Source organism: Macaca mulatta, chromosome 15 (genome assembly GCF_049350105.2).
Source record: "Macaca mulatta isolate MMU2019108-1 chromosome 15, T2T-MMU8v2.0, whole genome shotgun sequence".
In the NCBI taxonomy this organism is placed as follows: domain Eukaryota; kingdom Metazoa; phylum Chordata; class Mammalia; order Primates; family Cercopithecidae; genus Macaca; species Macaca mulatta.
In genome coordinates, this window is record NC_133420.1 from 5,326,467 (window position 1) to 5,393,328 (window position 66,862).

At 55.7% G+C, this 66,862-nt stretch overlaps 4 protein-coding genes and 2 non-coding genes across 54 annotated transcripts; 2 read left to right on the forward strand and 4 right to left on the reverse strand.

Moving 5' to 3' along the window:
• The first annotated feature begins 6,241 nt into the window (after positions 1-6,241).
• Positions 6,242-26,267, forward strand: DPP7 (dipeptidyl peptidase 7). Of its 39 annotated transcripts, none has more exons than XM_077967034.1 (16): positions 6,242-6,466; positions 6,753-6,971; positions 21,007-21,203; positions 21,768-21,958; positions 22,042-22,155; positions 22,258-22,397; positions 22,571-22,734; positions 23,141-23,276; positions 23,350-23,431; positions 23,519-23,685; positions 23,833-23,893; positions 24,399-24,517; positions 24,599-24,755; positions 24,874-24,938; positions 25,465-25,839; positions 25,936-26,267. In XM_077967034.1, the coding sequence occupies exons 4-16, from the start codon at positions 21,892-21,894 to the stop codon at positions 25,948-25,950; spliced, it is 1,662 nt and encodes a 553-aa protein (XP_077823160.1). In that variant the 5' UTR covers positions 6,242-6,466; positions 6,753-6,971; positions 21,007-21,203; positions 21,768-21,891; the 3' UTR covers positions 25,951-26,267. The 39 variants fall into 39 exon arrangements, 35 of the variants coding, with proteins under 35 accessions (XP_077823160.1, XP_077823168.1, XP_077823171.1 ...); XM_077967042.1 differs by having other exon boundaries at positions 25,769-25,839; XM_077967045.1 differs by having other exon boundaries at positions 21,049-21,203; positions 25,769-25,839.
• Positions 11,556-11,656, forward strand: LOC114672932 (small nucleolar RNA U13). Its single transcript, XR_003723457.1, has one exon. It is a non-coding gene; the product is annotated as a small nucleolar RNA U13 (small nucleolar RNA).
• A 1,226-nt stretch (positions 26,268-27,493) lies between the features above and the next one.
• On the reverse strand, positions 27,494-53,763 carry MAN1B1 (mannosidase alpha class 1B member 1). 7 transcript variants are annotated; one of them, XM_077967001.1, is made up of 14 exons: positions 53,506-53,763; positions 52,227-52,335; positions 52,012-52,142; positions 51,413-51,549; positions 43,155-43,309; positions 41,584-41,693; positions 38,026-38,211; positions 36,764-36,912; positions 36,235-36,423; positions 30,415-30,605; positions 29,869-29,989; positions 29,218-29,415; positions 29,004-29,135; positions 27,494-28,285 (listed from the first exon to the last, which is right to left on the reverse strand). In XM_077967001.1, the coding sequence occupies exons 3-14, from the start codon at positions 52,040-52,042 to the stop codon at positions 28,082-28,084; spliced, it is 1,803 nt and encodes a 600-aa protein (XP_077823127.1). In that variant the 5' UTR covers positions 52,043-52,142; positions 52,227-52,335; positions 53,506-53,763; the 3' UTR covers positions 27,494-28,081. The 7 variants fall into 7 exon arrangements, with proteins under 7 accessions (XP_077823127.1, XP_077823125.1, XP_001091256.4 ...); XM_077966999.1 differs by lacking the exon at positions 52,012-52,142 and having other exon boundaries at positions 30,445-30,605; XM_001091256.5 differs by lacking the exon at positions 52,012-52,142.
• LOC114672686 (uncharacterized) lies at positions 33,404-35,885 on the reverse strand. 4 transcript variants are annotated; one of them, XM_077967028.1, is made up of 2 exons: positions 35,050-35,885; positions 33,404-34,933 (listed from the first exon to the last, which is right to left on the reverse strand). In XM_077967028.1, exons 1-2 carry the CDS (start codon positions 35,554-35,556, stop codon positions 33,614-33,616), a joined length of 1,827 nt encoding a protein of 608 aa, XP_077823154.1. In that variant the 5' UTR covers positions 35,557-35,885; the 3' UTR covers positions 33,404-33,613. The 4 variants fall into 4 exon arrangements, with proteins under 4 accessions (XP_077823154.1, XP_077823155.1, XP_077823156.1 ...); XM_077967029.1 differs by having other exon boundaries at positions 33,404-34,829; positions 35,027-35,885; XM_077967030.1 differs by having other exon boundaries at positions 33,404-34,315; positions 34,433-35,410.
• LOC114672905 (small nucleolar RNA SNORD62) lies at positions 44,747-44,832 on the reverse strand. The gene has a single exon (XR_003723434.1). It is a non-coding gene; the product is annotated as a small nucleolar RNA SNORD62 (small nucleolar RNA).
• Positions 53,764-56,447: 2,684 nt separating the features above from the next.
• Positions 56,448-63,459, reverse strand: UAP1L1 (UDP-N-acetylglucosamine pyrophosphorylase 1 like 1). Of its 2 annotated transcripts, XM_015116288.3 has the most exons (9): positions 63,162-63,459; positions 62,728-62,932; positions 62,302-62,477; positions 61,831-62,003; positions 61,508-61,701; positions 60,820-60,960; positions 60,088-60,273; positions 58,886-58,952; positions 56,448-58,311 (listed from the first exon to the last, which is right to left on the reverse strand). In XM_015116288.3, the coding sequence occupies exons 1-9, from the start codon at positions 63,448-63,450 to the stop codon at positions 58,216-58,218; spliced, it is 1,527 nt and encodes a 508-aa protein (XP_014971774.3). In that variant the 5' UTR covers positions 63,451-63,459; the 3' UTR covers positions 56,448-58,215. The 2 variants fall into 2 exon arrangements, with proteins under 2 accessions (XP_014971774.3, XP_077823189.1); XM_077967063.1 differs by lacking the exon at positions 58,886-58,952 and having other exon boundaries at positions 56,448-57,469.
• Between the last annotated feature and the right edge of the window lie 3,403 nt (positions 63,460-66,862).

The window sequence follows — 66,862 nt, forward strand, 5'->3', positions numbered from 1 at the left end:
CACTTTAACCCAGGATGCAGAGGTTACAGTGAGCCAAAATTGCACCACTGCACTCCAGCCTGGGTGACAAAAGCAAAACTCTGTCCCAAAAATAAAAAATAAATATAAATAAATAAATAAGACATGAAATACAGATATTTACTTCTTCTCATTATTTTTCCAATTTTTCAGAGGCAGGATCTCCCTCTGCTGCCAGGCTGGAGTGCAGTGGCACAATCGTGGCTCATTAAAGCCTCAACCTTCTAGGCTCAAGCAATCCTCCCACCTCGGCTACCCAAGTAGCAGGGACTACAGGTCATACCACAACATTCAGCTAATTCTTTTCAAATTTTTTTTTTTTAGAGATGGGGTCTTGCTATGTTGCCCAGGCTGATCTTGAACTCCTGGGCTCATGCAGTCCTCCCACTTTGATCTCCCAAAGTGTTGGGATTCTAGGTGTGAGCCACTGTGCCAGACCAGAATAAAACTATTTTCTAATTTCCCTTGTGATTTCTTCTTTAACTTTGGGTTATTTAGCAGTGTACTATTTAATTTTCCAATATTTGGAGATTTTTTAGATATAGTCCCACTACTGACTTCTACTTTAATTTCAATATGGTCAGAAAACAACCTTTGTGTGACTGTATTACTAATTTATTTGTTAAGAGACAGGATCTTGTTCTGTCCCCCAGTGCTGAGACCAGCTCAGTCGGGGAGACCCTAAGCCAGCGGCGCTAGAGGAATTAAAGACACACACACAGAAATACAGAGGTGTGAAGTGGGGAATCAGGGGTCTCACAGCCTTCAGAGCTGAGAGCCTGGAACAGAGATTTACGCACGTATTTGTTGACAGCAAGCCACTGATAGCATTGTTTCTATAGACTGTAGATTAACTAAAAGTATTCCTTACAGGAAACAAAGGGATGGGCCAAAATAAAGGGATGGGTTTGGCTAGTTATCTGCAGCAGGAGCATGTCCTTAAGGTATAGATTGCTCATACTATTGTTTGTGGTTTAAGAACGCCTTTAAAAGGCCGGGCACGGAATCCCAGCACTTTGGGAGGCCGAGACGGGCGGATCACGAGCTCAGGAGATCGAGATCATCCTGGCTAACATGGTGAAACCCCGTCTCTACTAAAAATACAAAAAAACTAGCCGGGCGTGGTGGCAGGCGCCTGTAGTCCCAGCTACTTGGGAGCCTGAGGCAGGAGAATGGCGTGAACCCAGGAGGTGAAGCTTGCAGTGAGCCGAGATCGTGCCACTGCACTCCAGCCTGGGAGACAGAGTGAGACTCCGTCTCAAAAAAAAAAAAAAAAAAAAAAGAACGCCTTTAAGCGCTTTTCCGCCTTGGTTGGGCCAGGTGTTCCTTGCCCTCATTCGGTAAACCCACTACCTTCCAGCATGGGCGTCATGGCCATCATGAACATGTCACAGTGCTGCAGAGATTTTGTTTATGACCAGTTTTGGGGCCAGTTTATGGCCATATTTTGGGGGGCCTGTTCCCAACACCCTAGGCTGATGGCAGTGGTTCAATCTCAGCTCATTGCAGCCTCCAACTCCTGGGCTCAGGTGATCCTCCTGCCTCAGCCTCCCCAGTAGTTGGAACTACAGGTGTGCGCCGGTGTGCACAGCCCTAACTCTTTTTTGTTTTGTTTCAAGATGGAGTCTCTCTCTGTTGCCCAGGCTGCAGTGCAGTGGCGCAATCTTGGCCCACTGCAACCTCCGCCTCCTGGATTCAAGCAATTCTCCTGCCTCAGCCCCCCGAGTAATTGGGATTACAGGTGCCCAACACCTAAAAAATAAAAAAATATTGAACTTATAGCTCAATTTGTGGAAAACTAGTATCTTAACAATATTGCATCTTCTTTTTTTTTGAGACAAGAGTCTCGCTCTGTCACCCAGGCTGGAGTGCAATGGTGGAATCTCTGCTCACTGCAACTTCTGTCTCCCAGGTTCAAGCAATTCTCCTGACTCAGCCTCCTGAGTAGCTAGGATTAAAATTACAGGTGCCTGCCACCATGCCCGGCTAATTTTTGTATTTTTGGTGGAGATAGGGTTTCACCATATTGGCCAGGCTGGTCTCTTAGCCAGGCTGGTCTCGAACTCCTGAGCTCGTGATCCGCCTGCCTCGGTCTCCCAAAGCGCTGGGATTTCAGGCATGAGCCACCGCACCCGACCAGAATATTGAATCTTCTAATCTGTGAACATAAGATCTCTCCCCATTTTTTTTAGGTTGTCTTTGCTTTCCCTCAGCAATGTTTTGTAGATTTTAATGTATAAGTCTTGTATTTATTTTGTTAATTTTACTCCAAAGTATTTTATTCTTCTATGCAATTGTGAATGAAGCTGTCTTCTTAATTTTATTTTCAGACCATGTATTGTTAATAAGTATAAATAAAATTGGCAGTGAATGAAGGTCTTCTGGTCCTCCCTGTGATCTTTATGAACTTGTTCATTTCGTAGTTAGTTCTGTTAGCTTGTTGTTGCTGCTCTTGATTCCTTAGCGTTCCCGTTCCCGAATGGATTTTTTTGTTGTTATTTTTTAGACAGGCTCTCACCCTGTCACCCAAGCAGGAGTGCAGTGGTGCAATCTTGGCTCATTGCAACCTCCACCTCCCAGGTTTGAGCGATTCTCCTGCCTTAGCCTCCTGAGTAGCTGGGATTACAGGTGCCCGCCATCACACCCAGCTAATTTTTGTATTTTAGTAGAGATAGGGTTTCTCCATGTTGGCCAGCTGGTCTCGAACTCTTGACCTCAGGTGATCTGCCTGCCTTGGCCTCCCAAAGTGTGGGGATTACAGGTGTGAGCCACTGTGCCCAGCATTTTCTTTTCTTTTCTTTTTTTTTTTTTTTGAGACAGGGTCTTGCTCTGTCACCCAGGCTGGAGTGCAGTGGCATGATCTCAGCTAACTGCAGTCCCAATCCCCCAAGCTCAGGTGAACCTCCCACATCAGCCTCCTAAGTATCTGGGACTACAGGCACAAACCACTATGCCCGGCTGATTTTTGTGTATATATATATTTTTATTTGTTTGTTTGTTTGAGATGGAGTCTCGCTGTGTCTCCCAGACTGGAGTGCAGTGGCGCGATCTCGGCTCACTGCAAGCTCCACCTCCCGGGTTCACGCCATTCTCCTGCCTCAGCCTCCCGAGACTACAGGCGCCCACCACCATGCCCGGCTAATTTTTTGTATTTTTAGTAGAGACGGGGTTTCACTGTGTTAGCCAGGATGGTCTCGATCTCCTGACCTCATGATCCACCCGCCTTGGCCTCCCAAAGTGCTGGGATTACGGGTGTGAGCCACCACGCCCAGCCGTATATATATATTTTTTAGAGATGGGATCTCACTGTGTTGTCCAGGCTGGTCTCAAAGGTCTCAAACTCCTCAGCTGAAGGGATCCTCCTGCCTTGGCCTCCCAAAGTGCTGGGATTACAGGTGTGAGCCACTGTGCCTGGCCACCTTTTATTTCTCTTCTTGCCTGAGAGGACTGCATAGAAACCCAGCACCGTGACAATATAAATGATGACAGCAGACATCTCATACTGTTTCCAGTGCTACTGGAAAAGCATTGAAAAGTTCCCATTTTTCCTGACCAAGCATGGTGGCTCACGCCTGTAATCCTAGCACTTTGGGAGGCAGAGGCGGGTGGATCACCTGAGGTCAAGAGTTCAAGACCATTCTGGTTAACATGGTGAAACCCTGTCTCTACTAAAAATACACACACACACACAAAAGAAAAAAAATTAGTCGGGCTTGGTGGCGGGCACCTGTAATCCTGGGTACTTGGGAGGCTGAGGCAGGAGAATCACTTGAACCCCAGAGATGGAGGTTGCAGTGAGCTGAGATTACACCATTGCACCCCAGCCTGGGCAACAAGAATGAAAGTCCATCTCAAAAAAAAAAAAAAAAAAGTTCCCATTTTCATTTTCCCTAGTTTGTTAAAAATATTTATTGTAAACAGGTATTGGATTTTGTCAAATGCTTTTTCTGCATCTCTTGAGATGGTAATGTAATTTTTGTGCTTTAGTCTAGTAACTTAGTACATAACATTAATTCACTTTTGAATATTAAAACCCTATATTCCTGGACAGGCACAGTGGCTCATGCCTGTAATCCCAACACGTTGGGAGGCCTAGGCAGGCGAGTCATGAGGTCAGGAGTTCGAGACCAGCCTGGCCAACATGGTGAAACCCTATTTCTACAAAAAATATGAAAATTAGCCGGGCATGGTGGCAGGCGCCTGTAATCCCAGCTACTCGGGAGGCTGAGGCAGGAGAATCGCTGAATCCAGGAGGCAGACGTTGCAGTGAGCCAAGATGGCACCACTGCACCACAGCCTGGGCGACAGAGAAGACTGTCTCAAAAAAAAATTAGTGAATAAATAAAAGCTTTCTATTTCATCGATTTTCTGTTGTTTTTCCGCTTTCTATTTCACTGACTTCCTTTTTTTTTTTTTTTTTTTTTTTTGAGACAGTCTCACTCTGTCACTGGGACTGGAGTGCAATGGTGCATTCTTGGCTCATGGTGACCTCTGCCTCCCAGGCTCAAGCAATTCTCGTGCCTTAGTCATCTGAGTAGTTGGGATTATTTTGTGTGTGTGTGGGGGGGCAGGATTTCACTCTGTTGCCAGGATTGGAGTGTAGTGGTGCAATCTTAGCTCACTGCAGTCTCCACCTGCCAGGCTCAAGGGATCCACCTTTTAAGCCTACCAAGTAGCTGGGACTAGAGGCATCAACACATCTAATTTTTTTTTTCTTTTTTTTTTTTTGAGACGGAGTCCCGCTCTATCGCCCAGGATGGAGTGCAGTGGCACGATCTTGGCTCACTGAAACCTCCGTCTTCCAGGTTCAAGCGATTCTCCTGAGTCAACCTCCCAAGTAGCTGGGATTACAGGTGCCCGACACCACACCCCGCTCATTTTTGTTTTGTTTTGTTTTTTTTTTGAGACGGAGTCTCGCTCTGTCGCCCAGGCTGGAGTGCAGTGGCGCGATCTCAGCTCACTGCAAGCTCCGCCTCCTGGGTTTACGCCATTCTCCTGCCTCAGCCTCCCGAGTAGCTGGGACTACAGGCGCCCGCCACCTCGCTCGGCTAGTTTTTTGTATTTTTTAGTAGAGACGGGGTTTCACCGTGTTAGCCAGGATGGTCTCGATCTTCTGACTTCGTGATCCGCCCGTCTCGGCCTCCCAAAGTGCTGGGATTACAGGCTTCATTTTTGTATTTTTAATAGAGATGGAGTTTCACTATATTGGCCAGGCTGGTCTTGAACCCCTGATCTCAAGTGATCCACCTGCCTCGACCTCCCAAAGGGCCGGGATTATAGACATGAGACGTCGTTGCCGGGCGAGCCCTCCAGAGACCGAGAAATGCCACAGCCAGGACCGTGGGGCGCAGCAGAATCTCCCAAGAGGCAGGGGCAGCCTGGCCAGAAGAGATTGGGTGAAGGGCCGGGAGTGAGGTGTGGAAGGGGAGAACGCAGGCAGCGAGGGCCTCGGGCGGCCACGGACGCCGCTTTTGCCATTTTGGGCGTTTTGGTGAAGGACGATGCGCGCAGGAAGCGCAGTCATCTCAAGCTGCTGACCTCCAAGGCTACCGGGTTCGAGGGCTGGAGTCGGGTCTGAAAGCCCCGACCCGCCTATGGCGTGGGTCCCCTCGCTCGGCCCGGTCCAGGCGCAGCGCTCGGGTCCCGGGGACGGTGCGATGCGGCGCGGGCAGCTTAGCTCGGGTTAGCGGCCACCCCAGCCCAGGTGCCGCCCAGCTACGCTCCACCCGGCCGGTTCCGCGACCCTGGGAGGGTCCGGTCCTTCCCTCGACCCCCACGACGCCGCGCCTGGGCTTCTTGCCGGTGACCACGCGGCCAGGGTGGCCCTCAGCCCAGGACGGCTACCAAGGGCGGCCCAGCCCCATCCCCGCGCTGTGGGTCCCGGAACTGAATAGCCGGGAGCTGGAGCTGCCTGAAAACATGGCGGCGGCGCCCGGGAGCCTCCCCGGGTCCCGGGTGTCAGCGTCTTCTCGCGAGGGCGTGGGCAAAGCCGGTGCCGTCCGATGACAGGCGGCGAGAACAACCCAGATCCAGACCCGCGGGGCGAACAGTGCTGGAATCCCAGGCACCGGCCACGCCCCAAGAGGAACCAAGGCCCGCCCTGTTGCCGTGGCGACAGCCACGGGGTTTGACGCAGGCGCCGCAGGCCGTGGGCGCTCGGCGCAGGCGCAGTAGGCTGCGGGGGGGGGGGTTGAGGCGCATTGCGTGCGCGTGCGCGTTGCGCACACCCGGACGGCTCGGTGCGCCGCAATGGCTGCCCGCGAGTCTCGGAGAGGCGGAGCTCTAGGTCTTTTTCAGGACGGGCTCTCCTGATGCCGCTGGTGGTTCTTCGAGGCCTCCTTCCACGCATTCGCCGCCGCTGCCTCATCAGAACTTCATTTCGGTGACGCAGAGCTTTGGAGAGAGCTACGGCAACAGCAAGAGCTGCCGGCGGCGCCTGTGCTGCAGGGTGAGGGCCGCGCCGGACTGACCGAGGCCAGGGGCAGCTGTACCCACCGCCCTCCCAGCCTGCGGCTCCCAGCGGGGCCTGGGCGGGCGGACTCGACTCCCTCGACGCTGCCCTCTCCACCCCTTCCCCGCGAAAAGGGGCAAATGTGCTAATGGGCTTTCCGGGCCGGGGCATCCGTGGTCGGCGCGTCTGCACCAGTCTCAGCGGCCCGAATTGTGCGGGGCGGTGGTGGCGGGAAGAGGGAGCCCCAGCAGGTTGTCTGGGCTTCGTTTGCTTTTCTGCCCAGGCCCCGGTCCCTCTTGGAGCGGAAACCTCTGGACCTGGTGCTCCTAAGAAGGCAAGCGGCCCCTGACGCTTACTGTGGCCTGGTGTGACCCTCGTAGCCAGCCCCTGTTCTGTGAGGTATGAAGCGCCACGCAGACGCCACGATAAAGTGAGATGAACCAAGACCTTTTCTTGATTCTAAGCAAGGAACGCACAGCTCACCCTGTCACGTGCAGCGAACGTAAGTTGAGAATTACCCTCTTACCTTCCCACAGCGTCCAATCTTTTATTTTTATATTTTTGAGGCAAGGTCTCCCTCTGTCGCCTAGGCTGGAGTGCAGTGGCGATCACGGCCCACTGCGGCCTTGACCTCCTGGGCTCCAGCGTGCGTCTAATCTAGAAGCATATCCTCCTTCCTTAGATCATCCCCCAAATCACCCAACTACAGGTGAAATCCTGTAATAGTTTCCTCGGAACACTCTGTTGCTGACACCTCACTGTCTTAGCCTGGTGTGTTTGTACACAGTGCATACAGTAAAAGACCCAAGTTGTTTACCTATAGGCGTGTTTGCAGTGGTCTTTGGCTGAAGGGCGTTATAGACTCTCAGTCGGAGAGTCACTGAGATTCAGCTGAGACCCTCAACTCAGAGCATGCCTGTCTGAGTCCCTTTTGTGTCTGTCTCTGGGGGCGCGAACTATCCTTGGCTGGGAAGAAACAGGCATATTCTTTGTTTCATTCTCCTTGAACGCCTACCGTGGCCAGTTCCCGTTTTAGTTCTGAGTGTGCAGAGATGAATAAAACAGATTTGTAGGAGAGGCTGGTGAGAAGCCAGCCACAGACGGGCAGAGGCAGGTGGCATATGTGCGTCCTGTGTGGAAAAGAGCAGGGCCCTGGGGAAGAACAGTGGCTAGTCCTGAGGGCAAAGGGGGCGCCGTGGCACTGAAGGCGAGATCTCAGGGCTGAGAAGCTGCTGGCAGGGCAGGGTGGGGAGAGGCTCACTTGAGCCTGAGCGAAACTGCTTGAGGCAAGGAGGACCTTGGCATATTTGGGACGGTGAAATTCCCACGGCTGGGAGATGGAGTGAGGGTTGGCTCAGTCCAGCCGTGGTCCTGCAGGTCCTGGAGGTAAGGAAGGAGACCACCATTTCTCCTGCTGCCCTCTTCTCCCCACGTTGCCTGGTTTATAAGACAGAAAAGGGAGAAATCGAAAGGTTGGAAAGAAACAGAAGATAAATAGCCAGACGACCTTGGCGCCACCACCTGTCCCTGGTGGTTAAAATAATAATAACATCAGCTCCTGACCTGAACTACTTGTGTTATCTGTAAATGCCAGACATCGTATGAGGAAGCATTGTAAAACTTTCTGTTCTGTTAGCTGATGCATAGCCCCTAGTCACATTTCCCGTGCTTGCTCGTTCTATCACGACCCTTTCACGTGGACCCCTTAGAGTCGGAAGCCCTTAAAAGGGCCAGGAATTTCTTTTTCAGGGAGCTCGGTACTTAAGACACAAGTCTGCCGAAGCTCCTGGCCAAATAAAGCCACTTCCTCCTTTAACCCAGTGTTAGAGGTTTTGTCTGCGGCTTGTCCTGCTACAGAGGCAGCATGGAGTGTTCAGTTGATGTGTGCGGGAAGATTTTGGCGTGGACTGGGTGTCTGAGATGTTTACTTCGAAACTGCTCTGGCTGCTGGGTGGAGACACAGTGGAGGGCAGGAGGCCAGGAGAGCTGCCTGGCTGTGGGAAAAGCTGAGTGGGGGGAGGAGGGCTCCACAGGAGTGGCCTTGGGAGAAGCAGGGCGGGTCTCCGGGTGGAGGGGCCAGCACAGGCTGCACAGGCTCTGGCTTGGGGACACTGAGGAGCTCTGTTTTGGATCTGCCCACTGTGAGATGCCTGGGAGGCACCATGGAGACCTTGGTGGGCAGATGGTGCCGGTATCAGAGTCTGCCAGGGGAGACAGGTGTTAGGAGTCCCTGGTACAGGTGGTTTGTGTCGTCTGGAAAGGTTGGAAGAAGGGGTCAGGCCTAGTCTGGGTGCCACCAGGCTGAGAAGATTGGGGTCGGCGGGGAGGGCAGGGGCAGCCAGAGAACCAGGAAACATCTCATTGAAGATATGGTTCAGGAAGGAGAATGGTCAAATTCCAGATGCTTTTGAGAAGTAGATTTAAATAGATTGAAAGTAAAAGGATGGACTGGGCACAGTGGCTCATGCCTGTAATCTCAACTTGGGGAAGCCGAGGTGGGAGGATCAAGTGAGGCAGGAAGTTCAAAAGCAGCCTCGTGAAAATAGTGAGATCCCATCTCTACAAAAAATAAAATAAATTAGGACCTGTAGTCCTAGCTACTCAGGCAGCTGAGGCAGGAGGATTGTGGGAGTCGAGGAGTTTGAGGCAGTCATGAACTATGCACCACTGCACTCCAGGCTGGGCAACAGAACAAGACCTCATTTCAAAATAAAACAAAAAATTATTACATGATATAAGGACACTACATAGTAATAAAAGGGTCAATTCATGAACAAATTATAGCAATTATAAAGATGTATGTACCAAGAACAGCTCCCAAAATATGTGAAGCAAACATTGGCAGAATTGAAGACAGAAATAAGTTCTACAATAATAGTTGTAGATGTCACTCAACCTATTTTAATAATGGAAAACTTACCTAGGTGGCAGAGCAACAAGGAAATAGAGGGTTTGGACAGTGCTAAAATCTTAACTAGACAGGACAGACAGGGAACACTCCACCCAACAACAGAGAATACACATTTTTTTAAGCACATGGAACATCCTCCAGGACAGACCATGTGTTAGGCCACATATTAAATATAAATTAAAATATATTAAAAGAAATTTTAATACATTTTCTTTTTTTTTCTTTCTTTTTTTTTTTTTTTCCTTGTTTTGTTGCCCTGGCTAGAGTGCAGTGGCGCGATCTCAGCTCGCTGCAACCTCTGCCTCCTGGGTTCAAGCTATTCTCCTTCCTCAGCCTCCCAAGTAGCTAGGATTACAGGCGCCTGCCACCATACCCAGCTAATTTTTGTATTTTTAGTAGAGTAGGGGTTTCACTGTGTTGGCCAGGCTGGTCTCGAACTCCTGACCTCATGATCCGCCTGCCTCGGCCTCCCAAAGTGCTGGGATTACAAGGTGAGCCACTGCACCTGGCCTAATTTTTGTATTTTTAGTAGAGAAGGGTTTCGCCATGCTGGTTAGGCTGGTCCTGACCTCAGGTGATCTGCCCACCTCAGCCTCCCAAAGTGCTGGGATTGCAGGCATGAGCTACCATGCCTAGCCTCAAAGGTTGAAATGATACAATATGTATATACACACACACACCCACGTGTGTGTGTGTGTGTGTCTGCCTCCCAGGCTGGAGTGCAGTGGCATGATCCATAGCTCAATGTAGCCTTGAACTCCTGGGCTCAAGTGATCCTCCCATCTCAGCCTCCCAAGTAGCTAGGACTACAGGTGCACACCACCACACCTGGCTAATTTTAATTTGTAGAGATGGGATCTCACTATGTTGCCCAGGTGGCTCCTGAACTCCTGTTCTCAAATGAGCCTCCCACCTGGGGCTCCCAAAGCACTGGGATTGTAGGCTTGAGTTAGTGTGCCCATCCATCAAAGCATGTTTTTCAGCCACAATGGAATGACATTAGAAATGAGTAACAGGGCCGGGCGCGGTGGCTCAAGCCTGTAATCCCAGCACTTTGGGAGGCCGAGACGGGCGGATCACGAGGTCAGGAGATCGAGACCATGCTGGCTAACGTGATGAAACCCTGTCTCTACTAAAAAATACAAAAAACTAGCCGGGCGAGGTGGTGGGCGCCTGTAGTCCCAGCTACTTGGGAGGCTGAGGCAGGAGAATGGTGTAAACCCGAGAGGCAGAGCTTGCAGTGAGCTGAGATCCGGCCACTGCAGTCCAGCCTGGGCGACAGAGCAAGACTCTGTCTCAAAAAAAAAAAAAAAAAAAAAGAAAGAAAGAAATGAGTAACAGGAGGCCAGGTGTGGTGACTCACGCCTATAAACCTCAGCACTTTGGAAGGCTGAGGCAGGCGGATCACCTGAGGTCATGAGTTCGAGACCAGCCTGGCCAACATAGTGAAACCTCATTTGTACTAAAAATACAAAAATTAGCCAGGCATGGTGGTGCGTGCCTATAATCCCAGCTACTCGGGAGGCTGAGGCAGGAGAATCGCCTGAGTCCGGGAGGCAGATGCTGCAGTGAGCTGAGATTGCACCACTGCACTCCAGCCTGGGCAACGGAGCGAGACTCCGTCTCAAAAAAAAAACAAAAAAAAGAAAGAAAGAAAGAAATGAGTAACAGGAAAAGCTGGAAATTTTGCAAATATGTGGCAATTAAACAATATACTCTTAACCAATGGGTCAAAGAAGAACTTACAAGGGAAGGTAGAAAATACTTAGAGATGAATGAAAACGGGAGTAGAAACTACTAGAATGTATGGGATGGAGCAAGGTTGTGCTCAGATGGAAATTAATAGCTGTAAACACCGATTCTTTTTTTTTTTTTTTTTTTTTTTTGAGACGGAGTCTCGCTCTGTCACCCAGGCTGGAGTGCAGTGGCCGGATCTCAGCTCACTGCAAGCTCCGCCTCCCGGGTTCACGCCATTCTCCTGCCTCAGCCTCCCGAGTAGCTGGGACTACAGGCGCCTGCCACCTCGCCCGGCTAAGTTTTTGTATTTTTAGTAGAGACGGGGTTTCACTGTGTTAGCCAGGATGGTCTCGATCTCCTGACCTCGTGATCCGCCCGTCTCGGCCTCCCAAAGTGCTGGGATTACAGGCTTGAGCCACCGCGCCCGGCCAAACACCGATTCTTTTGTAGTTCATCAGTGTGATAATTTGGTTTCCCACTCATGTGAGATGTGCTTTCCTCAAACCTTCTTACAAAGTCAGCACATTACCCATCTGACACCAAAAAACACAGTAGGGTCCCCCAGTTCCACTTGCCTTTTCTCTTGTCCTGACAGAAACGTAGGGTTCCTTGACCGCTCTGTGACCTAGCCAGCTGCTTGTGTGTTTTTAAAATTTTTTTTATTTATTTATTTTATTGAGACGGAATCTTACTCTGTCACCCAGACTGGAGTGCAGTGGTGCAATCTCGGCTCACTGCAAGATCTGCCTCCCGAGTTCACACCATTCTCCGGCCTCAGCCTCCCGAGTAGCTGGGACCACAGGTGCCGCCACCACGCCCGGCTAATGTTTTTGTATTTTCAGTAGAGACGGGGTTTCACCGTGTTAGCCAGGATGGTCTCAATCTCCCGACCTCATGATCCGCCCTCCTTGGCCTCCCAAAGTGCTGGGATTACAGGCATGAGCCACCACACCCGGCCTTTTGTTTTTTGTTTTTTTTTTTGAGACGGAGTCTTGCTCTGTTGCCCAGGCTGGAGTGCAGTGGTGCAATCTCCGCTCCTGCAACCTCTACCTCCTGGGTTCAAGCAATTCTCCTGCCTCAGGCTCCCAAGTAGCTGGGACTACAGGCGCCTGCCACCACACTAGCTAATTTTTTTTTTTTTTTTTTTTTTCCGAGACGGAGTCTCGCTCTGTTGCCCAGGCTGGAGTGTAGTGGCGTGATCTCGGCTCCAGGGGCAATTACATGAGAAAAAGAAATGAGGCATTCAAATGGAAAGGATGAAGTAGAACCATCTCTATTCACAGATAACATGATCCTACATATAGAAAATCCCAAAGAATACACAAGAAAGCTGCTAGAGTTAGTAAAGAAATTCAGAAAGTTGCAGGACATAGTATCAACAAAATCACTTGCATTTCTGTGCACCTGCAACAAACAGTCCAAAAAGGACATGAAGAAAACGATTCTCTTTTTTTTTTTTTTTTTTTTTTTGAGACGGAGTCTTGCTCTGTCGCCCAGGCTGGAGTGCAGTGGTGCGATCTCGGCTCACTGCAAGCTCCGCCTCCCGGGTTCCCGCCATTCTCCTGCCTCAGCCTCCCGAGTAGCTGGGACTACAGGCGCCCACAACCGCGCCCGGCTAATTTTTTGTATTTTTAGTAGAGACGGGGTTTCACCGTGGTCTCGATCTCCTGACCTTGTGATCCGCCCGCCTCGGCCTCCCAAAGTGCTGGGATTACAGGCGTGAGCCACCGCGCCCGGCGAAAACGATTCTCTTTACAACAACATCTAAAAGAGTAAAATGCCAAGGAATAAATTTAACCAGGGAGGTGAAATACCTGTACGCTGGAAACTATAAAACATTGCTGAAAGAAAGAAAACCTAAATAAGTGCAGAGGACCCCTGGTTCATGGGTTGAAAGACAACATTGTTAAGATGTTAATACTGGCCGGGCGCGGTGGCTCAAGCCTGTAATCCCAGCACTTTGGGAGGCCGAGACGGGTGGATCACGAGGTCAGGAGATCGAGACCAGCCTGGCTAACACGGTGAAACCCCGTCTCTACTAAAAAATACAAAAAACTAGCCGGGCGAGGTGGCGGGCGCCTGTAGTCCCAACTACTCGGGAGGCTGAGGCAGGAGAATGGCGTAGACCCGGGAGGCGGAGCTTGCAGTGAGCTGAGATCCGGCCACTGCACTCCAGCCTGGGCGACAGAGTGAGACTCCGTCTCAAAAAAAAAAAAAAAAAAAAAAAAAAGATGTTAATACTTCCCTAAGCGATCCAAAACAATCTTGAAAAAGAACAAAGTTGGGCTGGACACGGTGGCTCACCTCTGTAATCCCAGCACTTTGGGAGGCTAATGCGAGCGGATCACGAGGTCAGGAGTTCGAGACTATAGGGTCCAGCCGTACTGGGCCTGTGGGTTTTTCTCTTCATGTGTAGATCATAGAAATAAAGACACAGGGCCGGGCGCGGTGGCTCAAGCCTGTAATCCCAGCACTTTGGGAGGCCGAGGCCGGTGGATCACGAGGTCAGGAGATCGAGACCATCCTGGCTAACAGGGTGAAACCCCGTCTCTACTAAAAAATACAAAAAATTAGCAGGGCGCGGTGGTGGGCGCCTGTAGTCCCAGCTACTCAGAAGGCTGAGGTCAGGAGATCAAGACCACGGTGAAACCCCGTCTCTACTAAAAATATAAAAAATTAGCCGGGCGCAGTTGTGGGCGCCTGTAGTCCCAGCTACTCAGGAGGCTGAGGCAGGGGAATGGCGTGAACCCGGGAGGCGGAGCTTGCAGTGAGCCAGAGATCGCGCCACTGCACTCCAGCCTGGGCCACAGAGCGAGACTCCGTCTCAAAAAAAAAATAAATAAATAAACAAAAACAGAGGACAAAGAGATGGAAGAAAAGACAGCTGGGCCCAGGGAACCACTACCACCAAGGCATGGAGACCAATAGTGGCCCCTAATTCCTGGCTGCGCTGATATTTACTGGATACAAGGCAAGGGGGCAGGGTAAGGAGTGTGAGCCATCTCCAATGATAGGTAAGGTCACGCGAGTCACGTGTCCACCAGACAGGAGGCCCTTCCCTATTTGGTAGCCGAGGCGGGGAGAGAGAGAGAGAGGGGACAGCCTATGTCATTATTTCCTATATGCATTTCTTGGAGAGATCAGCGGCTTTAATACTTTCTTTTTTTTTTTTTTTTTTTTGAGACAGAGTCTTGCTCTGTCGCCCAGGCTAGAGTGCAGTGGCGTGATCTCGGCTCACTGCGAGCTCCGCCTCCCGGGTTCCCGCCATTCTCCTGGCTCAGCCTCCCGAGTAGGTGGGACTACAGGCGCCCACAACCGCGCCCGGCTAATTTTTTATATTTTTAGTGGAGACGGGGTTTCACCGTGGTCTCGATCTCCTGACCTTGTGATCCGCCCGCCTCGGCCTCCCAAAGTGCTGGGATTACAGGCGTGAGCCACCGCGCCCGGCGGCTTTAATACTTTAACTAATTCTGCCACCGCTGTCTAGGAGGCGAAGCCAGGTGTACGGGGCGGAACATGCCAGCGGACCAGGAGGGTGACCGCGGAAGCGCAGCATCGCGGGGAGGCGGTTAGGCCTCCGGATGGCTGTGCGCGGGCTTGAGTGAGGTCGGGCCTTCCACAAGAGGTGGTGGAGCAGAGTCTTCTCTAACTCCTTTGGGGAAAGGGAGACTCCCTTTCCGGGTCTGCTGCGTAAGGGGCGCCTTCCCAGGCGCTGGCGCTGCCGCTGGACCAAAGTCCGCCAAGTCAAGGTCGCCTTCCCAGGCGCTGGCGCTACCGCTGGACCAAGGAGCCCTCTACTGGCCCTGTCCGGGCGTGGCACAGGCTCACACTTGCCTTCTGGTCACTTCCCACCGTGCCCTTCAGCTCCTATCTCTGTATGGCCTGGTTTTTCCTAGGTTATAATTGTAGAACAGAGATTATCATAATATTGGAATAAAGAGTAATGCTACACACTGATGATTGATAATATTCACATATCATCATATCTATAATCTCTTTCCAGTATAATTTTTTTTTTTTTGAGATGGAGTCTCTCTCTGTTGCCCAGGCTGGAGTGCGGTGGTGTGATCTCGGCTCACTGCAAGATCTGCCTCCTGGGTTCACACCATTCTCCTGCCTCACCCTCCTGAGTAGCTGGGACTACCAGCGCCCGCCACCGCGCCCGGCTAATTTTTTGTATTTTCAGTAGAGACAGGGTCCAGGATGGTCTCCATCTCCTGACCTTGTGATCTGCCCGCCTTGGCCTCCCAAAGTGCTGGGATTACAGGCATGAGTCACTGCACCTGGCCATAACTATTCTTTTTTTTTTTTTTTTTTTTTTTTTGAGGCGGAGTCTGGCTCTGTCGCCCAGGCTGGAGTGCAGTGGCCGGATCTCAGCTCACTGCAAGCTCCATCTCCCGGGTTCACGCCATTCTCCTGCCTCAGCCTCCCGAGTAGCTGGGACCACAGGCGCCCGCCACTTCGCCCGGCTAGTTTTTTGTATTTTTTAGTAGAGATGGGGTTTCACCGTGTTAGCCAGGATGGTCTCGATCTCCTGACCTCGTGATCCGCCCGTCTCGGCCTCCCAAAGTGCTGGGATTACAGGCTTGAGCCACCGCTCCCAGCCTAACTATTCTTATTCTATATATTTTCTTTATCATACTGGAACAGCTTGTGCCCATGGTCTCTTGCCTCAGCACCTGGGTGGCTTGTCGTCCACAGAGACCAGCCTGTCCAACATGGTAAAATCCCGACTCTACTACAAATACAAAAATTAGCCGGGTGTGGTGGTGCATGCCTGTAATCCCAGCTACTTGGGAGGTTGAGGCAGGAGAATCGCTTGAACCTGTGAGGCAGAGGTTGCAGTGAGCCGAGATGGTGCTACTGCACTCCAGCCTGGGTGATAGAGCGAGACTCTGTCTCAACAAAAACCCCCAAAACAACAAAAAAAAGTTAAAACTATAAAACTCAGGAAAAAAACATAGAGGGTAAACCTTCACAACTTTTAATTTGGCAACAGATTCTTAGATATGACACTAAAAGCACAAGCAACAAGAGACAGACAAACTGGATGTCATCAAAATAATTTCTGCACATCAGCTGGGCATGGTGACTGACGTCTGTAATCCTAGCACTTTGGGAGGCTGAGGCGGGCGGACCAGGAGCTCAACACCAACCTGGCCAAGATGATGAAACCCCATCTCTACTAAAAATCCAAAAATTAGTCGGGCCTGGTGGTGGGCACCTGTAATCCCAGCTACTCTGGAGGCTGAGGCAGAGAACTGCTTGAACCTGGGATAGGGAGGTTGCCGTGAGCTAAGACTGCACCAGTGCACTCCAGCCTGGGCGACAGAGTGAGACTCTGTTTCAAAAAATAATAATTTTTGCACTTCAAAGACAGTATCAACTGAATAAAAAAGCAACCCACAGAAAGGAAGATTTGCAAATCACATATATGACAAGGGAGTGAGATCTAGATTTTTTTTTTTTTTTTTGAGACGGAGTCTTGCTCTGTCGCCCATGCTAGAGTGCAGTGGCGTGATCTCCGCTCACTGCAAGCTCCGCCTCCCAGGTTCATGCCATTCTCCTGCCTCAGCCTCCCGAGTAGCTGGGACTACAGACGCCCACCACCACGCCCGGCTAATTTTTTGTATTTTTGGTAGACATGGGGTTTCACCGTGTTAGCCAGGATGGTCTCGATCTCCTGACCTCATGATCCACCCGCCTCGGCCTCCCAAAGTGCTGGGATTACAGGTGTGAGCCACTGCGCCCAGCCTTTTTTTTTTTTTTTTTTTTTTTTGAGACGGAGTCTCGCTCTGTCGCCCAGGCTGGAGTGCAGTGGCCGGATCTCAGCTCACTGCAAGCTCCACCTCCCGGGTTCCCGCCATTCTCCTGCCTCAGCCTCCCAAGTAGCTGGGACTACAGGCGCCCACCGCCTCGCCCGGCTAGTTTTTTTTTTTGTAGTTTTAGTAGAGACGGGGTTTCACTGTGTTCGCCAGGATGGTCTCGATCTCCTGACCTCGTGATCCACCCGTCTCGGCCTCCCAAAGTGCTGGGATTACAGGCTTGAGCCACCGCGCCCAGCCTTTTTTTCTTTTTTGAGACAGAGTCTCGCTGTGTCGCTCAGGCTGGAGTGCAATGGCACGGTCTTGGGTCACTGCAACCTCTGCTTCTCAGGTTCAAGCAATTCTCCTGCCTCAGCCTCCTGAGTACTTGAGATTACAGGCACCTGCCACCATGCCCAGCTAATTTGTGTATCTTTAGTAGAGACAAGGTTTTACCATGGTGGCCAGGATGGTCTCGATCTCTTGACCTTGTGATCTGCCCGCTTCGGCCTCCCAAAGTGCTGGGATTACAGGCATGAGCCCCTGTGCCCGGCTGAGATCCAGATGATTTTTTTTTTTTTTTTTTTTTTGAGATGGAGTCTCTCTCTGTTGCCCAGGCTGGAGTGCGGTGGTGTGATCTCGGCTCACTGCAAGCTCCGCCTCCTGGGCTCAGGCCATTCTCCTGCCTCAGCCTCCGTAGTAGCTGGGACTACAGACGCCCGCCACTACACCAGGCTATTTTTTTTTTTTTTTTTGTATTTTTAGTAGAGACACGGTTTCACCATGTTGGCCAGGATGGTCTCGATCTCCTGACCTCGGGATCCGCCCACCTCGGCCTCCCAAAGTGCTGGGATTACAGATGTGAGCCGCTGCGCCCGGCCGATCCAGATGATTTTTAAAAATCGTAAAACTCAACAAAAAACAACCCAATTCAAAAATGGGTGAAGGATTTGATAGGCATTTTTCCAAAGAAGACAAATGGCCGGTCAACACAGGAAAAATGTTCAGCATCACTAATCCTTAGGGAGACGAAAATCAAAACCACAGGCTGGGTGCAGCAGGTCACACCTGTAATCACAGCACTTTGGGAGGCCGAGCAGGCGGATCACGAGGTCAGGAGATGGAGACTATCCTGGCTAACACGGTGAAACCCATCTCTACTAAAAATACAAAAATTAGCCAGGCATGTGAATGTGTGCCTGTAATCCTAGCCACTTGGGAGGCTGAGGCAGGAGAATTGCTTGAACCTAGGAGGTAGAGCTTGCAGTGAGTTGAGATCGCGCCATTGCACTCCAGCCTGGGCGACAGAGACTGTCTGAAAAAACAAAAGCAGATATTTGCACACCCATGTTCATCGCATCAGTATTCACAATGGCTAAAACAGGCCGGGCGCGGTGGCTCACGCCTGTAATCCCAGCACTTTGGGAGGTCAAGGCGGGCGGATCACCTGAGGTCAGGAGTTCAAGACCAGCCTGGCCAACATGATGAAAACCCATCTCTACTAAAAATACAAAATTTAGCTGGGCGTGGTGGTGGGCTCCTGTAATCCCAGCTAGTCCAGAAGCTGAGACAGGAGAATCACCTGAACCCAGGAGGCGGAGGTTGCAGTGAGCCGAGATCCTGTCACTGCACTCCAGCCTGGGCAACAGAGGACAAAATACTGTTGGATTCCACTGATATGACATACCTGGAGTCAGCAGAGCCACAGAGACAAATGGTAGAACGGTGGGTGCCAGGGACTGGGGTCCATGGTTTAATGGCTACGGTTGCTATTGGGGGTGATGAGGTCGTCTGGAAAATAGTGATGACGGTGCACAGTATTGTGAATGCATGAATGTACCTAATTCCCCCAAACTTAACACATGAAAGTGGTTAAGTGGTCAGTTTTGTATTACGTATAATTCAGCACACAGACCAGCACGGCTCTAAGTGCAGATGCGGTAGGTCACGGCCACACACAGCGGAGCCACCTGCCAGCGGCCTGCTGGCAGCCTTTCAGTCTGAGGGGCAGCCCAGACGTGATGTCTGGCTGGGCATGGCCCCAGTCTGCGAGCCGTAGAGGGTGGGACTGGGTGTCCCAGCAGGAATCGGGGTGTGGAGGAGCTGCCTAGATGGTCTAGAGAGAGCAGATGGACCTTGAGAGGAGGGTTTGGGCTCAGCAGCCCCTCACCCTTGCTGGCCTGGCTCCCAGGATTCCCTGCCCAGGGACCTCTCACCCTCTCAGCTGGTGGCTCAGTAGCCAACCTGTCCGTCTGTCCCGCTCCGGGGATGGGCAGAGACTGGGGGGTGTCTGCAGAGGCATGGCCAGCCTAGGCCCACTTGCCCCTTGGGTGACCTACTGTATCCTGCACAGGCTGACGAGGGCCCTGGTGATAACGGATCTTGAGGGCCTCCTGCAGAAGCTGTACCCTTTAACATGTCAGGTTGCTGTGCCAGTGAAGGGGCGGCCAGCCCCTCCACACCTGTGGGTATTTCTCGTCAGGTGGGACGAGAGACTGAGAAAAGAAATAAGACACAGAGACAAAGTATAGAGGAACAACAGTGGGCCCTGGAGACTGGCACTCAGCATACAGAGGACCTGCACCGGCACTGGTCTCTGAGTTCCCTCAGTATTTGTTAATTACTATTTTCACTCTCTCAGCAAGAGGAATGCGGCAGGAGAACAGGGTGATAGTGGGGAGAAGGTCAGCAAGAAAACATGTGAGCAAAGGAATCTGTGTCACAAATAAGTTCAAGGGAAGGTACTGTGCCTGGATGTGCACGCAGGCCAGATTTATGCTTCTCTCCACCCAAACATCTCAGTGTAGCAACGAGTAGCAGAGCAGCATTGCCGCCAGCATGTCTCGCCTCCAGCCACAGGGCAGCTTTCTTCTGTCTCAGAATAGAACGAATGTATGGTCGGGTTTTACACCGAGACATTCCGTTCCCAGGGGCATGCAGGAGACAGAGGCCTTCCTCTTATCTCAACTGAGAGGCCTGGCCTTCCTCTTTTACTCATCCGCGGCATCACAGACCCTTTACTGGTGTCCGGCTGGGGGATGGTCAGGTCTTCCCTTCCCATGAGGCCGTATCTCAGGCTGTCTCAGTGGGGGGAGACCTGGACAATGCCCAGGCTTTCTTGGGCAGAGGTCCCTGCGGCTTTCCACAGTGCATTGTGTCCCTGATTGATCGAGAATGGAGAATGGCGATGACTTTTACCAAGCATACTGCCTGCAGACACATTTTTAACAAAGCACATCCTGCACAGCCCTAAATCCCCTAAACCTTGAGACAATACAGCACGTTTCTGTAAGCACAGGGATGGGGCTAAGGTTACAGATTAACAGCACAGGCCTAGATCCCTTAAACCTCGATTCCATACAGCACATGTTTCTGTGAGCACAGGGATGTGGGCAGGGGGCTGTGGCCACCCTCACCCCCAGCAGAGCCATGCTGGCTAGCCCCATGCCCACTCTTCCTGGCTTGGGAGGCCCTGGCTGCTGCCCAGAAGGGGCATCAAGGCCTGGGCCATGGACAAGAGGGGAAGTGGCTTCCTTGGAAACCCTGCCCCTGGAACCCTCCCTGAGGCTCTGGCCCCTCTGTGGGCCCAGCCAAGCCTGCGGCATCTCCAGGCCCTGGTGTGCCTGGGGAGCTGGCTGGCTGCTCTCGGCCTAGCTGGCGTCTCCAGAGCTGCGATCCTGGGTGAGGGTTGCTGGTGGAGCTCTGACCACTTAAGGCGCCCGAAGGAGCCACAGGAGCAGAGGTGTGGGGTGGGGGACGCCATGGAGCACTTCCACATCTAAGGAGGGCTGCTGCTGCTTCTCACCCCGTCCTGTGGGGGTCCCGGCAGGCAGCCCGGGACCTATATTGGGATGGGACAGGGCCCAGATGTGAGAGCCATGGTGGGGATGGTGTGTGGCCCTGGATGACCTCATGTTGCAGTGTGACGTGATGGTCACTGCTACCATGCTGAGGGCCCCAGCCACCAGTAACCCACCATGGGAGTGCCTCTGCGTGAGGCGGGGGGGGCCGTGATGCAAGGGGCTGTGGAAGTGGCCAAGGGCAGTCTTGGGAGGGGGACAGAGTAACTCTCTTTCTGTCTGTAGCTGAGTCCCTGCTGCTTCTGCACCTGTTCTGGGCCTGGCTAGTGGCCCATGTGCATCCCCAGCAGGACTCCACGTGGCTGGTCTGGCACTCACCACTATGGCCCCCTCACCCACGCCCTGGACTGGATGCTGGGAAAACGTGACTTCTTCCATCCTCTGGGTGCTCCCCAGGGAGGAGGCCCCAGCTCCCAGCAGAGGTCTCTGGTCCCCCCTTGTCCCTGCAGGGCTGTGTGGGCAAACTGGGTGCCAGTCGGAAGGGCAGGTGGCGATCCCAGCTCTTGGGAGCTACACGGCCACATCCCGCTCCTGCCCAGACCCTCCAGGGGCACCCCACACTCCTGCCGCCTGCGAGGCCCCGCCCCCCACCTGCCCAGCCCCTGCTGTAGCTTGGACAAACCCTGGGTCGCTTTCTTCGGGCGCCATCACTCTGTTTAGGACCCTTTCCCTCCCGCCCTTAGGGGCAGCAGAACGGTCCCCGCTTTCCTGGCCCTGCCTTAGAGTGGGACACCTGCCAGGAGCAAGTGCTGGGAAGGCTTGGCCGGCACAGCAGGGACTCGCCCTAGCGCAGCTCCGGATGGGGCCGCGGTTGGAGGACGAGTCAGTGGGGCGGGAGGCCGTGGAGGTGGCCCAGGGACCTGGACCCCCAGGGGCCCTCGGCTTCCCCGCGCCGTGACCGGGAGGGACCCCTGGGCAGCGGCCATGAGGCGCGGGGTGTTGGGGCGCACAGTCCCCGGCGCGGCGCTGAACCAGCGACTGCACAGGCGCCCCACGGCGACGGTCTCCATGGGAACAACGGGCGCCGGGAACACGTGAGGCCTGGAGGGAGGAGCGCGCCCCGGCGGCCCCGTGACCCCGCCCACGTGACGGGTGCCCGCGGAAGGCGACATGGGCTCCGCTGCTTGGGCCCCGGTCCTCCTGCTTGCGCTCGGGCTGCGCGGCCTCCAGACGGGGGGTGAGTGTGGCGGCGCCCCCAGCCCATTTCTCGTCCCCGTCCCCGTCCCCGGCCCCGCCTCTGAGGTCCGCGCCCCCCGACAGCCCGCAGCGCCCCGGACCCCGGCTTCCAGGAGCGCTTCTTCCAGCAGCGTCTGGACCACTTCAACTTCGAGCGCTTCGGCAACCAGACCTTCCCCCAGCGCTTCCTGGTGTCAGGTGAGACCCCGGCCCCGGCCCCGGCCGGCCGCCCCCCAGCACCCCCGCCTCACCCGCCCCCGCCGCCCCCCAGCACCCCCGCCTCACCCGCCCTCCCCACAGACAGGTTCTGGATCCGGGGCGAGGGGCCCATCTTCTTCTACACCGGGAACGAGGGCGACGTGTGGGCCTTCGCCAACAACTCGGGCTTCATCGCGGAGCTGGCGGCCGAGCAGGGGGCTCTACTGGTCTTCGCGGAGCACGTAGGTGCCGGGCGGGGTCGCAGGCGGGGGTCGCGGACACGTGGGTGCCGGGCGGGGTCGCGGACGGGGGTCGCGGAGCACGTGGGTGCCAGGCGGGGTCGCGGGCGGGGGTCGCGGAGCACGCGGGTGCCGGGCGGGGTCGCGGGCCGGGCTCCATGGCAAGTTCCCCCCAGCGCTACTACGGGAAGTCGCTGCCATTCGGTGAGCGGTCCACGCAGCGCGGGCACACGGAGCTGCTGACGGTGGAGCAGGCCCTGGCCGACTTTGCAGAGCTGCTCCGCGCGCTACGGCGCGACCTCGGGGCCCAGGACGCCCCCGCCATCGCCTTCGGTGGAAGGTGGGCGCCTTCCCCGGTCTCCGCACCCCCTCCCTCCCCTGCCCCGACCCAGCGACCCCAGCCCTTCTCCCCACTGTTTGCAGAGGTGGCTGCGCGCTGGCCCGGCCTCTCCCCTCTTGACCCCCACCACTGCCTTTTCCTAAGGCCTCAGGCAGGGGTTCCAGGCTTAGTGTTGCCTCCTCCAGGAAGCCCTCCCAGCCTGTCCTCCCAGCCACCTGCTCAGCTGGGATGTGCTGGCCACACCAGCGGCCTTTCCCAGTAAGGGCTGCACCCGCCCCAGGCCCAGGGTTAGAATTTGTGGGTCTCAGAAGTGTCCTCCTTGTGGGACCTGTGGGCCCCTGAGGAGGGAAAGAGATTGAAACGGGGTGTTGGGGGCAGCAGCCCTAACCCTGTGTCCCTCGCTCAGTTATGGGGGGATGCTCAGCGCCTACCTGAGGATGAAGTACCCCCACCTGGTGGCGGGAGCACTGGCAGCCAGCGCACCCGTTCTAGCTGTGGCAGGCCTCGGCGACTCCAACCAGTTCTTCCGGGACGTCACGGCGGTGAGTGAGGCTTGGGGTCCTCCAGGCCCCTTAAGGGACAGGGGCTGCAGTGAGCACGGTCTCTTTCCCCCAGGACTTTGAGGGCCAGAGTCCCAAGTGCACCCAGGGTGTGCGGGAAGCGTTCGGACAGATCAAGGACTTGTTCCTACAGGGAGGTGAGGCCCCCCCCACCGCCCCCGACTGCCCAACCCGCCCCAGCGCCTGCTATGTCCAAGGCTTGAGTCTCCGCGCCTTCCATGCAGCCTACGACAGGGTCCGCTGGGAGTTTGGCACCTGCCAGCCGCTGTCAGACGAGAAGGACCTGACCCAGCTCTTCATGTTCGCCCGGAATGCCTTCACCGTGCTGGCCATGATGGACTACCCCTACCCCACCGACTTCCTGGGTCCCCTCCCTGCCAACCCGGTCAAGGTGAGGTGCCTCCTCCCGGGGCACACGGAGAGGCCAGCTGGAGCATCGCGAGGCTGGTGGCCAGCGGCCTGACCCTCATCCTGGGAGCCAGGGAGGCGGAGCTGGTGGAGGGGACCCCGCTGAGTCGCTGCTGCCCCTGCACTCCAGGTGGGCTGTGACCGGCTGCTGAGTGAGGCTCAGAGGATCACGGGACTGCGAGCGCTGGCAGGTGCCCTTCCCCCGGCCCCAGATGGGCAAGTGTGGAGACCCCAGGCTTGGCTTGGGTTCTGGGGCCGGGTGGGGTGAGGATCCGTAGCCCAGCCAGGGGCTCTGCCTCCTGCCCCAGGGCTGTGGTGGGCTGGACAGCACGACCTTCCCAGAAGCCCTGGGGGAGGCAGTGGCCATCCTTGGGGGCTCTCCCAGCGCTGGCTGTAGCCAGGTCCAGCTTGGTGGGTGCTGATCAAGGGGACCCTGGAGTCCCCAGGCATGGAGGGCAACAGAGGGCAACAGGCCCCACCCTGCCCCATGGGGAGTGGGAGGGCCCTCAACAGGCCCAGGGCTGGCAGCACAGGCCCACTGACCTCCAAGCAGGTAGCCTGGAGGGCCTTCCTCACTGGGACACAGATCCCAGAGCCCCAGACCCCCTGCAGGACCCTTCCGAGGGGGGACAGGTTGGCCGGAGCCCGTGGTGTGTCTGTGTGTGGCTGCTGGGCCCCAGCGCCTCTCCTCCTCAGGGCTGGTCTACAACGCCTCGGGCTCCGAGCACTGCTACGACATCTACCGGCTCTACCGCAGCTGTGCTGACCCCACCGGCTGCGGCACCGGCCCCGATGCCAGGGCCTGGGACTACCAGGTGTGGGGTTGTGGGTGGCCTGGAACCACTTGGGGCACGGGCAGGCGTGGGCTGGCCTGACTCAGGCTGGGGCACCTGCAGGCCTGCACCGAGATCAACCTGACCTTCGCCAGCAACAATGTGACCGATATGTTCCCCGACCTGCCCTTCACGGATGAGCGCCGCCAGCAGTACTGCCTGGACACCTGGGGCGTGTGGCCCCGTCCCGACTGGCTGCTGACCAGCTTCTGGGGGGGCGGTAAGGCTGGGGCGGGGGCGGGGCAGCGTCCTGCTTTCTGCCCTGAGCTCTGCACCCCCTGCCCACGGCTCACAGCCCCCATGAGGGGCCACGTCACCACTTTCTCTGCCCCTTGTAGATCTCAGAGCCGCCAGCAACATCATCTTCTCCAACGGGAACCTGGACCCCTGGGCAGGGGGCGGGGTGAGTCCTGGCCTGGGCCCTGTGACCCCATTAGATTGTTTGGTTTTTTTTGAGACAGGGTCTTGCTCTGTCACCCAGGCTGGCGTGCAGTGGCGAGATCAGGGCTCACTGCAGCCTCAACCTCTGAGGCTCAAGCCTCCCAGTAACCGAGGCTACAGGCGCTCACCACCATGCCCAGCTAATTTAAAAAACGTTTTTTGGCCGGGATCGGTGGCTCAAGCCTGTAATCCCAGCACTTTGGGAGGCAGAGACGGGTGGATCACGAGGTCAGGAGATCGAGACCATCCTGGCTAACACGGTGAAACCCCGTCTCTACTAAAAAATCCAAAAAAAAAAAAAAAACTAGCCGGGTGAGGTGGCGGGCGCCTGTAGTCCCAGCTACTCGGGAGGCTGAGGCAGGAGAATGGCCTGAACCTGGGAGGTGGAGCTTGCAGTGAGCTGAGATCCAGCCACTGCACTCCAGCCTGGACGACAGAGCGAGACTCCGTCTCAAAAAAAAAAAAAAAAAAACCATGTTTTTTTGTAGAGACACAGTCTCACCGTATTGCCAGGCTGTTGTGGAACTCTTGGGCTCAAGCGATCTCCCTGCTCAGCCTCCCAGAGTGCTGGGATCACAGGCCCCTCGCCCGGCCCCTACCCCGTTGCTGTCTTACCCGGTTGTGCCCCATCTCGTCACTTCCCGCCTCCCTCTCTGGCTGGTTTTCTCTATGGTTGCTTGACGGACACTGATTCTCGGCTCCGCCCTCTCATGTCTCCTTTCCAATGGGTCCACGGAGGCTGGGCAGTGGCCTTATTCCTTCACCTGATGGAATTCTTTCCGCTGAGCACAGATTCGGAGGAACCTGAGCGCATCAGTCATTGCCATCACCATCCAGGGGGGCGCGCACCACCTCGACCTCAGGTGTGGAGTGAGGTGGCCCGGCAGTGGTCGCGGGTTGGGTGGGACAGGCCCACCGAGGGCTGGGGCTGATGGGCCCTCTCCGTGCCCGCTCCCCAGAGCCTCCCACCCTGAAGATCCTGTTTCTGTGGTTGAGGCACGAAAGCTGGAGGCCACCATCATCGGCGAGTGGGTAAAGGCAGCCAGGCGTGAGCAGCAGCCAGCTCTGCGTGTGGCGTCCGGACTCAGCCTCTGAGCACAGGACTGGAAGGGTCTCCAGGCTCCTCATGGAGTGAATGGAGGGAGGAGGAGGCTGCCCCAGCCCTGCCCTGTGTTTGCACCTTCTGGGTCCCCGAAGCTCAGCCCACCGTGGCCGGCCCAGCGCGTGGGCTTCACTCAAGAAGCAGCTGGAGGCACAGGGAAGGAGCTGAATAAATGCCTGGAAGCCTGGCCATGTATGTCCCCTTCCGCTCTGTGAGGCCCACATGCGGGCTGTGGAGTGGGACCCTCAGAGACAGGGCAGGGGACGCGGCGCACCCCGCACAGGCCAGGGTGGGCACTGCCCCCCAAGGAAGCCTCACTGGGCTGAGCCGCGGCAGACGGAGGCGGCAGCCACACCTCCAAGGTGACTCCTTCCCTGACGTCCTCTGCACACAGCGACCCCTCCAGGGGAGGCCACTGGACAGTGCTTTTGGCCCCCAAGGGGCAGGCAGCTGCTGTCCCCTCCCCTCTGGGGCCACGCCCCCAGCACATTAGTCTCAGAGGTCCAGGTGAGATGGAGAAGGTGCAGCTTTTCCGGCTGTTCAGGCCCCATCCGCTGCCCTAGTCCTGCACATTCAGCCGGCCATGGGGCACCCGGTCCAGGAGGGCAGCGCTGGTCTCACCGTGACAAGGGGCAGGCACCAGGGCCGCATCACAGCTGCTGTTCTCACCTTTCCAGACACAGAGGAAGGAGTGCGGGGTCAGGGCCCGGCGTGAGGCAGGAGAGGAAGCCCCAGGACTCCCACTGTCCCCAGGAGGACACAGGTGGCTGCTGTGGGATGTTGGGAGTTGTGGGGACAGAGCCGAGGCCCACACTCCGGGCCCGGACCTCTACAGGGGGGCACAAGGCCGGCAATCCTGGGCTGGGTCCAGGTAGCCCTGCCCTGTGCTGTCACCAGCTCTGGCTTCCCAGGGAGGGGAAGTCTTCCGGAAGTGAAGGTGATGGATTTTTCACAGGAGAGAGTGGAGGGGTACGGCCCTAAGAGGTCACCTGGTTCACGGTCGGGGGTACTCAGCCAAGGCCCAGGGTCAGCCCTGGGATAGGGACAGCAATAGTGATGATGAGGACGACTCTGCCACCACAGCCCAGGGCTCGGGGCCACAGCCATGCCAGGCCACTGGGAGCTGCCTGACCCGAGGGCCCACGTTATCCCTTAGCTGTGCGCCTCAGTGCCAGCCCTGCAGGAAAGCAGGCCGTGTGAGATGCAGGAGCAAGGACGCCTCCCTCCAGGCATCTGCCCCACGGGGCCAGGGACACGGAGCTTCCCCAGGGCCTCTCTCTGCCCCCAGCAGGGGACAGCTGGAGTCCAGTCTCAGCAAACTGAATTCTGAGACATGACCCGAAGAAGAGCTTCTCCCCAACATTCACCCAGACTTTCCAGTCACGGAGACTTCTGTAGACACAGCAGACACACGGTTAGAGCAAATCAACTTTTATCTCCACCGAGAAGACCCATTCCACTGGAGGGGCCTGTGAGCCAGATGGACTTGCCGTCCAGCCCTCCAAGCCCGCTGTGGGGCGGCCAGGAGGATCCCTGAGTCCAGCTTGTAAACACCAGAGCCAGCCCTGGAGCCTCGGGCCTGTGGGGTCACAGCAGCCCCTGCAGACCCTTGGGTTGGGGACATCTGAGGCTTCATGAGCCTGGGCAGAGCTGCACCCTGGGCTGTCCACTCGGTCACCACAGTACCAGGGACCACCTCGAAGCCCACTGTGGTCGGCCCACAAAGACCTGCTCAGGCTTCAGTACTTGTGAGTCATGATTCGTGTTTTCTGGAGGAGGCAGGCAGAGGCTCCAGGGGCCCGGCCCACCCCGCCCCACACAAAGACTGCGGCTCTCACTCAGCCTCACGGTGTCCTGATGAAAGAGAGACAAGGGGAGCCCAGAGCCAGCTCAGAGCCCGGGCCACTCAGTGGCTGCTGGCACCACGTGGGCCTTTGGAAAATGCCACAGACCCAGCCAGGCGCCTCCGCCCACCCGAAGTCCCCACGCCAGCAGGCCCCCCCCTAGGCAGGGGTCCAGATGGGCAGAGGGTGGGCTTCGGTGTTGAACACGTAGGCATCCAGGCTGAGCAGGTTTGGGTCGTCAGAGAAGAGCAAGAACAGATACTTGAGAGTCTCCCCCAGGAAGAAGCTCTCCATCTTGTCCCTGGGCTCGGGCTTCTGAGGATCCTGGACGTTGTTGATGGAAGAATAGCCGCCCGAGGGGACCTGTGCAATAGCCAGGGCCTCGTCACCAGACGGGGGGCACCCTGCACCCCACTCAGCCTCATCACCGAAGCACCCTCCACCTCATGGTGAACACGGCCCCCAGCGCAGGCTCGGGGTGGAGGGTGCCTCGACGGCGGCCATCCCCGGGCGAGCTGTGGTTCCACCAGAGCCCACCTGGAGACGCCAACAACCCTCAAGCGACCGCGACAGACACTGCCTCCCCCAGAACCTGTGCTCAGGGCCTCACAGCTGCCTCACAGGACACAGGGCAGACGGTGGGAGCTGAGGCAGCAGGGGCCTCAGACCAAGGTGACAGCAGAGCCAGGAGGTGACTCAGGCCTCATCTGGCTCCAACGTGGAGGGCATGACCTGAAACGGGGCCTGGCCCACAGTGGGGATGGCGCTCCAGTCATGGGTGCCTCCTAAATTGGGGGGATGCTGGGCCCACAGCAGGGATCCTCCCCAGATAGGTCCTGAGAGATGACTGAGGGGTGCCCGGCCCCTCTGAGTACCCGGGTCCCGCACACCATGAAGCTCAGTGGGAATGGGGATGCCGGGGCCCCCAGGCTGCAGTGTGGCCACCCTGAGGCTGCAGCAAGCCCACCCCTCCTGGACCCCGGTGACAGCCACCACCAAGGGCAGGGCCAGCCCGAGCCCCACAGCCCAGCTGTGTCTGTGGCCCGGTGGCCATGACCACAGGGGGCGAGGAGACACTCACCCGCGTGAACCGGCTGAAGCTCTGGAGAATCTCCCAGCCCCAGTCCTGGTACTTGCGGTCCCCTGTGACGCGGTACAGGTAGAACAGGCTCTCCACGGTCTCTGGCCGCAGCAGGTTGTGCCTGTCTGCCGGCTGTGGGCAGAGCAGAGCTCAGGGCGAGGCCAGCCCTGCTAGCACCTCCTCCTGACGGACCCCGACCCAGGCCCAGGCCCACCTTGACCTCCACGTCCCGACGGCCCGGCTGGGGATAAAGGTTGAAGTGCACGATCTCGGGACTCAGCCCCGTCTCCATCTGCCGGTTCATCTGATAACAAGTCTCCATGAGCTCCCGGGCCAGCTCCATGTGGCTGGCGGGCAGGCCGTGGTAGACGCCCAGAGCCAGCGTCCCTGGCAGGAAGCACACCAGGTGGTCCTGGAATCAGAGGGTCTCTTCAGCCCCAGATCCCAGGCCCGGCCCTCAGCCTGCAGCTGCACAGGCAGCCAATGTGGGGGCCCAGCGCTGCCTCGGCCCCGGTACCCTGGGAGGGGAGGCCATGCGAGGGCACTTGACATGAACAGTGGAGCCGCCTGGGCCAGGCCCTCCAACCTGGCCCCCACACACCACCCAAGGACCTGCTGCACACCCGGCACGGGGAGGGCTGGGGGAGGGAGCTGCTCTGGGGAAGCCCTGCCCACCCCGGGTGCCACACAAGGCCTCGCTGCCCTGTTGCCAAGACAGGCCTGGCCAGGTAGCCATGGTCTACCTAGGGCCTCCACATGGGCGCCATGGCCAGGATTTCATTGTTCTTTTTAACATCACGACTCAGGCACCTTGGAAGCCAAGGTAAAAGGGGCGGCAGCCAGAAGGCCCCACGGACACACTCACCATCTTGGCACTGAAGCGGCCGTGGGCAAGTTCCCCCACAAAGGTGAGCTTACTGGGCTCAGAGTGCCGCAGCAGGTGTGTCCGGACCCCCTCAATGGCTTCCACATAGTCTTCCAGCAACCTGTGGACACCAGCAGTCACCTCACTCTACCAGGATGGTACACGGGTCCTGGGTGGCGCCAGGGACAGGCACATGCTGGGCCCACACAAGTACAGCAGGCCTGGCCCTTGCTGGACAGAAGGTGCCACCCTGCACAGCCCATGGCCCTCAGTGATGATGCTCCCCTCACCCCCGCCGAGGCCACGGTGAGAAGTGAATGAATACGCTCCCCACAGAAATGCCTGGGCCAGGCCTGGCACGGCTGCGGTTTTCTGACCCACAGTGGGGCGAAGGGCAGCAGGAGCGGGGGCAGCGGGAGCTGGGGGACCGTGGGAACTGGAGGGCCGTGGGAACTGGGGGCCTGCGGGAGCTGGGGGGCCGCGGGAGCTGGGGGGCCGCGGGAGCTGGGGGGCCGCGGGAGCTGGGGGCAGCAGGCCGGGCCTCACTGTGTCTCCTGCTTCCCGCCCTGGATCCACTGCTTCAGCAGGTACTCATAGTAGCTGTCGGCCCTGGCGCCCAGCGTGAACACGCCCAGGTGGGTGAAGAGGCCGCTGTGGGTGTTGATGAACATGGGCACTAGCCCGTCCTTCTTCCCAGACAGGCCGTGGATGTGCTGCGTCACCTTCTCCACGGCCTCCTGCGGCAGAAAGGAGGACAGTGGGTTTACTGCCTGGGGTGAGCTGTAGAGGGGCTCTGTGAGCTATGCCTCCCCTCGCCCCAACACCGACTGACTCCCAGCAGAGAGAGCTCTGTGACCGGCCCACAGCTGTCCTTGCCCACATGGCTCCTGGTGGCCACGCCACACAGCCACACAGCCACCAGTGCAACGCACCTGAATGTCACTGCTCCCGACGGGTGGTCACCACAGAGCTGACCCGTCTTCAGGATGGCTCTCATCCCTTACTCGAAGGGACAGCATCTGACAACCACAGGCACTGTCCTCACAAGAGCCTGCCAGACCTGGCCGTCAGCCATGGCTCTGGAGGGACAGCAAGTGTGCCTGCCTTCTGAGCCCCGTGTTGCTCCTGATATGAAACACCCGGCTCCACACCCTCCTGGTGAGCTCCCACTCGTCCTCCAAGTCACAGCCACCCTCAGCTCCTCAGGGCTCACACCCAGCCGGCAGCACCAGGCGTCCCGGCCCACAGTGCGGCACACGGTACCGGGAGGTCAGGGCACGCCCAGCAAGGGCTCTCCAGGTCTCTACCCAACGCAGACACCCAAACCCATGCCAAGCACCTTCACGGCCTGGCTGCTTATCCCTGTGTACCTACAGCAACCACAGGCCCTGGTGACGTGGGGGTGCCCGTGGGCGCCTGGTGACGTGGGGGTGCCCGTGGGCGCCTGGTGACGTGGGGGTGCCCGTGGGTGCCTGGGGCCATTTTCTGGGCTGCAGTGGAAACGCCTTCTAAACGTCTGCATGGGAGCCTCACGTGGATGGTGTGGGCCGCGCTTCTCCCCACAAGTGGTCACAGTTGCTCTAAAGAGGGATGTGTTCAGCTCATGAATAAGAATAGGGATTCGAACGTAAGGCTAAATGCATGAGCAACAATAAACAGACCAGCTGTGCTTCATGAAAATGATCATCTGTTATCTATCAAACTACACTATTAACAAAGTAAAAAGAGACCGGGGACAGTGGCTCACACCTGTAATCCCACCACTTTGGGAGGCCAGAGCGATAAGACTGTGTGAACCCAGGAGTCTGAGACCAGCCTGGGCCACATGGCAAAATGCTGTCTCTACAAAAGAGAGACAGGCGTTTTCTCAACCAAATTTTAACTAGCCTGGTGTAGCTGCGAGCTCCTGTAGTCCCAGCTACTCGGGAGGCTACTGCACTCCAGCCTGGGCAACTGAGTGAGACCTTGTCTCTCAAAAACAGAAAACAAAAATCAAAGTAAAAACAAAACCGACAGATGAAAGAAAATATTTGCAAATCCCACTTCTGATATGGAGTGACTATACAGAACGAAGAACTCCTACAATTCAACAAGACAAACCACCTAATTAAAAAAACAGGCAGTGGGCCAGGTGCGGTGGCTCACGCCTGTAATTCCAGCACTTTGGGAGGGTGAGGTGGGTGGATCACCTGAGGTCAGGAGTTTGAGACCAAACTGGCCAATATAGTGAAACCCCATCCCTACTAAAAATACAAAAATTAGCTGGACGTGGTGGCATGCGCCTATAATCCCAGCTACTTGGGAGGCTGAGGCAGGAGAATCACTTGAACCCAGGAGGAAAGGGCTGCAGTAAGCCGAGATCACGCCACTGCACTCCAGCCCAGGCAACAGAGACAGACTCTGTCTCAAAACAAAAAAACACACCAGGCAGTGAACCTATGAATTACGTTGAGTTTAAAAAAAAAAAAAAAAAGGCCGGGCGCAGTGGCTCACGGCTGTAATCTCAGCACTTTGGGAGGCCAATGGGTGGATCACCTGAGGTCAGAGGTCAGTTCCAGACCATCCTGGCCAACATGGCGAAACCCCATCTCTACTAAAAACAACAGCCAGGTGTGGTGGCGGGTGTAGTCCCAGTTACTCGGAGGCTAAGGCGAGAGAATCATTCGAACCTGGGAGGTGGAGGTTGCAGTGAACCTGGGAGGTGGAGGTTGCAGTGAACCGAGATCGTGCCACGGCACTCAGACTGGGTGATATAGCAAGGCTCCGTCTCAAAAAAAAAAAAAAAAAAAAAAGGCAAACGACTTGAACAGGCATTTCTCCAAGAAGATGCACAAACGGCCAATAAGTACATGAATTAATCCCCAGCCCCGTTCGTCACTTGGGAAAAATGCACATCAAAACCACTATGTGAGGGCCACGGGGATGGCCACTGCCCACAAAACAGAAAGCAGCGAGTGCTGGCGAGGGCGTGGAGGCTGAGCCCTGGGCACTGCTGGTGGGAATGTGACATGGTTTCGCCACTGTGAAAAAATTATTGAGGTGGGGCCTCAATAATTAAACAATGAATTACCACGTGATCCAGCAATTCCATTTCTACTACTCAAAAGAACCAAAGCAGAGCCACAGGCAGGTGTGTGCACCCGCGCTTCCAACAGCCAAAATGGCACAGCTCTGGCGGAGGGAGGAGTCAACAAAAGTGGCGTGGCCACGCAGCAGATATTCAGCCTTAAAACGGAATTTCTGAAGCGTCTTCGCGTATGAAGCTTAAAGACGCTGAGTGAAAGGAGCCCAAATAAAGGGACAAATCAGCTGGGTGCAGTGGCTCACGCCTGTCATCCCAGCACTGTGGGAGGCTGAGGCGGGTGGATCATGAGGTCAGGAGTTCGAGACCAGCCTGGCCAACATGGTGAAATCCTGTCTCTACTAAAAACACAAAAATTAGCTGGGCATGAGGGCACACACCTATAATCCCAGCTACTTGGGAGGCTGAGACAGGAGAATCGTTTGAACCTGGGAGGCAGAGGTTGCAGTGAGCTGAGATTGCGCCATTGCACTCCAGCCTGGGTGATAGAATGAAACTCCATCTCAAAAAAAGGAAAAAAAAAAAGGACAAATCGTGTGTGATTCTACTCACACGAGGAACTCCACACAGTGAGGTCCAGGGATAAAAAGCTGAACAGTGTTTTCCAGGGACTGGGGAAGGACATGAGGGGTCACTGTGTGATGGGGAAGAGGAGCTTCAGTTTTAAGATGAAAAGGGTTCTGGAGATGAAGGTGATGGCTGCAGAACAGCATGAATGTGTGTAACGCCACCAACCTGTATGCCTGCAACAGTGTGAATGTGTGTAACGCCACAGACTTGTATGCATGCAACAGTGTGAATGTGTGTAATGCCACTGACCTGTATGCCGGCAACAGGGTGAATGTAATGACACTGACCTGCACGCCTGCAAAAGCGTGAATGTAACACCACCGACCTGTATGCCTGCAACAGCGTGAATGTGTGTAACGCCACCGACCTGTATGCCGGCAACAGCGTGAATGTGTGTAATGCCACCGACCAGCACGCCTGCAACAGCGTGAATGTAACGCCACCGACCTGCACGCCTGCAACAGCGTGAATGTAATGCCACCGACCTGTATGCCTGCAACAGCGTGAATGTAACACCACCGACCTGCACGCCTGCAACACCGTGAATGTAACGCCACCGACCTGTATGCCTGCAACAGCGTGAATGTAACACCACCGACCTGCACGCCTGCAACAGCGTGAATGTGTGTAACGCCACCGACCTGTATGCCTGCAAGTGTGAATGTAACACCACTGACCTGCACGCCTGCAAGAGCGTGAATGTAACACCACTGACCTGTATGCCTGCAACAGCGTGAATGTGTGTAACGCCACCGACCTGTACGCCTGCAACAGCGTGAATGTAACGCCACCAACCTGCACGCCTGCAAGAGCGTGAATGTGTGTAACGCCACCAACCTGCACACCTGCAACAGCGTGAATGTAACGCCACCGCCTGTATGCCTGCAACAGTGTGAATGTAACACCACCGACCTGCACGCCTGCAACAGCGTGAATGTAACACCACCGACCTGCATGCCTGCAACAGCGTGAATGTGTGTACGCCACTGACCTGTATGCCGGCAACAGCGTGAATGTAACGCCACCAACCTGCACGCCTGCAAGAGCGTGAATGTGTGTAACGCCACCAACCTGCACACCTGCAACAGCGTGAATGTAACACCACCGACCTGCACACCTGCAACAGTGTGAATGTAACACCACTGACCTGCATGCCTGCAACAGTGTGAATGTAACACCACCGACCTGCACGCCTGCAACAGCGTGAATGTAACACCACCGACCTGCATGCCTGCAACAGCGTGAATGTGTGTACGCCACTGACCTGCATGCCTGCAACAGCGTGAATGTAACGCCACCGCCTGTATGCCTGCAACAGTGTGAATGTAACACCACCGACCTGCACGCCTGCAACAGCGTGAATGTAACACCACCGACCTGCATGCCTGCAACAGCGTGAATGTGTGTACGCCACTGACCTGTATGCCGGCAACAGCGTGAATGTAACGCCACCAACCTGCACGCCTGCAAGAGCGTGAATGTGTGTAACGCCACCAACCTGCACACCTGCAACAGCGTGAATGTAACACCACCGACCTGCACACCTGCAACAGTGTGAATGTAACACCACTGACCTGCATGCCTGCAAGAGCGTGAATGTAACACCACCGACCTGTATGCCTGCAACAGCGTGAATGTGTGTAACGCCACCGACCTGTATGCCGGCAACAGCGTGAATGTGTGTAACGCCACCGACCTGCACGCCTGCAAGAGCGTGAATGTAACGCCACCGACCTGCACGCCTGCAACAGTGTGAATGTAACACCACCGACCTGCACACCTGCAACAGCGTGAATGTGTGTAACGCCACCGACCTGTATGCCTGCAACAGTGTGAATGTAACGCCATCGACCTGCACGCCTGCAAGAGCGTGAATGTAACACCACCAACCTGTATGCCTGCAACAGCATGAATGTGTGTAACGCCACCAACCTGTATGCCTGCAACAGTGTGAATGTGTGTAACGCCACCAACCTGCACGCCTGCAACAGCGTGAATGTGTGTAACGCCACCAACCTGCACGCCTGCAACAGCATGAGTTGTAACACCACCGACCTGCACGCCTGCAACAGTGTGAATGTGTGTAACGCCACCGACCTGTATGCCTGCAACAGTGTGAATGTAACGCCACCGACCTGCACGCCTGCAAGAGTGTGAATGTAACACCACCTACCTGTATGCCTGCAACAGTGTGAATGTGTGTAACGCCACCGACCTGTATGCCTGCAACAGTGTGAATGTGTGTAACGCCACCGACCTGTATGCCGGCAACAGCGTGAATGTAACACCACCGACCTGTATGCCTGCAACAGTGTGAATATAACGCCACCGACCTGTATGCCTGCAACAGCATGAATGTAACGCCACCGACCTGTATGCCTGCAACAGTGTGAATGTGTGTAACGCCACACCGACCTATATGCCGGCAATAGCGTGAATGTGTGTAACGCCACCGACCTGTATGCCTGCAACAGCGTGAATGTAATGCCACCGACCTGCACGCCTGCAAGAGCGTGAATGTGTGTAACGCCACTGACCAGTATGCCTGGAAATGGTTAAGGTGGTGCGTTTCCTCTGTTTTATCACAATAAAAAACCTGAAAACACACACACACACACACACACACACACACACACACATACACAGCACCTGCTGTGATGAGCAAAAGGTGGCTCCAGGGGAGCCACGTCCAGCCGGAAAGCCCGCCCCCTTACCTGAAACTTCTTAGCCCCTGTGAGGCGGGAGAGCTCCCGGAACTCCAGCTGAATGCTGGTCACCTCGGCCACCGTGCTGTCGGAGGTCCACCGTGGCGGGTGCGCGACTCCAGTGCCGATGTTCACATCTGAGTAAGGAATCTTGGATGGTGTTCTGAAGGCAGGCATTAGCCGATTTCCAAAATCCTCCTGGTATACGAGCAGAGCAGAGAACCAACGTTTCAGGTCACCCAGAGGCTTCGTCTACATGTCATGACTTTCGCCCCCTTGGCCCTAGTGGAGACGCTGAAGCTCTCTGGGGCCAACACAGCAGCAAAGGGAACGGGCATCACTGCACTGAGTGAATGTCTCTACAAGGTCAGTGGTGATCAAAGTGGCTGCATCAGCTCACGAATATGGGCTCAGAAACAGACTCCAGTGCGTTTGAAGAGGAAATAGGAAAACAGTCACATCCCCACAAGTCCGCTAAAGGGGGAACTCCTTGCATGCGAGTCCACTGTCTCCTTGCAGGACACCCCGAGACACTTACAGCTTTCCTCAGGAAGAGGCTGTCCCCAGACAGGTGGTAGGCACTCAGCAGCCCCCCCAGGATGCGGATCGTGCTCTCAAACAGGTTGACGTCCACGTCCTTTTCAAAGTGTAACTTCTTCGACACCCACTTCCTGGCTTCCTCAAATTCTGTAACATAAAACAGTAAAGGATGCAGAGACAAATGGATGGGTCCAACGTTTTCCTATGATCTATCCATCTTCAATCTTCAAAATGCGTTTGGCTGGGCATGGTGGCTCACGCCTGTAATCCCAGCACTTTGGGAGGCTCAGGCAAGTGGATAGCTTGAGCCCAGGAGTTCGAGACCAGCCTGGGCAACATGGCAAAACCCCATCTCTACTAAAAATACAAAAATTAGCTGAGTGTGGTGGTGTGTGCCTGTGGTTCCAACTACTGGGGAGGGTGAGGCATGAGAATCGCTTGAACCTAGGAGGCGAAGACTGCGGTGATATGAGATCGTGCCACTGCACTCCAGCCTGGGCCACGTCGCAAGACTCTGTCTCCAAAAAACTCACATTTGAAACCAGGAGGCGAACGTTGCAATGAGCCGAGAGTGCGTCATTGCACTCCAGCCCAGGTAACAGTGTGAAACTCCATCTCAGAAACAAAAGCAAAAACAAAAACATAAAAAACAAGCCCACGTTCTGGGGCATTATCGTTCCCCTGCTGCAGGGCTTCAACATCACCTGTCTCGAGGGGGTAAATCTTGAAGTCTCCAACATTTGCGAATAAAACAATCAGCAGTGTAGTCACTGTGACCACAAATGGGTGACAATCAAAGGCCATGATACAAAAAAATCACACAAGTAATTTACTGGTGGTCTTCAACCTATTCAAAAAATTAGGTAAATGTTTAACATATCGCTTAAATAACTGAAGACATATACTCCCATTCAAAATGGATGTGCTGGTCTACGAAGGACGCTGCTGAGATCTGGACCCAGCGGGGCCCACAGTCACTCAAAGAGCAGCACAGCCTGGAAATGCCCCTTGGACGTCCCCCAAAGAGGCCACGCTCAACTCCCGCAGAGGTCCGGGGACAGCTGCCCCGTGAGCACCCTGGGTGGCTGGAGAACAACAGGAACTGACCATAGTCAGCACGTCCACTGCCGCACCCAGGGGAAGGGAAAACCCATGGTCAGACGCAAACCACAGCGTTCACTCCACGTGCAACCCCCACTCTGCCTCAGCACACGAGGCCCACACGGAGGGCTCAGCCCCTCCCCAGAAAGCACCAGGTACCTTTCCTCAGACCCAAGATCCACATGGTGTCCAGTGCGTCGATGAGCGTGAGGCCGAGGCCGAACCACTCGTTGAAGGACCTGGACACAGGCTTCAGCTCGTCACGGCCCCACGCGAACTTGCGGTACCCTTTCCACGCGTGCAGGAAGACGTCAATCACGCCCTTCTGGCGATAGTTTGGATGCGCTAGTAGGAGAGAGAGTGAGCACAGGCCATGGTGGGCGTGGTCCCGGCGTCGGCACAGGTGGACACCCTCAGGCAGAGCGCTGCTGTGACCCCCATCGGGTAAAGATGACGGTGAGTTTGGGATGACGGGAAGAGCGGTGGTGGGCACGGCAAAGGGCGGGGCCCCAGAGGCTGCAGCAGCCCCCAGGGAGAACACAGTCTGCCAAGGGCCTGAGGCCTCCGGAGGCTGCACAGGATGGCACCTGGCACCCGACCACCAGCCTGGGGCCTGCGCACCTCCGCCTGGCGCCTGGGCAGGCATGCCCTCCTTGGGCCTCAGTGGCCTCTGGCCAAAGGGACAAGACTGGCTGTCCTAAGGGCGCCGGGACAGCAGAGTGGAGCCTGTGGAGCAGCGGGTGAGCATGGTGCCAACTCAGAATGTGAAACGCTGATGGGTGCAGACCTTGACACGAACACCCTCGACTCACACACACTCATTCTCCTGTATGGGCTTCAGGTGCTCCACAGGACTCACACTGCAGACACATTACAGTCGCCTTGGTCACTCTTTTTTTTTTTTTTTTTTTTTTTTTTTGAGACGGAGTCTCGCTCTATCGCCCAGGCTGGAGTGCAGTGGCGCGATCTCAGCTCACTGCAAGCTCTGCCTCCCGGGTTCACGCCATTCTCCTGCCTCAGCCTCCCGAGTAGTTGGGACTACAGGCGCCGCCACCTCGCCCGGCTAATTTTTTTTTTTGTATTTTTAGTAGAGACGGGGTTTCATTGTGTTAGCCAGGATGGTTTTGATCTTCTGACCTCGTGATCCGCCCGTCTTGGCCTCCCAAAGTGCTGGGATTACAGGCTTGAGCCACCGCGCCCGGCCGGTCACTCTTTTTTTTAATGGTATTTTTTTGGTCGGGCGCGGTGGCTCACGCCTGTAATCCCAGTACTCTGGGAGGCCGAGGTGGGCGGATCACCTGAGGTCAGGAGTTTGAGACCAGTCTGGCCAATATGGCGAAACCCCGTCTCTACTAAAAATACAAAAATTAGCTGGGCGTGGTGGCGCGTGCCTGTAATCCCAGCTACTTGGGAGGCTGAGGCAGAGGAATCACTTGAACCTGGGAGGTGGAGGTTGCAGTGAGGTGACAGAGCAAGACTCTGTCTCAAATATATATATATATACTTTTTTTTGGTAGAGATGGGGCCTCACTATGTTGTCCAGGTTGGTCTTGAACTCCTGGACTCAAGTGATCCTCCTACCTCAGCCTCTCAAAGTGCTGGGATTACAAGCGTGAGCCACCGCGCCCAGCCAACATTGACTAATGTGTGGATTGACACGTGTGTAACGGCATCATACCACACATCCTCTCAGGAAAGGTTCTGAGACCTCCTCGCGCTCATGGCTTGGCTCTGCCTCTGCACTCATTAATGCCGCAGAGATTGCTACACACCCCTCACAGACCTGGGGCTAGGAGTCCCGGCTCTGGGCTCCCTCCCCACCTCGGAGACACCTGGGGGCATGATGAGAGCAGGGTTCCAGACTCAGCAATCTGCCCTGAGTCCCACAGACAAGCAAACGACTTTGGCGGTGGCGGCCTCAGCCCTGGTTTTCCGTTTGGAGAACGGGAGGGTGACCGGTTTACTGTGTCTGAGGGAGTCATGTGCGGGCAGCAAGCCACCCAGGTGCCAAGGCGAGAGACCGAGGGCACGAGCAGTTCTGGTCTAACAAAATATATAAAGAACAGTTCTACTAGATATAGATCATAGATATGATTATATATGAATATCATTAATCATTAGTTTCTAGCAATTACTCTTTACTCCAATATTATAATAATCCTCGCTCCACAACTATAACCTAGGAAAAGCCAGGTCATACAGACATAGGAGCCGAGGGGACATAGTGAGAAGTGACCAGAAGACAGGAGTGTGAGCCTTCTTTATGCCTGGGCAGGGCCACCAGAGGGCTCCTTGGTCTAGCGGTAATGCCAGCATCTGGGAAGACGCCCGCTACCAAGTGGACCGTGGTCTAGCGGTAGCGTCAGTGCCAAGGAAAAGTACCCACTACTTAGCGGACCGGGAAAGGGACTCCCCGTTTCCTGGGGAAGTTCAGAGAAGACTCTACTCCTCCACCTCTTATGGAGGGCTTGACAGTCAGGCCCGCCTGCAGTTATCCGGAGGCCTGTCTCCCTGAGATGCTGTGCTTCAGTGGTCACGCTCCTGGTCTGCCTTCATGTTCCATCCTGTACACCTGGCTCTGCCTTCTAGATAGCAGCAGCAAATTAGTGAAAGTATTAAAAACCTCTGATACGAAGAAATAATGGCGTAGGCTGTGTCCTCTCTCTCTGTCTCTCCGCCTCGGCTGCCAAACAGGGAAGGGCCCCCTGTCCAGTGGACACATGACTCTCGTGACCTTGTCAATCATCGGAGATGACTCACACGCCTTGCCCTGCCCCTTCTGCCTTGTATCCAATAAATATCAGCGCAGCCTGGCATTCGGGGCCACCACCGGTCTCTGCGTCTTGGTGGTAGTGGTCCCCGGGCCCAGCTGTCTTTTATCTCTCTCTTTTTTTTTTTTTTTTTTTTTGAGACGGAGTCTCGCTCTGTCGCCCAGGCTGGGGTGCAGTGGCCGGATCTCAGCTCACTGCAAGCTCTGCCTCCCGGGTTTACGCCATTCTCCTGCCTCAGCCTCCCGAGTAGCTGGCACTACAGGCGCCCGCCACCACACCCGGCTAGTTTTTGTTGTATTTTTTTTTTAGTAGAGACGGGGTTTCACCGTGTTAGCCAGGATGGTCGCGATCTCCTGACCTTGTGATCCGCCTGTCTCGGCCTCCCAAAGTGCTGGGATTACAGGCATGAGCCACCGCGCCCGGCCATTTTTCTTTTATCTCTGTCTTGTGTCTGTATTCCTACAATCCCTCGTCTCCGCACATGGGGAGAAAAAGCCACCGAGCCTGTGGGGCTGGACCTGACAGTCATGAGGCTGAGAGAGGCCGGCGTGCACTGAGCTTGGCTGAAGACCGGCACCTGGGAGGCCCCCAACAAATGGTGCTCAGAATGAAGCGGCCCGCAGAGCGGCCTGGGACTGGCCAGGCCGAGACCGGGGATGCAGCACGGGCAGCAGTCTCCAGGGATCCCGTGGGGCAGCCTGGCCCAGACACAAATCTCCCACACACACCTTCTTCTGCAGCCACATGCTCAGGGACAGCAGGCCAAGAGCCACATGGTGTCACCAAGGTTGCAGAGCCAGTGAGGACTCAGACAGCAGGGGGATGCCGAAGGGCAAGGTGCACACCAGGGCTGGGGGGCCACCCACCACGGCTGGGACGAAGCCTGCACCCATCAGCCACCAGCCCCCGAGCGCCCGGGGAGGAAGGGGTGCAGGCGTGGCCTCACCTGGGGTGCCCTGTGTCCTGGCCGGTGGCAGGGGAGGCTTGGTGGGCACTGCTGCTTTTCTTGAAGGGAGCTCGGTGCCCCGCTCAGGCTCGATCACCGCTCCCCTCCAGCTTCGGGGGAGAAGGAAGGGCGTCAGCTGCCGTCAAACACGTGTGGCTCCGTGTTTCCCATCCCCACGCTCCATACCCACAGCCAAGGCAGGGCCCTGCACCCGTCACGGCCCCATCTTCCTGTGGTGCAGGCTGCTGAGTGGCAGGAAACACACAGTTCAGTCCTGAGCTCCCGTGCCTGAGAGTCAAGACCACAGCACTGCCCCAAGGTCAAGGCTGGCCTGAGGTCAGAGACCAGAGCTTGGAGAATCATGAGAAATACCTCTGCAGAGGCCGGAGGCAGGGGGCCTCTACAGTGGAGATCCAGAGAATCTGCCATCCAGACAGGGGCACTAATGACTGTGAGGTGGCCCCAGGATGCCAGGATGGCCACACAGACGGGGGCTGTCCCTACACACGAGAGGCATGGCCACTCACACTCCCCATCCAGAGTTCCGTCCGATGGCCATCAGGAACAGTTACGAGGCTGTGCAGAGGGCTTGCCGCACAACCTCCTAGCTGTGGCTGGGCCTGAGCGTTCTCTTGGGGCCCTGTGGTGAATCTGTCCCAGGCTCAGCGAAAGGCCTCTTACATCCATGGATGGCTTACATGCTGGGAGTACAAATGTGGCACTTCTGACAGGCTGAGGTCAAATGCTCTTTTGCTCTGGAAGTAAAGCCTCCTTGCGTTCACGCCAACGCTAACTAGAGTGCAGTGACCCTCAAATTCTCCGCTTGGCAGTGAGGACCGCTCACATGCACACATCCACGCCTCTCACCATGCACCTGAGTTCAGGGCCTCTGGGCCCGTTTCTTCAGAGCCCATCTCTCATGGCTGACAGCGCTTGTCTCAGGCCACTCCTGCACAGCAGCCCTCACTGGCCCTGGCTCTGTCCACAAAGCAGAGCTCAGGTCTGGCCCACATTTTGTGGGGGAGAGAGGATGCCTGCAGGGAGCCCTGCCTTCTGCCTCAATTACATCAACTCTGTTTCTAAGAGCATAACATGGAGCCAGAAATGAGGCTGAGATGCCCCAGCACCGAATGAAGCTTCACCGGGATCCACAACCTGGACCTGACCAACCAGTCAGAGGACAGCACCCTGGGAGCCTGGGCACCGGGCAACTCCCTCTCCCTCTGCTCTCTGCTCGACCAGATGGGGCTCGGGAAAGGAGGTGGCCCAGGAAGCCAGTGTCCACCTGAGCCTGGCTCCCCATCCCCACCCACCCGTGCACCCTTCACACCACACGAAATGTTCTGAGACATTGTTGCATACCATGAGGACATTATCGGGGACCTAATTTAGCTCTGACCTCCAGTTTTAAAAATTCGATTCTGTAATCTAAGGTTGATGAAGACAGATTATAGAGCAGACATTGTCAGTTTCAAAGGAAAACAGATCTCAGACACAACGTGTTTTCGCGACCTTGTTTTTTGGATATAACGGCCTGAGCTGCGGCGTGCAGCCTGCCCTGCGCTCTGTACCTGATGACCGTCCGCTGCGGATCTCCTTCCGGCCGCGGGTCCACAGGGACTTCTTCCCTTTTCATGGCCTCCTCCTGGGTCCCATCCTTCAGGTCTTGGCTGGGGGGTCTGATCTGCAGGTGAGGTGGTCCCCGCTGGACGCGTCTTTGTGATTTCTGTAGAGAAATCAGTCACACAGGAAACCATGGGGCGCCTCCCAGCTGCCCTTCTTTCCCTCTACGGGACGCCCTCAGATGCAGCCCACACCTCACTGACTGAGCTTCCACCTCACCTCAGACTAAATTACTTTCGTTTTTCAACACGACAGGCAGCTTCAGAAGACAGCTCCTTAGGAGCCTGGGGACACTGCCGACTGGCTCATCGGCCCCAGGCAAAGCGCTTCAGCCCCTCCCGCGGTGGGAATATTTCCAAACTCTCACAGGTCCTAAAGGCTTCATAAGAAAGGGCTGCAGCAAACACCAGCTCCAGCAACAGCTCTGGGTCCCCAGGCCTCCCGCACAGTCATCGCAACGTAAGGCGCCCACATCCTCACTACAAAGCACAAAGCTTCCGATGACATATGGAGCTGGGTTCCCCTTGCCAGGCACCCCCCTGCTGTGTGATGAGGGTCTTTTGGCCACCCCCCACCGCCCCGTTCCCTGTTTCCACACCTGCAGACACAGAGCCCCATCCTCTGCTTCCTTCCCCGTGTGAACAGGAGCGTGGGAAAGCTGCAGACTGCGTCACAGACCGAGGCTTAGTTCCTCCTGAGTCTAGAGGCAAATTCATTCTTTCCTATGGCCTCAGTTTTCTGTGGTATTGCCAAACCTTGATTTTCATTATTATTATCATACAGACAGGGTCTCCTTACGTTGCCCAGGCTGGTCTCAAACTCCTGGCCTCACGAATTCCTCCTGCCTTGGCTTCCCAAAGTGCTGGGATGACAGGTTGGAGCCACCACACCCGGCCCAAACCATAATTTTGTACTTCTTTACTGATGGATGTTTAGATTGTTCCACTTTTTTTTTTTTTTTAAAGGAAAGAGTGACTACTTATGGCTGGGCACGGTGGCTCACGCCTGTAATCCCAGCACTTTGGGAGGCTGAGGCAGGTGGATCACCTGAGGTCAGGAGTTCAAGACCAACCTGGCCAACATGGTGAAACACCATCTCTACTCAAAGTACAAAAAATTAGCCAGGCATGGTGGCGCATGCCTGTAATCCCAGTCAGAGTCTTGCTTTGTCACCCAGGCCAGAGTGCAATGGTGCAATCTTGGCTCACTGCAACTTCCACCTCCTGGGTTCAAGCAACTCTCCTGCCTCAGCCTCCCAAGTAGCTGGGATTACAGGCACCCACCACCATGCCAGGCTAATATTTTGTATTGTTAGTAGAGCCAGGATTTCACCATGTTGGCCAGGCTCGTTTTGAACTCCTGGTGTCAAACAATCCACCCATCTCAGCCTCCCAAAGTGCAGGGATTACAGGCGTGAGCCACCACGCCTGGCCCCAGCCTGTTTTTTTTTTTCTGCCTGCCTCGGCCTCTCAAAGTGCTGGGATGACAGATGTGAGCCACTAGTTCCACTGTGTGTTTGTCTAGTCTCTTCCCCACCAGGTCGCGCAATCACTGTCCTCTTCATTTCCCTGCTATTGAGTCCACAGTGGGAGGTCGGAAGAAACTATTAGAATTACATCACTGAGATCATCTAGTCTTAAATCACCATTACGAGGGTCAGGTGCGGTGGCTCACACCTGTAATCCTAGCACTTTGGGAGGCCAAGGCAGGAGGATCACTTGAGCCCAGGAGTTCCAGACCAGCCTAGGTAACAAAGTGAGACCTCACCTCTACAAAAAATCAAAAAGTTAGCCAGGCGTGGTGGCACATCCTGGTAATCCCAGCTCCTTGGGAGGCTGAGGCAGGAGAATCACTTGAACCTGAGATATGGAGGTTGAAGTGAGCCAAGACTGTGCCACTGCACTCTAGCCTGGGCAACAGAGTGAGACTCTGTCTTAAAAAAAAAAAAAAAAAAAAAGGCTGGGCGCAGTGGCTCAAGCCTGTAATCCTAGCACTTTGGGAGGCCGAGACGGGCGGATCACGAGGTCAGGAGATCGAGACCATCATGGCTAACACAGTGAAACCCTGTCTCTACTAAAAAAAATACAAAAAACTAGCCGGGCGAGGTGGCAGGCGCCTGTAGTCCCAGCTACACGGGAGGCTGAGGCAGCAGAATGGCGTAAACCCGGGAGGTGGAGCTTGCAGTGAGCCGAGATCCGGCCACTGCACTCCAGCCTGGGCGACAGAGCGAGACTCCGTCTCAAAAAAAAAAAAAAAAAAAAAAAAAACAACACACCATGAGTTCAATGATCACAGTTTTATGATCTTGTAGGGACGTTCATCTGAGTTTTAGTTTTATTCCCAAATTTTCAATAGAGGTTTGAATTTTGATAGGGAGTCAATGGATTTACAGATTAATTCAAGGAGAACTTAAATCTTTTATTTATTTATTTATTTGCAGACAGAGTCTTGCTCTGTTGCCCAGGCTGGAGTGCAGTGGTGCGATCTTGGCTCACTGCAACCTCCGCCTCCTGGGTTCATGCCATTCTCCTGCTTCAGCCTCCTGAGTAGCTGGGACTACAGGCGCCTGCCACCACGCCTGGCTAATTCTGTTTTTGTGTTTTTAGTAGAGACGGGGGTTTCACCATGTTAGCCAGGATGGTCTCAATCTCCTGACCTCGTGATCCACCGCTTCGGCCTCCCAAAGTCCTGGGATTACAGGCGTGAGCCACCGCGCCCGGCCACTTAAATCTTTACAGCACAAGAATAAAATGTCTAATTATTTAGATCTTTTCAAATACCTTGAGTGTTATACTTTTATTCATACTGACCTTCTGTGTTTTAATATCAGGATTATTCCTGTGAACTTGGTGGCATTCTTTTCTTCTTATTGTGATGGAGATCTCTTTTCTTTTTTTTTTTTTTTGTCGAGACGGAGTCTCACTATCACCCAGGCTGGAATGCAGTGGCGCGATCTCAGCTTGCTGCAACTTCAGCCTCCCAGGTTCAGGCGATTCTCTTGCCTCAGCCTCCTGAGTAGCTGGGATTACAGGCACACACCACCACGCCTGGCTAATTTTTGTATTTTTAGTAGAGACGGGGTTTCACCATGCTGGCCAAGCTGGGGTCTCAAACTCCTCACCTCAAACCTCAAGTGATCCGCCTGCCTCGGCCTCCCAAAGTGCTGGAACTACAGGCGTGAGCCACTGCATCCTGCCGAGATCTCTTTTCAATAATATTTTCTAATTGATTACTGCTACTATATAGCAAAGTTCTCTAAACCTAATTTCTAAGCCTGATGAAGTCATAAGAAGCATACTTGGGGCCGGGCGCGGTGGCTCAAGCCTGTAATCCCAGTACTTTGGGAGGCCGAGACGGGCGGATCACGAGGTCAGGAGATCGAGACCATGCTGGTTAACACAGTGAAACCCTGTCTCTACTAAAAAATACAAAAAATTAGCCGGGTGAGGTGGCGGGCGCCTGTAGTCCCAGCTACTCGGGAGGCTGAGGCAGGAGAATGGCGTGAACCCGGGAGGCGGAGCTTGCAGTGAGCTGAGATCCAGCCACTGCACTCCAGCCTGGGTGACAGCACGAGACTCCGTCTCAAAAAAAAAAAAAAAAAAGAAGCATACTTGGTAAAGGATGAAATATTCTAACTCACAACAGTCATACAAATAATAAAGGAAAATAAGAAATTCCTAAGACTCATCAAAGGACACGGACAGCTTCCGGGATGGGAGCACACACGGCCGCTCATCACCTCTCCTCTCCTGTAAGTGTCCCTGCTTCTAGGCGAGACACACAAACGTCTATGAAAAGCAGGCACCAGTTTTTGACTATCGCATCGGAAACATTACCAACATGAGAATGCCCAGTGCTGCCAGGGTAACACTGACTGCTACTCTCAGCACCGTAGCAGGGGAAGCAAATTCGGGAATAGTTGGTCATGATACACGTCATAGGACTTCAAAATATTCACCCCCTTAACTCTTAATAGTTTATGTACTAAGGATGTAATGGGGACGTTTACAAATGAAGAAATAATCAACAGATAAATGACTTAGAAATGATGGTTTATCCAAGCAATGGAGAAGAGCTATAAAAATCTGCATGAAAGGGAACATTCTCATGTGCATAAAAAAAAAATAGGGGCCGGGCGTGGTGGCTCACGCCTGTAATCCCAGCACTTTGGGAGGCTGAGGCAGGCGGATCACAAGGTCGGGAGATCGAGACCATCCTGGCTAACACAGTGAAACCCCATCTCTGCTAAAAATACAAAAAATTAGCCGGGCGTGGTGGCGGGCGCCTGTGGTCCCAGCTACTCGGGAGGCTGAGGCAGGAGAATAGCGTGAACCCGGGAGGCGGAGCTTGCAGTGAGCCGAGATTGCGCCACTGCACTCCAGCCTGGGCGACAGAGCAAGACTCCGTCTCAAAAAAAAAAAAAAAAAAAAAAAATAGGGACCAATCCAGCCCCTAACCCTCAATTATGTATATACGTGTGTATCCATATGCCAATCCAGAACCTAACCCTCAATTATGTATACATGTGTTTATCCAAATAAAATTATCATTTTTTTTTTTTTGAGACAGGGTCTCCCTGTCACCCAGGCTGGATCATAGCTCACTGTAGCCTCAACCTCCTTGGCTTAAGCGATCCTCCCACCTCAGCCTCCCAGGTAGCTGGGACTATAGGCATGCACCATCATGCCTGGCTAATTTTTTTTTTTTTTTGGTAGAGATGGGAGTCTCACCGTGTTGCTCAGGCTGGGCGTAAGCAATCTGCCTGCCTTGGCCTCTGAAAGTGCTGGGATTACACGTGAGAGCCACCACACCTGGCCAAATAAATTGAAAGACAAATACCAAGTGTTTCAAGAGTTGGACTGGAAACGGGTAATGTATGGCTGTGTTTTCCCCTTTATACCTTCTCAATGTTCCCATTTTCTCTCCTAAGTCCCTATAACATTTGAAATCAGCCAGGTGTGGTGTCTCATGCCTATGATCCCAGTACTTTGGGAGACTGAGGCAGGAGGATCACTTGAGCTCAGGAGTTAGAGACCAGTCTGGGCATCATAGTGAGACCTCATCTCTATTAAAATATAATTTTAAAACTTAAAAAAAATTGAAATCAATCAAAGTAAAATGTTAACAGAAAGGGATCTGGCCTAAACACAGTCTCATCCCTAACCAGGTCTAGATAAGTGCCAGGGTGTGAACAGGAGGGGCGGTGCAAGTGGTCCCTGGAAGGCAGGATGTCTCCAAGTCGACACTTGAGAAAGACACAGAATATTCACCACCCACCACCCCAGCTGCTCCTGGACACTAGGTGCTGGCTTATGGGTCACTTGTGAGGGGTGGAAACACATCTTTCAACGGAAAAAATGCCACAGTCTGCTCTCAGGCAGTTATGATACTCCATATGCAAAGGAGAGGAAGGACCAAAGAAGGAAAGGAAGCACCTGTCGGCTTTCAAGTCAGAAAAATTCAATTTGTAGACAAAGACCTTGGTCAAAGGCGGACGCCTTCACACCCAAGAGTGTGGAGCCGTGGCCCCATGGCCAATCGAGAACAGGAGTCTCCCACCAGGCACGGCACCTTCTCGGGGCCAATTCCCACCCTACACCCTCTGCCCTGCTAGACCACCCTTGGAGAAGCTGCTCAGCGACAGGAATGCTGCCTTTGAAAGGAGAATGTGGGCTTGCTTCCTTCTGCTCTTTGGTACTGTCCATCCCCTCTCTATTGAGCTTACAGCAATTTTAAAAGGACACATTTTCTTGTTAAAGAAATCAAAGGGGCCGGGCGCAGTGGCTCAAGCCTGTAATCCCAGCACTTTGGGAGGCCGAGGCAGGTGGATCACGAGGTCAGGAGATCGAGACTATCCTGGCTAACATGGTGAAACCCCGTCTCTACTAAAAATACAAAAAACTAGCCGGGCGTGGTGGCGGGCGCCTGTAGTCCCAGCTACTTGGGAGGCTGAGGCGGGAGAATGGCGTGAACCCGGCAGGCGGAGCTTGCAGTGAGCCGAGATCACGCCACTGCACTCCAGCCTGGGAGACACAGCGAGACTCCGTCTCAAAAAAAAAAAAAAAAAAAGAAATCAAAGGGCCGGGCGTGGTGGCTCATGTCTGTAATCCCAGCACTTTGGGAGGCTGAGGCGGGAAGATCACGAAGTCAGGAGTTCGAGACCAGTCTGGCCAACATAGTGAAACACCGTCTCTACTAAAAATACAAAACTTAGCCGGGCATAGTGGCAAGTGCCTGTAATCCCAGCTACTTGGGAGGCTGAGGCAGGAGAATCGCTTGAACCCGAGAGGTGGAGATTGCAGTGAGCAGAGATCAAACCACTGCACTCCAAGCCTAGGCGACAGAGTGAGACTCCGTCTCAAAAAAAAAAAAAAAAAAAAAAGGCTGGAAGTGGTGGTTCACACCTGTAATCCCAGCACTTTGGGAGGCAGAGGTGAGCAGATCATGAGGTCAGGAGATTGAAATCATCCTGGCTAACACAGTGAAACCCCATCTCTACTAAAAATACAAAAATTAACCAGGCATCATGGCACACGCCTGTAGTCCCAGCTACTCGGGAGGCTGAGGCAGGAGAATCACTTGAACCCGGGAGGCAGAGGTTGCAGTGAGCCGAGATCGTGCCACCGTGCTCCAGCCTGGGCAACAGAGCCAGACTCTGCCTCAAAAAAAGAAAAAACTTCAAAACGCCCCCACAGCAGTCTGAGGGTGACCCAAGCTCATGGGGGCCAATGCCACTCTTGCTGGATCCTTGGCCAGTGGGCAGCAGCCTGCCTCCATCTCCCAGCCCAGGAGCTATTCCTCAGCAGGTTACTACTCCCAAGGCCGCTGTTAGAAAGCGCTGTGTGTCCCTATCATGGCCCTGAAGGGAATTGAAACCTCCACCTGGTGCTGAGGACTCTGGTCACAGGTGAAGCTCCCAAGGCACTCCCACACCTCCCAGACACAATCACAGATGTACCAACAACAGTAACTAATACCCTAAGGGCCTTCCGAGCAGCCACACCAGAGTCAGCACCACCCTGGTGTTCTCAAGGGCGTTGAGGATTTGGCTGTTCTTCCTGAACCAAACATTCACTGACAGGACATTTTCCTGGTTCTCCGGCTGCCTCCTGACCCATCCCCAGTCTCCACTGCCCCTGCCCTCCTCCCTGACCCCAATCTTCTCAACCTGGTGACACCCAGACTAGGCCTGGCCCCTTCTTACCACCTTTCCAGACGACACAAACCACCTGTACCTAGGGACTCCTAAAACCTGTCTCCCCTGGCAGACTCTGATCCTGGCACCACCTGCCCACCAAGGTCTCCACGGTGCCTCCCAGGCATCTCACAGTGGGCAGATCCAAAATGGAGCCCCTCAGTGTCCCCAAGCCAGAGCCTGTGCAGCCTGTGCTGGCCCCTCCACCCGGAGACCTGCCCTCTTTCTCCCAAGGCCACTCCTGTGGAGCCCTCCTCCCCCCACTCAGCTTTTCCCACAGCCAGGCAGCTCTCCTGGCCTCCTGCCCTCCACTGTGTCTCCACCCAGCAGCCAGAGCAGTTTCGCAGTAAACATCTCAGACATCCAGTCCATGCCAAAATCTTCCCACACACATCAGCTGAACACTCCAGTGCTGCCTCCAGGATCTGCAGGACCAAGGCTGGTCTGAGCCAATCCCTGCTCCCTCTCCCAGCCCTGAGAATTTCACCTTCCCGCATATGCTAAGGTCCTCCTTGCCTCAGGCAGTTTCACTCAGGCTCAAGTCTGCCTCTCCCCACCCTGCCTGGTGCCAGCAGCTTCTCAGCCCTCAGATCTTGCCCTCAGTGCCACGGCCTCCCCTGAGCACTCAGGACCAGCCACTGTTCTTCACCAGTGCCCTGCTCTTTTCCACGCAGGATGTACACCATGTGCCACCTGCCTCTGCCCGTCTGTGCCTGGTTTCTCACCAGCCTCGCCTACCAGCTGTGGCTTCTCGAGAGGAAACAGGTCTGTCTTATTCAACACTGCACAGTCAGAAGTAAAATGGGAACTGGCCACGGCTGGTCTTCAAGAAGAATGAAGCAAAGACTATGCCTCTCTTTCCCCAAGTATGATCCGACCAGTCCAGAATGAGAGAGAGGTAAACACATGGTAACAAATGGTAAAGGAAAATAATTATTTTTGATCTTCAATGGTTTGAAATGCCTCTGGATTGAACCCCAGTTATAACTCCACACCATTTGCTCAAAGTACCTGCGATGAAATCTCTGGGAAGTCCTCAGGGTCGGTGTCTGCCTTCTGAGGAGCTGGTAAGACGGGTGGATTTGCTGGTTTCAACCCAGTGATTTCTGGCCTCATCTTCTGCTCGTCCTCTAGCCTGAAAGCCAGAGCTGAATAAGAGAAGCTATTTTATTTCAAATATGCCACAAGGCCTACAAGAGATTTAAACTGCTTCGTTTGGCAGGTGCTATCCCTTACAAATCAACATTATGAGACCTGATAGTGACTGAAATTAATTCAACAATAGCCCAAGGGAACGAATTCTTTTTCAAAACACTTGGCAGTTTGTGTCCTTATCCATAACACAGAACCTCAAATCTTTTGCCTTCCTATTTTCCATTCAGGGACGTTCAGCGTGTGGCAGGTGGGCAGGAGTCCTTTAGCTCTGCTCCACAGAGAAGCATCTTAGACCGACTGACAAGAGATTCTCTACGTCCTCACCAGAACTCTGCCTGGTCTTTTTCAAATACACGCTAATGAGTGTTATGAAATTAGTGTGGTTATTTAGGTTGAGTGTTCAAGCCCACCAGCTGACTTACTCTATGAGGGAGGCTGGACGTATCGGTACTTACACCAGATGCCTAGAAAGCAGTCAGACAGCATCAAATTGACATCTGTGTTCTAGACAAGTGGTTAAATACAGCTCTACCTTTCCCTAAATCTTGATTTCTTGCCAATTCATTGCCATATATGCCTCCTGGAGCTGTTTAAGGTAGAATGCAAGACTGCTTCTCCCCAATCAAACCTCAACACTGATATCATTTTTAAGTACACGTATTTCTGATACCTTTCCAATGGTCAGCCAAGTTGATGTAGAAGAGGAGTCCACAGAAAATCAGAAAGGCAAGGAGGAAGAGAATCATATTCCGCTGCAATCTTGACAGTTGCTTCCATTTCTAAGAGAGGTACAGAGAATGACATTTCTTACTGAATATATCACACGGAAAGTCTCAACTGTCACAAATAGTGAGGAAAATAAGGAATGCAGGAAGATCCAGTGTTCAGCTCTCTTTCTTTCTTTCTTTTTTTTTTTGAGACAGGGTCTCATTCTGTCACACCTAGGCTGGAGTGTCGTGGGTGGAACGCGGCACGAGCCACCGTGCCCAGCCAGCTCTATTTATTTTGAATGGGGAAAAGTTCCCTCTCAGCAGGGAGTAGGAACATTGCTGGGACAATACTACAGATGTCATTAATACAGTAGTGTAGATGACACGTGAATAAGAAAAAAGTTGAGGCCGGGCACGGTGGCTCAAGCCTGTAATCCCAGCACTTTGGGAGGCCGAGATGGGTGGATCACGAGGTCAGGAGATCGAGACCATCCTGGCTAACACGGTGAAACCCCGTCTCTACTAAGAAATACAAAAAACTAGCCGGGCGAGGTGGCGGGCGCCTGTAGTCCCAGCTACTTGGGAGGCTGAGGCCGGAGAATGGCGTGAACCCGGGAGGCGGAGCTTGCAGTGAGCTGAGATCCGGCCACTGCACTCCACCCTGGGCTACAGAGTGAGACTCCGTCTCAAAAAAAAAAAAGAAAAAAGAAAAAAGTTTAAACATTTCTGTCATATTTCATCAGCAGTGGAAAAAGACTCCCGCGATTCCCACAGATGTAACCCAGGCACCGCCCAGGCGATGCATGGATCCGGATGTGGTTAAGTTATCAATGCCCTTTGTCCTGAGACCACCACTAACACGCCAGGAGCCAACGAAGAGGGGCTCATTTCTCACTGTACTGAGGGCAGCATACACCACGGGGAACCTCCGGTTTCTGCTCCAAGAGGGGCAGGCGCCTGGGCCAGGACCTTGCAGAAAAGCGAACGAAGCCCAGAAAACCTGCTGGGGCTCCAAGCCCTCCTCCCACCACCGCCCCGCAGAATTTGGGCCCCTGAGACCGCTGCAGCCCCGACCCGGAACGCACATTTGCCCCTTTTTGCAGGGAAGGGGTGGAGAGGGCGGCGCCGGGGGAGTCGAGTCCGCCCGCCCAGGCCCCGCTAGAAGTCGCAGGCTGGGAGGGCGGCGGGCACGGCGGGCACAGCGGCCCCGGGACCCGGTCAGCCCGGCGCGGCCCTCACCCTCCAGCACGAGCGCCGCCGCCAACTCTTGCTGTTGTCATAGCTCTCGCCAAAGCTCAGCGTCACCGAGATGAAGTCCCGATGAGGCGGCGGCGGCGGCGGTGGGTACATGACTACGGTGGTGGCTACAGCCCAAGGGGCCCCGCCCACTGGCGGCGTCAGGAAGTCCGACTGAGAGGAACCGAGAGCTCCGCTCCTGCGGCCCTCGCAGGCAGCCATTGCACCGCCGTCAAGAGCCCGTCCATCGCACGGATACACGACTGCGCATGCGCCACGTCTCTATAAGGCCACTGCGCCTGCGCCTGTCTCCGCACGTTCCAGCGTACGCGACTGCGTTCTACGGCGGCTGCGTCAGAGAACGGCTGCGACTCCGCCCTGCCCTCAGGTTCATTGCGCTTGCGCCGGCGCAGATGCGCTCCGAGCGTAGCTGTAGCAACAGGGCGGGCCTTGGTTCCGCTTGGGGGCGTGGTCGCTGTCTGGGTCTCCCACGTGGTTCGCCTCAGGGGCCTGGAGCTGGGCTTCTCTCGCCTCCTGTCGTCGGGCTGCACCGGCTTTGCCCACGCCCTCACGGGAGACGCAGATACCCGGGGCCCGGAGAGGCGCCCGGGCGGCGCCGCCATGTTGGCAGGGAGTCCCCGCGGCATGGAATTGGGGCTGGGCAGCCCTTGGGCGCCGTCCTGGGCTGGGGGCCACCCTGGCCGCGTGGTCACCGGCAAGAAGCCCGGGGCCTCACCCAGGCGCGGGGGCCGGGGGAAGGACCGGACCCTCCCGAAGTCGCGGACCCCTACCGGGCGGCACCCGAGCTGGGGTGGCCTCTACCGCGAGCTAAGCTGGCCGCGCCGCATCTCACCGTCCCCGGGGCCCGAGCGCTGCGCCTGGACCAGGGCCGAGCGAGGGGGCCAAGCGGCCGGCTGGACCCACAGTCCCCGTGCCATAGGCGGGTCGGGGCTTTCAGACCCGGCTTCAGCCCTCGAACCCGGTAGCCTTGGAGGTCAGCTTGAGATGACTGCTCTTCCTGCGCGGGTTGTCCTCCCCAAAAACGTCCAAAATGGCAAAGAGGCGTCCGTGGCCGCTCGAGGCCCTCCCTGCCTGGGTTCTCCCCTGCCGAACCTCACTCCCGGCCCCTCCCTCATTCTCTCGTGGCCAGGCTCCCCCTGCCCCTTGGGCGAGTCCGCTGCCTCCCACGGTCCTGACTGTGGCATTTCTGCGTGTCTGGAGGGCTCTCCCCGGCAGCGACGTCCTGCTTAGCACGTGGCTCGTCTAACTCTGTTACCCTGGCCTCCTGCCCTCCTAGGGGTCATCTTAAGGTTTCTGCTGGTCTCTTCCCCCTGTGACACTTGCCAGTACCCAAATAGAGTCGTTTATGTCACGCTCTAACCAGAGGCCCTGAAGAAGCCCTCACAAAAACATTAGCAACGGAGCGCCTGCAGCAAACCCTTCTAACCTTTTGTCTTTATAACCCTTGGTTTCAAGACAGCTTATGGGAACTTCTCTTGTCTTTAAAAGATCCCCCTTGGGGCCAGGCACGGTGGCTTCTATAATCCCAGGACTCTGGGAGGCCAAGGCAGGCAGATCACTTGAGGTCAACAGTTCAAGACTAGCCTGGCCAACATGGTGAGACCCCATCTCTAGAAAAAATACACAAAAAAATTAGCCTGGCGTGGTTGGTGGCGGGCGCCTGTAGTCCCAGCTACACGGGAGGCTGAGGCAGGAGAATTCCTTGAACCAGGAGGTGGAGGTTGCGGTGAGATCGCACCACTGCACTCAAGCCTGGGTCACAGAGCAAGACTCTGTTTAAAAAAAAAAAAAAAAAAAAATTCCCTTGGGCAGGGCACAGTGACTCATGCCTGTAGTAATCCCAGCACTTTTGGAGGCCGAGGTGGGCAGATACCCTGAGCTCAGGAGTCCAACCTGGGCAACATAGTGAAACCCCTATCTCTACAAAAAATAAAAAAAATGAGGCTGGGCGTGATGGCTCACGCCTGTAATCCCAGGACTTTGGGAGGCCAACATGGGTGGATCATGAGGTCAGGAGATCAAGACCATCCTAGCTAACACAGTGAAACCCCGTCTCTGCTAAAAATACGAAAAATTAGCTGGGCATGGTGGCAGGCGCCTGTAGTCCCAGCTACTCAGGAGGCTGAGGCAGGAGAATGGCGTGAACCCAGGAGGCGGAGCTTGCTGTGAGCTGAGATTACGCCACTGCACTCCAGTCTGGGTGAGAGTGAGACTCCATCTCAAAAAAAAAAAAAAAAAGAGTCCAGCGTCGTGGTGGTGTGCGCCAGTGGTCCCTACTCTGGAGGCTGAGGTGGGAGGATCACCTAAGCCCAGGAGGTTGAGGCTGCAGTGAGCCATGATCACACCACTGCACTCCAGCCTGGGCAACAGAGACCCAGTCTCAAAAAAAAAAAAAAAAAAAGATTCCTCCTTTCCTCAAGCCCCATACCGCCCCCCCAACCATACGCCTGTGGTCCACTGAGGCTTGCATACTCTGAATTGCAATTATATGTTATTCTTGATTAAATTCATTTATCCTGGAGAGCCTGAATTTCTCTTTAGGTTGACACCACTCACTCTTGTCAGTCCCTGCAGTGCCCCAAGCATCCCTGTCATGTGGTGAGCAGGGAAACCTTGGCATCTTAAGGATGCAGGTGCAGGAGAGTGAGTCTCCAGGCTGTCAGAGCTGAGCATGTAGAATCCAACCATGGAGAGCACCCTGAGGTTCCTGACCCCAGGTTGTCTTGGTCCTTCCTGAGACCCTGGTGAAGAGTGGGATGGAAGTGCGGGGGGAATCCTGGGCACCCCAAGTAGTCTTGGCCTTCATGTGTGAACTCCTCTCTCCAAGGGGGCCTCCAGTGAGCTCCACCCCTGGGACACAGCTGTGAACACCTGATCCTTGTTCCCAACACCCATGCACTGGCCAAAAACTGCACTTGCCAGGGTAGCAGTCAATCACAGCACCTTGTGTTTATTGGAAATGTCCCACCTACGAACATTAAGATTCCAGCAACTGGCCCAGCACGGTGGCTCACACCTATAATCCCAGCAGTTTGGGAGGTCGAAGTGGGTGGATCACGAGGTCAGGAGATGGAGACCATCCTGGCTAACACAGTCAAACCCCGTCTCTACTAAAAATACAAAGAATTAGCCAGGTGTGGTGGTGGGTGCCTGTAGTCCCAGCTACTCGGGAGGCTGAGGCAGGAGGCAGAGGTTGCAGTGAGCCAAGGTCACCCCACTTCACTCCAGCCCGGGCAACAAGAGTGAAACTCCATCTCAAAAAAAAAAAAAGACTTCACCCAACTAACTATGCTTATGCAGAAAGAGGTGGCATCCCTGTTCGAGTCATGGCCATGAGGAGCAGCTATGAGAAGGGCCCTAAGGCACAGCATGGTTTGCAATAAGGAGGGCAAAGCCACGGAGAGGGAAAGCTTTGGTTTCAAATATCACAAGGTGTGGGCCTGAGCCTGCTGCCTGCCCAGGTCTGGGCGCCTCCACTCAGCCACTGTCCTCCCCGTGCCTCTAAATCTGGAAGGTTGCATCTAAACCTGCCCTTCCAGACAACACCCCTCCCCTGGGAAACCAATGGGGATGAGTAGCGTCCCTCCACTAGGGGCCGTGGGTTTCGAGGTGGGGGCGGAGGATGAGTTAGCAGCGCTTGCATATCATAGCTCTCTTCATGTCAGCAGGGAGAGGGAGGTGCCACTGCCTCCTCCGAGATGAGAAAGCAGGTGAGAGTCACCAGGGGAAGAACCCTGGGGCAGCTGGCTTGTCCCAGCCACTCCTGAGTGCAGGGAGGGGCCAAGGCACCGAATATGGAGGCTGAGTCCTCACTTGGGGAGCTGGGCAGCCTGAGCACGAAGATCCATCAGAAGCAGCAGGCAGCTGGGGCGAGGGGTAGTGCCTCTGACTCATGAAATCCCGGATTAGTCAGCAACCATCACAGAGGCCACCAGCATTGATCCCACTGGTTGTTGGGGAAGCACAGAAAATTCAGCAGCCTAAACGGACCATGGAAGAGGCTGAGAGGCAGAGGCCCTGGGGATAGATGGGGAGAAGGCAGGAGTACCGGCGGCAGCCTCAGGTGTCCAGGCCAAGCTTCTCAGAGCCACCTGGATCACGGACATCAGACCCTTTCTGTGGCCTTGCTGGGCATCCAGGGTATGTGGGCTGAGATGCCCCAGCCTTGCCTCCATTACTGGTTCGGCCGCTGAGGAGGAGGGGGCAGCCCTCAACTGGGTGGAATTGTTCCCCTCATTCCGGTTCTGCATTGGTAGGCTGCAGAAGCACGTCCTGCATAGCTTATGCAGCTTCCAGGGCTCGACTGGGTGAGGTGGATCCCAGGGCGGGCTCCCAAAGGGACGTGCCCTCCTGTTCTCCCCAGATGACACCACACCTCCCTTGGGCCCCAACCTGAAGCCTCCTCTCAACCCCATTCTCCCAGGTCCCAAGTCCCTCTGCCTCTCGACTAGACCCCACATCCGGGAATGGAGCCACAGAGCCCCCAGCAGGCTGTAGCCACTTGTGTCCAGAGGCGACAGGAGAGGCCCTGCCCTCATGGAGTCCACCAGCATGTTTCATTCTGCGTTCTGCAGGCTGGAAGCACGTGGCAGGCTGCTTTCCCATCCAGAGCTCAGGCTGGGGCCATAGCCCCCAGCTCCAGGACGCCAGGGCTGGCAGGTCTCGGGGGAGTCTGGGGGCAGTCTGGGGGTGTCAGGACTCCCGTGGCTGTAGTAGCTCCCTGGCCTGGTCCTCATCCAAGATGAACGGGGACTGGAACTCCCGGCCTTGCAGGTACACTTCTAAACCCTGGAGACGAGCAGGCAACAATGGCCAAGTACCCACCTTTTGGCTGGCCACAGCCCCCTCTGGCCACACCAAGGAGCCACAGTCCCCAGGCACGATCCCAGGTCTGCCTGGAGTCAGGGAGGGGTGGGGACATAAAGGCTTCCAGGGCCAGGAGCAGACACACACTGCAAGGCCACCCAAGACCACACTCAAGACCCTAGGCCAGCAGGAGACCCTCCTGTCACGCTCAGGTCTGACCTGACCAGAGAAAGGGTCAAGGGTAGCCAAGGTCAGGGAAGTGGGAGAGGCCAGTGTCCTACCTCCACGAGGCCCCCACAAAATCCTGTCTGGCCCCACACTGGGCTCAGACCTGGGCTGTCTCATACCCATGCCCTCCCAGGTCCTGCAAAGGCCTCTGGACGCCTCACCCCACCCCATCCCGTATCTTGGAAAGTCTTCTGCAACTTTAAACCACTGATCCCATTGGTTAACCGAGGTAGAGCTGTGCCGTCTCCACCCAAGCAGCCACCTCTCCCCAGGTGGTATTAAAAACCTGACTCCAGAAAAGCCCCAGATAGGGACAGGCAGCTCTCACCTCTCCAGAGTAAGACACCAAGGGCGATATCTCACAGATGGCCGGAGGGTCTCCATTTGGGGGTAAGCTAGGGAAAGTCCGCTTGTCAATATCTCCTTGCAAAGCCTGCCCAGAGCCCTCCCACAGCACCCCCATCCCCCATAGGAGACTGAGCTCTACACATCTAGCTCCCCAGAGCCCGTCTCAGCAAACTCATCTTCCTCTGGACACCCCAAACCCTGAGCACACATCCCACTGCCAAGTGACAGGACCTGATTTGGGGTAGAAGGCACCCCCACAGGCCTCCCACGCAGAGCCTAGGCAGCTAGATTTAGAAAATCAGGGAGGCAAAAGCCAAACGTCTTTTTCTTTCCCAGCCCTGAAATCAAACTGTCCTGCTACTTTCTGAATTCATGCCAGGGGCTCAGTTTCAAAGCCTGTGAATAAATGGGAACAAGGTTGGTTGGGTGATGGATCCCGTAAAAGCCCTGACCTGACCACTGTGCAATCTACACATGTAACAAAGCTGCACACGCACCCCACAAGTTTATACAAGTAAGAAAAATAAAAATAAAAAAATAGGCGGGCGCGGTGGCTCACGCCTGTAATCCCAGCACTTTGGGAGGCTGAGGTGGGCGGATCACAAGGTCAGGAGACTGAGACCATCCCGGCTAACACCGTGAAACCCCGTCTCTACTAAAAAAAAATACAAAACATTAGCCGGGCGTGGCGGCGGGCGCCTGTAGTCCCAGGTACTCCGGAGGCTGAGGCAGGAGAATGGCGTGGACCCAGGAGGTGGAGCTTGCAGTGAGCTGAGATGGCGCCACTGCACTCCAGCCTGGGCGACGGAGCAAGACTCCATCTCAAAAAATAAATAAATAAAAATAAATAAATAAATAAATAAATAAAATAAAAGGCAAATCTAAGTATGCTTTTGTAAACAAACCAAAAGCTTGTAGACAAGTTGGGGAGGGAGTTGGGGAGCCCCCTGCCTCCCTCAGTGCACGGAGCACAACTTGAAGGGTCAGGCCAGGAGGCTGTGCTGATGGTCACCGTGTGACCTGGAGCTGGCCGGACACAAGGCCACCTGCATCTGTGGTGGTGCTGGGGAGGAAGACCCCTCCCCAGCATGGCTGTCACAGAGCCAACAGGGCTCTGGAGCTGAAGACTGGGTCCTGACAGCCCTCCCGTTCTGGCCGTAGCTACCCGAGGGCCACACTCACCCGGGCAGCTCTGGGGGCCAGGCCCCATGGGCATCCAGGAAGCGGGCCCCTGCCTGCAGAGCCCACCGGTAGTGCTGGGCGAGCAGGGCCTGGCGGGAGGTACGGGGACTATCCCTGTCGGCCGGCTCTGCGTTCTTCAGTGGGGAAAATTCCTCCTCCCGTAGTACTTCAAAGGCAACGAAGTTCCTGGTGGGGAAAGGGCTGGTCACCCACGTCCCGGCACAGAGGCCCTGATCCGGGCGGGTGAGGGCTGGGCCAGGTTTCCAGTGGCAGAGTGAAGGTCTGGTCCCATGGACAGCAAGTCTAGGGAGGAGCCCTCACAGGTACTGAGTGTCTTTGCTCCTGAGACGCTGGGGATGGCCCAATTCCAGCAGCCATTTCCGGCAGCCAAAATCCTAGACCCTGGGACCCCTGCAGTGAGGGCCAAAGGCCCTGTGAGCCACTCTGGCAACCTGGCCAGGAGACCTCTCCTAACCGTGGGTGGGGGAGTGGAAGGTCCAGGAGGTGGCACTACTGTCCTCCCAAGTCCACAGCCCCAAGGACTCCCTATGCCCGCACCTCAGGTGCTGCTTACCCTCAGGGCCAAGAGCACCCTCTGGTCTTCTCCCTGAGACCTGCCCGCAGGCCCCTTGGCCCCCCCAAGTCTCCACTTCCCTGTCAGCTGGGCCTCAGTTCCCACCACCAAAACCGAGGGAAGGAAGAAGGGAAAAATGAATGAGTCCCACTACTAACTTAGCAAACTGGAACACATCAAACACAAACTTCTCCATCTTTATCCCGTTGGGTTTTAGCGGCTTTATCAGGTTCCCCTCCTCATCCACACACGGGACTTTCTTCACAGCCACGTGTGGCTTCAGCAAAGGCTCAAACTCCCTGGCGTACGGGAGAGCAGAGGGGAAGAAAGACACAGATCAGATATGGCACCGCTGGGGCTCTGTCCCCACTTCTGAGCACACCCAGCTGGGTGGGACAGGATGGCAGAGGGACACTACAGGGGACAGAAGCAGCAGAGTAGGGCCAGATCTCCAGGGAGGAGCGGGCACAGGCCTCCTCCCTGCATCCCCGTGCCAAGTGTCAGGTACCATCAGCCACATCCCTGCCCAGGCAAACAGAAACTGGCAAGCCCCAGGGCAGAGGTAGTACCATGGGCACCAGGGCAGGTCCCCAGAAGGCGGAGATAGCAGACTTGATCACAGAGCCTTACAGCAGCTGCCTGCTGAGCACGGCTTGTGCCTGATCTCCAGCACCTCTGCCTCTGCAAACACAGGATCCATTTTCCACCCCAACCCATCAGCTGCCCCTGACCGCAGCCACTCCTGACCACAGCCGCTGCGGCCCAGGGCACTCGGCTCCCTCCACGGGTCCCTGGTCAGCGCAGGCGGCACTGGCCGGCACTCCGCAGCCACCTGCTGCCGCACACCTGGTGACCGCCTTAAGGAAGCCTCGGGTGAAGAAGTGGTTGCAGATGTTGCCTGCATTGTACAGCAGGCCCCCGTCGGAGGCACGCAGCTGTGCGGTGTCAGGACTGATCTCGCTGTACTCCACCACCTGGGGGACGCCGTCCACCTGGCACACCACGCCCACGGGCTCCTCGGGGTATGCCTTTTCCACCACCTGCAGCCAAGACCAGGGATGGTCTTGGAGGGCTGGGGAGAGGGGCGGGGCTCCACGAGGGGCAGGGCCAGGCTGCGCGGAGGGGAGGTAATCCACGAGGGGCGGGGCTCCGCGCAGGTGGGCGCTAACCTTGGCGCCACAGTCTGCGCCCTGCAACACACAGAAGCCGATGAAGACAGGGTCTGCCAGTCGCACCAGGATGTTGTCCACACAGTACACGTGCACAAACTCCACTCCGCGGCGCTCCATGTCCTCCAGGATCTTGTGGTCCTCCAGTGCGCAGTAGAGGCCCCCGTTTCCGTCTGCAGGCGGAGAAGGGAATAGATGTTTCGAGGGCTCCAGCCACAGCTCGCTCTGCGGGTCTAGGACGTACTGGAGGCGGGGTAAGCCCCGGCCTTGTGCCTAAGGCAGCCCCGATCACTAACCAGACTGCCCAGCGGTTGTACCACGTGACAAATGAGGCTCAAGGCCCAGAGAAAGAGGCGCCTAACCTGGGACCACACAGCCTCGGGGCAGCCGCGAATCCGGGCGCGTGGACCCCCAGCCACGCTCCCAGTTCTGGTCTGGGAGGTCCCACCCCGTCTCAGGAACGGGCCACACCTGGGGCCATGGCAACTTTGTCTTTCCGCTCCAGGATCACCTTGCCATCAAAGGTCACAGCAGGCAGCAGGCGCTGCTCAAACATGACCACGTTGGCGGGGTCCAAGTGGAAGAAGTCGTGCTCCCTGAAGAACTCGGCCGTGGGCCCCAGAGTGAACTCGCTGGTCATAACGTACCTGCAAGGGAGGCGCGGTGAGCCGGCCGCGAGTGCGCCTGACCCTGCAGGCAGACTGCGCTCGGACCAGAGCTGGCATTGGGGTTCGGGGTCCAGTGTCTAGTTGGGGCTGAGGCCAGGCCCCATTTTGGGCCAGTGCTGGGCTATGTCCCGGGCTGTGCCGGGGTTGGGGCTCGCGTGTGCAGCGGGGTTGGGGGGGGAGGACGTGGGGAAGGGTCCCTCCGGGCCGAGGTAGGGCAGGGAGGACACACCAGGGGACGGTGCAGCAGGTCCCGTGGCGCTCACCGGCCAGCTGCTCCACCCGCCGAATCCGCTCCGCCTGCAGCTGGTACAGGGTCTTCCCGCTGGGCAGCCCCACACGGTACATACCCTTGGGGTAGGTCACGCCCAGGCGAGTGCCCTGCCCCCCCGCCAGCAGCAGGACGGCCACCTTGTTCAGGGCAATCTGGCGGAAACCTGGGGGTACGGGCGCTGTGAAGGGACGCCCGGGACCCGCCCACCCTTCCGCTTTAGGGAAAACCAGCCCTGGGGCTGGGGCTCCGGGACTCGGGGGCCAGAACGCGTGAGGCGAGACAAGTCTCAAAGTAGCGAAGGAGAATTACAGTTCCCCGAGCGCGGCCTCGGTTCCCACCCCCTCCGTGGGCACTAGCCCCTGCCGGCCCCCAGGGCCTCCCGCCCCGCCTACCTTCCTCCTCCCAGCGCCGCCGCGTCTCGGGGTCGCTGCGGCTGGCCCTGCCTACGCGCTCGGCGGGCAGGGGCCGCAGGCGCTCGGCCAAGCCGGGCAGCGGGCCGTGGGGGCGCGCGCAGGCCTCCGCCGCCCGCCGGCAGTGCTCGCGCAGCGCCTCGGGCTCCAGCAGCGCCAGCTCCGCCAGCAGCGCGGCTCGCGACTCCGGCGCCAGCTCGGCCCAGAAGCGCAGGAGGTGCTCCTGGCCAGCGCGCTGCAGCCGGGCGCGCACGTCCTGCTCCGAGGCCATGTCGCTGCTGCCGTCGGTCGAGTCGGCACTCGTGACCCGCGCCACTGACCAGCGTCACGGGACCGGACGGGCGGTGCAGACCCCCCAGCGGGGAGGGCCCGGGGCGCCCCGCCTCGACCCCGCCTCGACCCCGCCCCGCGTCCTGCCCCGGAGCCCGCCCATCCCCGCTCCGCGACCCCGACTCCGTCCGGGTTCTCTCTGACCCCGCCCTGTCCACGTCCCCCTAGCCGCCCCCGCGTCCTGTCCGAGACTCGAGACAGGCCCAGCCCCATCTCTCCAGCCGGTCCCCAGTCCCTCTCCGTCCCCTGGACCCACTCCAGTGTCTGGCCCTGGCCTGGTCCCTCGAGCTCCCGTCCCGGTTCCAGCCCTGCTCCAGGCCCCCGACCTGTGCCCGCCCCGTCCACTCCGCGCCCCGCCGCGAGGGATCCCGGGACCCTCTGGGTCGCGCCTGCTGGCGTGGGTGGAGAAATCGACCATTGAGCTAAGGGAGGAAGAAGCCCCGGGGACGCCCCGCAGGGGAAAACTAGGTTCTGTCCCAGCACGGGCTTTAAAAAGAGTGGCATGGCCAGCTTTTCGCTAACCAAGACTCGGACGGAAACCTCCTGGTGCAGAGACAACCGGCCAGGGTGCATTGAAGAGGCCTGGGCCACGGCTGAGCTGTTGGGAGGATGGAGCCAGACCGTGTGCCGGGATGCCAGCACAGCGTCCGCAGGAAGCCAGCCTGTGACTTGGGGCTCCCTGCCGCACACCCCTCCACCTTCCCATTGCCCGGTGACCAGAGCACTCTCAGCCCCTCGCCTACATTGTTATTTTACTATCAGGTTTTAAAATACCTTGTTTGCGGTCGGCGCGGTGGCTCACGCCTGTAATCCCAGCACTTTGAGAGGCCGAAGTGGGGGGATCACCTGAGATCAGGAGTTCGAGACCAACCTGGCCAACATGGTGAAACCCCATCTCTACTAAAAATACAGAAATTAGCCGGTTGTGGTGGCGTGTGCCTGTAGTCCCAGCTACTCGGGAGGCTGAGGCAGGAGAATCCCTTGAACTCAAGAGGCGGAGGTTCGAGTGAGCTGAGATCTCTCTGCTTCACTCCAGCCTGGGAGACAGAGTGAGACTTCACCTCAATAAAAATAAAAATAAAATCGTTTGCTTGTGAAAAATATGAAAGGGTAGATTCTGCCAGTTGGGCACAAAACTTTCTCCTAGAAACTATAATAAGTCTAAAAGTAATACATATGATTGCTTAAAATAATTCAAATGGAGGCCGGGCGCGGTGGCTCAAGCCTGTAATCCCAGCACTTTGGGAGGCCGAGACGGGCGGATCACGAGGTCAGGAGATCGAGACCATCCTGGCTGACACGGTGAAACCCCGTCTCTACTAAAAAATACAAAAAACTAGCCGGGCGAGGTGGCGGGCGCCTGTAGTCCCAGCTACTTGGGAGGCTGAGGCAGGAGAATGGCGTGAACCCGGGAGGCGGAGCTTGCAGTGAGCTGAGATCCGGCCACTGCACTCCAGCCTGGGTGGCAGAGCGAGACTCCGTCTAAAAAACAAAAAAAAGGCCGGGCGCGGTGGCTCAAGCCTGTAATCCCAGCACTTTGGGAGGCTGAGACGGGCGGATCACGAGGTCAGGAGATCGAGACCATCCTGGCTAACACAATGAAACCCCGTCTCCACTAAAAATACAAAAAAATTAGCCGGGTGTGGTGGCGGCGCCTGTAGTCCCAGCTACTCGGGAGGCTGAGGCAGGAGAATGGCGGGAACCCGGGAGGCGGAGCTTGCAGTGAGCCGAGATCGCGCCACTGCACTCCAGCCTGGGCGACAGAGCGAGACTCCGCCTCAAAAAAAAAAAAAAAAAAAGAATTCAAATGGTGGCCAGGTGCGGTGGCTCACGCCTGTAATCCTAACACCTTGGGAGACCAAGGCAGGATGATCGCTTGAGCCCAGGAGTTCGAGACCAGCTTCAGCAACATGGTGAAACCCTGTCTCCACTAAAAATACAAAAATTAGCCAGGTGTGGTGGCGTGTACCTGTATAGTCCCAGCTACTCGAGAGGATGAGGCACAAGAATCACTTGAACCCAGGAGGCGGAGGTTGCAGTGAGCCAAGATTGCACCACTGCACTCCAGACTGGGTGACAAAGCGAAAGTCTGTCTCAAAAAAAAAAAAAAGAAAGAAAAGAAAAAAAGAAGCCAGGAGCAGTGGCTCACTTCTGTAATCCCAGCACTTTGGAAGGCCGAGGCAGGCGGATCACCTGAGGTCGGGAGTTTGAGACCAGCCTGACCAAAGTGGAGAAACCTTGTCTCTACTAAAAATACAAAATTAGCCAGACGTGGTGTTGCCTACCTATAATCCCAGCTACTCCAGGGGCTGAGGCAGGAGAATCCCTTGAACCTGGGAGGGGGAGGTTGCCATGAGCCAAGGTCACACCATTGTACTCCAGCCTGGGCAACAAGAGCAAAACTCCGTCTCAAAACAAAAAACAAAAACAAATCAAAACAAACAAAAAAAAATTGTGCTGTTACAGGAAAGAGGTTCCGATCCAGACTCTAAGAGAGGGTTCTTGGATCTTGCACAAGAAAGAATTCAGGGCAAGCCCGTACAGTAAAGCGAAAGCAAGTTATTAGGAAAGTAAAGGAATAAAGAATGGCTACTCTACAGACAGAGCAGCCCTGAGGGCTGCTGGTTGCCCGTTTTTATGTTTTTTTGGATGATATGCTAAACAAGGAGTGGATAATTCATGCTTCCGCTTTGTAGACCATATAGGGTAACTTCCTGACATTGCCGCTGCATCTGTACACTGTCATGGCGCTGGTGGGAGTGTAGCAGTGAGGACAACCAGAAGTCACTCTCATTGACATCTTGGTTTTGGTGGGTTTTGGCTGTCTTCTTTATCGCAATGTGTTTTATCAGCAAGGTCTTTATGACCTGTATCTTGTGCCGACCTCCTATGTCATCCTGACTTAGAATCCCTTAACCATCCAGAAACGCAGCTCAGTAGGTCTCAGCCTTATTTTACCCAGCTCCCATTCAAGATGGAGTTGCTCTGGTTCACACGCCTCTGACGGTGATCTAGGACCCAAAATGAAAAGTAACATCTCCCTCATGCCACCCCATGGACCCCTCAGGCAGTTGTTTCTCCTTGCAGTGGGGTTCTGCCCCCACCTCCACACACATGCCCTCACTGAGTTCGGAAGGGGGCTTTACCGCCGGGGCAAGGCCCAGATGCATTCTCCTGGACCTGCATGGAGTTGCTTTTTGGGGCTGCCTCGGGGTCTCTGCACTTCCTGTTCCTCCCTCCTGGACCGCTTGTTCCCAGAGAAACGTGTGGCTGGGGACATTTGATCAGGCCTCAGCTCCCCAGGTCGCACCCACTCGGCGAGCACCTTCCCATCCTCCGTGCCAGGCTGCCTT

Excerpts from the sequence above, each read along its gene's own strand:
- LOC114672686 (XM_077967028.1), bottom strand. The coding sequence starts at position 35,556 with ATGCTGTTGCAGGCGTGCAGGTTGGTGGCGTTACACACATTCACGCTG. Across the intron at positions 34,934-35,049 it reads TGCAGGTGTGCAGGTCGGTG|TGGCGTACACACATTCACGC; the intron begins GTGTTACATTCA and ends CATACAGGTCAG.
- DPP7 (XM_077967033.1), top strand. The coding sequence starts at position 21,892 with ATGGGCTCCGCTGCTTGGGCCCCGGTCCTCCTGCTTGCGCTCGGGCTG. Across the intron at positions 22,735-23,140 it reads GCCATCGCCTTCGGTGGAAG|TTATGGGGGGATGCTCAGCG; the intron begins GTGGGCGCCTTC and ends TCCCTCGCTCAG. Across the intron at positions 24,756-24,873 it reads GACCAGCTTCTGGGGGGGCG|ATCTCAGAGCCGCCAGCAAC; the intron begins GTAAGGCTGGGG and ends TGCCCCTTGTAG.
- UAP1L1 (XM_015116288.3), bottom strand. The coding sequence starts at position 63,450 with ATGGCCTCGGAGCAGGACGTGCGCGCCCGGCTGCAGCGCGCTGGCCAG. Across the intron at positions 58,953-60,087 it reads TGGCCCCCAGAGCTGCCCGG|CTTACCCCCAAATGGAGACC; the intron begins GTGAGTGTGGCC and ends GACTTTCCCTAG. Across the intron at positions 58,312-58,885 it reads TGGTGTCTTACTCTGGAGAG|GGTTTAGAAGTGTACCTGCA; the intron begins GTGAGAGCTGCC and ends GCTCGTCTCCAG.
- MAN1B1 (XM_077966998.1), bottom strand. The coding sequence starts at position 53,724 with ATGGCTGCCTGCGAGGGCCGCAGGAGCGGAGCTCTCGGTTCCTCTCAG. Across the intron at positions 36,913-38,025 it reads GATCTTGGGTCTGAGGAAAG|AATTTGAGGAAGCCAGGAAG; the intron begins GTACCTGGTGCT and ends TTTATGTTACAG. Across the intron at positions 29,136-29,217 it reads GTCGGGACGTGGAGGTCAAG|CCGGCAGACAGGCACAACCT; the intron begins GTGGGCCTGGGC and ends CTCTGCCCACAG.